At 34.7% G+C, this 72,089-nt stretch overlaps 1 long non-coding RNA gene across 1 annotated transcript; it reads left to right on the top strand.

The window, feature by feature from the left end:
• The first annotated feature begins 27,601 nt into the window (after window positions 1–27,601).
• Window positions 27,602–37,417, top strand: LOC127835218 (uncharacterized). The gene is made up of 2 exons (XR_008028416.1): window positions 27,602–27,713; window positions 36,884–37,417. It is a non-coding gene; the product is annotated as an uncharacterized LOC127835218 (long non-coding RNA).
• Window positions 37,418–72,089: the final 34,672 nt, after the last annotated feature.

Genomic DNA, 72,089 nt, shown 5'->3' with positions numbered 1-72,089 from the left:
GCCACCTCGATTTAAAACTTTACAAAAAAAATTCTTTTCCAATGTAGATCATAGTGAGTTTAAATTACTGCAACAAACATATTGCATTATTTGACAAGGCATATACATCAACAACTTAAAATAATAATTAAAAAAAAATGCATAAATAATCTATCACAGAGCAGAACAATTTGACATTGAAAGATTTACATTTGATCGAGTAGGTGGGGCTAAATATTATGTTATGGTGGAAACTATATGCTTATTGAAAGCATTTCTATATTATAATTACTAATAATAAATGTCCGATTGTAATGTTTAAATTATTTACAACTATTGGCTGTATCAAAAACCTGTTTGATACAATTCAGATGACTTTAAACAATATTGTGTCAAATGTATAAAGCGCTGTGAATATTGGACTCTTTCCAATTATATCAATGATACATTATTTGTACAACGCATTATTGAATTCGATAAAGGAACAGCTATTTAAATTATGAAGTAAAACGTTAAACTGGTCTTTGCTACAGGTTTACACCACATGGGAAATACTATCAATGTATTGCATCATCCATTGTTGAAATCTAGCTGTCTACAAACTTCCTCCAAGCTCAAATTCTTACGTGTATTCAGTTATAACTGGTGGTGTCTAAGGTTTTAGTATTAGGTGTATTTGCTAATACTTCATTCGGTAAAAGATGAGTGAACGTATTAGTTATTTCTGTCCATGGCGTAGCAGTGGTAGCACAGCTCCTTACTATAGGTATGGGCTGTTAAAGAAGCATGTGACATATTGCAACAATACACGAAAAGGTATATATACATGTCCTGTAACTGTGTTTGAACATCGACAACAGAACTGCATGGGGTAAATTGCTATAACGTAAATGCAAATTTAAATGAGCAGTGCTCTGGTAAAACCGGGCTTAATGCATGTTTAGTTTAAAACTATTTAGTTTAGCTCGATAACATAGAAAGCCTAAGGCTTAATTGAAACGCTCTCGAGTCCGTTTCCTGGGACTAGAACCAGTACTTGACGTCTTTTGGGGAGATATATAGAACGCACCCATTATTGCATGTTCATAAAGTGTCGTCCCATATTAGCATGTGCGGTCCTCACAGTCGGTAATATCAAACTTTAATCTCTAACACCTCTTATGTAAGTTGTTTTGATGTATTTTAAAACGTTTTGTTTTGTTCGAACATGGTTTGTTTGAGAGCTTATTCAAACATCAACCCATCTGTCCACTGCGACCTTAGCACTTAATAACGTACTTCTATTGAAACCATATGTTGATAGTACACGTTTTATTTCAAATAACCGATCAACCGCCTTTCGCACGCAATCTATTTAAATATTGGACGTAATTTAAATTGTACAGGTGTTTAAAACATTTTTTCGTAAGGATTCAAGTATCGTAACATTGACAAAATACATTTAAGTACAGAAACATAGTACAGTTATTATAAAATGTCATATACTTAGAAGGAACATTGCATGCAAGATTCCAAATCTCTGATAATAAAAAAAAACATACCAATCGGAACTGTTTTTCGCACAAACATATTTTTCGAAAAAAAAATTATATATTTTAGAATAATCACCATTTCCTCTCTAATCAAATTATGTTGCTTGTGTATGTATTCAATACATGTCGAAAAACATCTAGAAGCGAGGCGTTACAAGCGTTTATATTACGTTATGCCAAGTTTTGTGTCGAATCAATAGGCAGGTAAACGGACGGAAAATGGGAACCACTGAGTGAGCATACATTCACACATAGGTGTATTCAAATTGCCTGCGAGGCAAGAATACTTTCTATATAAACCTGAATTTTCTCCTGCGAATTATGTTAATATGAACCATGTTTTTTACGTTAAATATTCACTTTTGTTGGAAAAGTTGCATCGTGATCGTCGAAAACTAAGAGTTCGTGCCAATTAAAAAATTGGACTTTTCCGTAAAATTATGAAAATACATTGAACAATGAGATACGAATACAAGCCGCGTCATGCGAAAATGGGTCTTATGTCATATGCATCCGAACAGAATCGTCAGTAGCTACCCTGTCCGCTTATGAGATCACTTAACATACCATGACGTTATAGCTTGCAATGAGATCCATGTTCTTCAAACGTTTGAAAAACGCTACTTGTGTACAATAAGTACCAACATAAGTATTGCTACGTTTTAATTAACCCATTTATGCCTAGCGTCTAGAAAAAAGGCCTTGGCAAACAGCGTAGACCCAGATGAGACGCCGCATGATGCATTACATCAGGGTCTGCTCTGTTTGCTTAAAGGCATTTCTGTAAGAAATATTCTAAATATAGAAATGCATATACTAGAAGGATGTGGGAGTCCACTAGGTATTGGGTTAAATATCTGGTGTGTAAAGCGTGTACCGTGTAGTCATTATTGAAGCAACGCAACGTATATATCTCAACTAATCTGCTCTTGTGTTTTGTTTCAAAGCCAATGAACGATTTATAATGCATTCATATAGTTTATGAAACATAATACATATTTCGCATTAACAGCTGCAATTCAATTGTTGGTATTGTTACAATCACAAATATTTTCAGGATTTTAGTTACAATCTTTATGTGCCTTGGTTTTCACTTCTCGTTTGTATGCAATGTATGGACGGTGACTTTTTATGCCTGTGTTAGGTGTATAGTTGAAAGGATTCAAATGAAAGAAATCAGCAAAAATAATTCACTTGAGTTTCATGATTTTTTAATCTTGTAAAATACACATAACACACGTACAATAAAGCTAATTACTTACTTGACATTTATTTTATAATTGTTGTCATCGATCACTGTTTTTTCTGAATTTTTACAACCACTCATGTTCAATATATACTATTGTTCAAAGCATTTTTTTTATATTTAGATAACTTATACGTCATTTTCAAATCTCAACAGAAATATTTGCACGGTTAAACTTCACACATATTTGCAAATAAAAGCTTACTAATATGGTTTATTTCTAGGAATCCAAGACCTGTGGGCAAACAAAATGTCATGGTAGGTGAACCGATGATGCAATCTATGAATTACTTTGTGTATAGATAGACGATCTCAGCTCTACAGTTGGTTTATACTTTGATTGAAAGAAGCGAGGTGTTCGGAAAATAATGCTATAGTGTTTCATTCATAAACATATTATGCAAGCTTGACAGTTAGGACAAGGAGCGATTCAATTGACAATCAGTTCCGACTTTCTGCAATTTGACATTTCATCTACCTACTCCCTATTTAAGATGTCCATAATCATCGTCGTTCCATGTTATTTATGATATAATTTCCTTTTTATTGATGAACACATATTTATCGTATTTATGATCACATTTCGATTGTGGTGAAAGTCACAAAATAATTTTTTTTTATTGATTTACAAATTATATTTCATCAAAACTCGCAAATCAATTTTTTGGATGGTCACATAACAACCTGTTAACGTGTTATTTTGCGTAAACAATAATTACGGTCAAACAATTGGTATTTAAGAGCATCAACAGAATGGTACTCGGGTATCATTACAAAACACATGCACTACGGACCGTGAATCATGTATAATCCTGGTCTTAAGAATAAAGGTCAAACCATGGATGACCATGGTGCTCGAGCATCATGACAAACCACATGAACTACGAACCGTGAATCATGTAAAATTCTGGTCTTAAGAATAAAGGTCAAACCATGGATGACCATGGTTCTCGAGCATCATGACAAACCACATGAACTACGAACCGTGAATTATGTATAATCCTGGTCTTAAGAACAAAGGTCACACCATGGATGACCATGGTTCTCGAGCATCATGACAAACCCCATGAACTACGGACCGTGCATTATGTATAATCCTGGTCTTAATGACCAGGGTACCAAGGCTGCAATAAACCACAACCATATGAACATGTTTGACAAAGGTATTTTTTAAACATTCTTTACAATATGGAGAAGACCATGGTCAACAGTAAACCAAAACATGAAACGTTGTTAACCCTGGATAAAACAGAATCTATGGTGAACAGTTGTTTGGGAAACATGGTTTACGCTTTTTATAGCATGGCCACCTATGTTTAGACTGCGTAATTTTCTAGAAGTGTGGATCATTGCGAAACCGAAATTTGCAAACTTAAGTACCCTGTTCCTTTCAGATATTCATATTTTAGATTATGTTTGCGATAAAATGCTTTGTTGTGATCAGTTATTGATGTTTTTTACAACATATATCATTTTCTTTCATTGCTTTTTTTGCTCAAAATAGCCTTTCCCATTTTTTTTTTAATTTTCCCTTCTTTTTTTTTGCTTTTTCCGATGTTTTTTTTTCCAGATGTAAAAAATGATTGTTTTTCTATCAAAGAACATTGAACGAAAATCAGCAGAAATACGTTTACAATGCCTAGCAGAAACATACGGAATACCGTGAAGGCCATCGTGGTAACACATTTAAATCAAGAGGGTGACAATGCGATAAATCAATATTGAGATGGCGACAATGCGTAGTACGATGGCGACAATTCGATAGTACGATGGCGACAATGCGATAGAACGATGGCGACAATACGACAACACGATAGTACGATGTCGACAATGCGATAGTACGATGGAGATAATGCGAGAACGCGATAGTATGATGGCGACAATGCGATAGTCATATCGTACTGTCGCCATCGTATCATCGTATTGTCGCCATCGTACTATCGCGTTATCGCACTGTCGTCATCGTATTATCGCATTGTCGCTATCGTACTATCGCAATGTCGCCATCGTATTGTCGCACTGTCGCCATCGTACTATCGCCATCGTATTGTCGCACCGTCGTCATCGTATTATCGCACTATCGCATTGTCACCGTCGTACTATCGCACTGTCGCCATCGTATTGTCGCACTGTTTTCATCGTAGTATCGCATTGTCGCCATCATACTATCGCGTTGTCGCCATCGTATTATCGTATTGTCGCCATCGTACTATCTTATTGTTGCCATCGTACTTTCGCATTGTCGCCATCGTACTATCGTACTATCGCACGGGAAAAATCCCGAAGGGAAAACACAAACAAAACTCCCATTAGAAAACAAAAAAATACCAAGGGAAAATGCACAAATATCATGAACAACGTTGCTAATAAATTACATAAAAAATAAGACTTTACGCGCATTCTTAACTCAAAGGGCAAATCTTTAAAAAAAAGTGAAATTTTGGTTTCTCATTTTTTTTCCAGTAGCCTTTTATCGCCAGGTATATAACGGCATATTCTATACTGGCCTTCAACAGATGCAATACTGTCGTGTATTCTAAATGAATGTCTTAGGACAGTGTACTGGTGTTTCCTGAGATGCACACAGTTCAACTACTCTCTCGCTACGGTAGAAATGTTCAATAGCTAATAACCGATTTCGTATTTAGATGCTCATGTTTACACTATTAAAATTCAATAAATTATAACAAACGCTCAATTTTTCTCTTTGTTTGTATTGAAAACATTTTTCATAATAAACGATGTTTATCCACCCAACTACATTTTTTCAAATTATCCATTTTAACCAGTCTGTAAACATGTAATCAGATAACACAATGGTTTCCTACTGGGAACTATATTATATGTTTATTTACATACAAACCATGTGGGCTTGGATAAAATGTAAGAATGTTATATAAAACAATACAAGAATGGACTCGTTAACCATGCCAGTTTTTTCAACATTATTTTATACAACATTATAAATAGATTTTTAGCTCCACTGGCCAGAGGCCAGCGGGGCTTATGTCATGGTCCTTATGTCATGGTCCATGGTCCTGTGTCCGTCGTGCGTGCGTCCGTGCGTCCGTTCGTGCGTGCGTTAACTTTTTCTTTAAACATCTTCTTCTCCTAAACTACTGGTCCAATTCTGATAAAATTTCTCAGATGTTCATGGGGTGAACCTCTTTCAAATTTGTTCAAATTATGCCCCTGGGGTCAAATTTGACCCTGTCCCGGGGGGTCAAAAAATTTAAAATTTGCTTATATAAGGCCTATTTTGTGAAAACTTTAAAAAAATCTTCTCGTCCATAACCATTGGGCCTAGGGCTACCAAATTTGGTATGTAGTGACATCTTATGGTCCTCTACCAAGTTTCTTCAAATTATGCCCCTGGGGTCAAATTTGACCCTGTCCTGGGGGGTCAGAAAATTGAAAATTTGCTAACATAAGGCCTATTTTGTGAAAACTTTAAAAATCTTCTTGTCCATAACCATTGGGCCTAGGGCTACCAAATGTGGTATGTAGTGACATCTTATAGTCCTCTACCAAGTTTCTTCAAATTATGCCCCTGGGATCAAATTTGACCCTGCCCCAGGGGGTCAAAAAATTGAAAACTTTCTTATATAAGGCCTATTTTGTGCAAACTGTAAAAATCTTCTTGTCCATAACCGTATGGCATAGGGCTTCCAAATTTGGTATGTAATGACATCTAATAGTCCTCTACCAAGTTTGTTCAAATAAAGCCCCTCGGATCAAATTTGATCGTTCCCCAGGGGTCACAAAATTGAACATATGCTTATATTGGGCCCATTTTGTGCAAACTTTAAAAATCTATTTGTCCATAACCATTGGGCCTATTTCTACCAAATTCGGTTTTTAGCGACATCTAATAGTTTTCTACCTAGTTTGTTGAAATTATGCCCCTGGGGACAATTTTGACCCTGCCCTGGGGGTCACAAAAATGAACATGTGCTTAAATAAGGCCTATTTTGTGCAAACTTTAAAAATCTTCTTGTTCATAATTATAGAGCCTAGGGCTACTAAATTTGGTGTGTAGTGATATCTAATAGTCCTCTACCAAATTTGTTCAAATTATTCCCCTGGGCTCAAATTTGACCCTGCCCCGAGGGTCACAAAACTGAACATATGACGTTTACCAGGGGAGATTTCTACGGCCATGTGTCTTTGACCAACAACAACAACAACATCTTGTAAACATGAGATAAAACCCTGTCATTTAGTGCCATTTTAGATCAGATGGTGACTGCTTACAAAGGAATTGAAGTAAGAAAAAGTGTTATGAATGTTTTTCTTATAAACTGAAACAAGTCGGGTTTTATTTAAATATGTCGAAAGTGAACAAATATCAGGATAAAAATATTTCGGATGACATGTTAATTTCATGTCTTTTTGTAGTGTTTAAACCAGTTTAATAATATCTTATTGATTTTTAAAACACAACTTCCATGAACATAATTATTTAAAGAAAAGACAATATATGATACTGCATGGTAAACTCAAACTTTGTATCCAAGAGAAGGTGTTGGAATTAATGAAGTGCAATGTTCTTAACTATCTTATATGCTGCTTTTTAATAACTAATGATTCATTGTTTCGTTTGTGAATCGTGACTCATGAATTGTGGATATGATTGTCAATTGCTCAACGATCCATAGATCTATATATTTCTGACCATTTTATAATTTTCTTAAAATAAGTAATGAATTGATCTTAGAAGTCAAATGTATTACTTAATTATATACATTTATAAATATAAATAAATAATCTTTAGATTATCATAATATTCTCAGGCCTGTTGGTCTTAGGGATGTGTGGGTTGTTAATTATATTTTGAGATGATTCTTTACAAAGAAAGATGCTACTATTGTATTTGTTATAAATGTGTGAAAGGCTCTAAGAAGGAACCAGAGATTATTAACCCTTTACCAAACACTAACAGGATTTTACGGGTTTGTAGCTGACAACTTTATAAATAATTGTGATAAAATGAGACATTGCTCAAGATGAGCAATTTCTCCTTTTATCACAATTATTTCTACCCTACCTGATCATTCCCATCATATTCCATTACAATTTAATTGTCGTCTGCAACCCCTTTCAAATTGGGAAAGACCAAAATGTGTCGTTTGGTAAAGGGTTAAGGCATTTTGATTCCTATGGGTCTTGTGAATCTGTTTCAAATCAAATGCGTAGATTTGATCTTCAGCATCTGAAAATATGAGAAATAGAAAGAACGACAATATCTTTTGGCGAGATAAATGTACCTACGTTATAAGCAAAGGATCTGTGCAACAATTCCCGGGCTTTTTAGTCTGTTAAGTTAACACGGAAGTAACTTATTCCATATATAAAAAAGCTCACCCTTTCAACTTTTAAGCGCCCAGTGGGACAAGGGATAGAAAGAGAAAGTCACATGCTTGAATACATTTCAACCCATGCGCATTGCACGTTTTTTTCGCATAAAAAACAGTGGAGCGATACAGGGCCATTATGGCCCTCTTGTTCTTTATACATGCAACAAAACTTTATTTTTATCTTTTAAAGAATCTTAATTAAACAAAAATTGACAGATATGTTTTGTGGTATTGAACATATTAATTTCGTTGATTTTTTGTAATAATCATACCATTACATGAGAAATGTAATTCATAAAACTGTATATTACTGATATATAACTTCATTATTTAAAACAGACAGAAGAAACAACAAGCTCACCCCCCTTAAACTTCGTTTGTGGGGGTATAATTATAACTAAAATGACTTTTTCAGACAATAGTCACGTTTAAACACATTAATAACAATTGGGTTATAAAATATGGACCCTAAATAACTAACTGGAAAATGGTAGGCGCAATTTAAAACTGCAACATTGAAAGGGACAGTAAAAAAATCTTTTTTAAATAACATGAGTACAAATATTTTTTTATCTTCAAATATGGTCATTTATCTCCCATATTATGCATCTCAAAGACAGATATACACAATTTAGCACATGTAAATTCCTGAAAATATTCAAAACAACCTCAAATATCATACATATATATTGCTTTCTTTCACAGCCAATGGATCTTCTATTGTTAACCACATATTCTTACATACAAATCATACAATAAAATCAATGAGAAATCATCAGTGTCCATGCCAAGAAATCTGATAGGCCTTCCTGGCTTTCAGGAACATTATTTAGAAGGTTCCTGAGTGAAAATTTAACAAAATTCTTATCAGTTACAATTAATCAAATGTCTGTGAAGATAGGCCAGAAAATATAGAAAAAAAAGCTGGCAATGAACAAAACTCGGACATATGAGGGACCATATGAGGGACCATGATTATCATGAATATCTTTTGGCCGCCTGATATCAGAGTAAATAGAAAAGCTTATAAACTGGTTTTACATATGATACTTATACATGCAACAAACAAAATTATGCACAAATAAGGTCCACACATAGTTCATGGCACTGTTTTATAAGTAAAAAGATTTTCTTACCATGCTGGTATGCAATCTAAATATAAAATCAATAAAAGCAAAAAAATACAGCCCTATTCAATAACAAATACATTTAAAATACACGAATACTATGGATTGAATATCAACCTCATACCCAATAAACTGTGTGTTTAATGGAGACCAATTTCACGCAACACCGAACATAGATTCATAGACATAAAACATTACACCCAAAAGACACAACACAACTAATGCAATACTATTGTATGTTTATTATTATGGATAGAGAATAAAACAACATCAAAAACAATATTCTGTAAATTATGCATGTTCATTTGAGATACCTCGAGTCTTTCAAACATATATTATTACATTATACTCTAACAAACTGCTGGATGAAAGCACAGTCTAGGTCCTCGAAAAGGGTTTGATAAAACTGTAGCTACACATGTAAAAAGACATGTCTTTACAACAAGCCAGAGGCTTATAACCAACTTTTAGCAATTAATAACACACAAGAACAATCTCTGGCAATGTATATAGGTTATAATATACTAAATCTTTTTGGAGTGCAATGCTTTACTCTCTAAAAACATGAACATCATTTATAAGAAGACACAATGCTCTGTAGGGGCACTTGCCATGACTTTATTTTAGAATGTTTCTTTGTGCATGTGGTAGGGGAAACATTGATGTTTAACAGAAATTCACTCTTTTGCTTGAAGGTTGGAGACTACATGAGACTTTGACAGATGACGGGAAACCCTCATCCACTGGTACGAAGCCGGTAAATAGATGGCTGTAAAACAGTGACCGCTGATTCGTGTCGAGTTCTTTCTTGCAAAACGCATGATCTATCTTTTTTATTGTTTAAATCACCTCGGCTTGGAGTGCTCTTTAAGAAAAGGTATGGGTATGAGGGTGTCTATGCGCAAAAGTTTGACTTTATTTTGTGGTTAAGTTATTGCTTTCACATTGAATTTGTGTAGGAAATCTTTTGGTATATTGTGACCTTAACTAACTCTAGGTAAAAATGAAATATCACCTGCAAGTGCAAAATATGACTGGGAAAGCTGATTTTTGGTCATTTGTTAGCAAAAGAGAAGAAAATAAGTGCCTTAAATGCATGAATTCAGATCATTTGACATAGAATAGTTGTTTTTCAAGTTGACCCTCACCCTTATATAGCCGAATAAGGGCAAAATTGCTTTCCGACTTAAATTCAAAGGCATATTGGTTGATCGTGTAGCGTTAATGTGCTACATGAAGTCAGAATTCAACGCCAGGGACTTCATGATCCAGAAACGCAACAATAGCGTGTGCATGAACATTCAAACAGAGCCCCATTTCACCGACATAGAATGGCGGACATTTTTACAGTTTGGACAGAGCAGGAGACGCTTGACTGAGCCAGACTTCATATTTAGTACAATCATGAATATAACAAGCTTTATAACTTCATATTATTCTGAGAAATACACTAAAAATACATAAAAGCATGTGGTTTTTTTTCATTTTATATCTATTTCTATTGGGTATTTTGACTTTTTCAGGTAGAGGAATGTCTGCGACTAAGCCGAGGGCCACTGGATAAGGGTTGTTGATGGCAAAACAGGTAATAATACTAAATTATTATCATGTACACAAGCAAATAAGCATATTTATGATGCTTAAGTTGTGAAATACTGTCATAATCAGGTTTGTGGTCACTCAAACCCTTGCCGTCGTGCAATTCCCCGTGCAGTTTGAATCGATAGGTTCGCGTCCTGACGCGTAAAGCTCATGCTTTGTTGGCAGCGGAAGTTGGCACTTAACTGGTTTATCCTTTTTCCTGAGCATGTATGCAGTACAGCTGAGTTGATTTGCTACTTGTTACCCTACAATTAGCTTGTGTTTGTTATTGTTTTCTCACAATATGCTAACAGTCCTGGTTCTGGCTTGAAAGGATGTCGCGTCCGACTTAAACATAGGATTGTTGTAGCAAGTGTCCCCTTCATCATTTACCTTAGAGGGATCTTTTTGCGAAAATTTGGCACTTTCAGCAACCAGTTTTGTTTTTTATTTGGTACATGCTTCTCTTATTCAGTGATTTAAGGGAAGTATTGATCTTATTCGCTTGTCTTTTCATACAAAGGTGACATGGATCAATGATATTTGTTGTGTTGAGAATTCTGCGGGAAGCTGTGTCCCCAGAAGAAGTACTAGAAACCCCTTACAGGAAGCCTGCATTGATCTGAGCTGCCTTTCTGCCCCTGTTACTACATGGAACCTCATTTCTAAGCTTATAATGCTTGCCCACATATATGTTTCTTGTTAATTTTAACCTTTCCTTCCAGTCTAAAACCCCAAAATGAGCTTTTTTTCTTTCGCTCGTATATGAACCCCCATTTTGACCAGATTGCCACCATAAAAATATTCAAAAGTACTTATTTTGTGCCCAAATTATGAAATTTTGTATTCTCTTCAACCAATAAATGAGAGCTGGCGGTGAATTTTGACCATCTGCTGCATTTTAAAGGCACCCATGACATTATATGCTAGAATATATCATTGGCTGCTGGTAAATAAAAAGGCTCCGAGCGACAAGGCGCTTTCAAGATTTCACACTTTTATTGGTGCAAAACAACAATTTATTGGAAGCTTATTGATTTCTACACTTCAAAGTATCTTTGACCTCTCATTTGTACTAATTTGTTTACTGTCGTGGATGACAAAAAGTCATAATTGTGGTTTTTTGCTTTGAAATTGACATTTTTGGGTTGATTAAAAAAAACACACCAAAAAGACATTATCAAAATTGCTTTGAGTGAGAAAATCTAACAAATTCATTCTTTCCCCACCCCGCATAAGCCCCATGTGCCTGTCCATTTGGTTTGTTTTGGTATTTTGCTGCATATATTGAACACAACAGCTTTAAATCTTAAAGGGATATTTAAGCTTTAACAGGCCCAAAATCGCCTTCTTCAAAGTATCTTTGACCTCTCATTTGTACTAATTTGTTTACTGTCGTGGATGACAAAAAGTCATAATTGTGGTTTTTTGCTTTGAAATTGACATTTTGGGTTGATTAAAAAAAACACAACCAAAAAGACATTATCAAAATTGCTTTGAGTGAGAAAATCTAACAAATTCATTCTTTCCCCACCCCGCATAAGCCCCATGTGCCTGTCCATTTGGTTTGTTTTGGTATTTTGCTGCATATATTGAACACAACAGCTTTAAATCTTAAAGGGATATTTAAGCTTTAACAGGCCCAAAATCGCCTTCTTCGGACCGAAAACACCCGCGTGTGAAAATATTATATAAAATGGCCTCAAGCCAAACTTGAGATATTGGTGCAATATGAATAGGAAGATAATAATATGCAAGAAAAACACATTTTAATCAGAACATATTTCTCCTTTAGGTTACAATATACTAAATCCTTTTGGAGTGCAATGCTATACTCTCTAAAAACATGAACATCATTTATAAGAAGACACAATGCTCTGTAGGGGCACTTGCCATGACTTTATTTAAGAATGTTTCTTTGTGCATGTGGTAGGGAAAACATTGATGTTTAACAGAAATTCACTCTTTTGCTTGAAGGTTGGAGACTACATGAGACTTTGACAGATGGCGGGAAACCCTCATCCACTGGTACGAAGCCGGTAAATAGATGGCTGTAAAACAGTGACCGCTGATTCGTGTCGAGTTCTTTCTTGCAAAACGCATGACCTATATTTTTTATTGTTTAAATCAACTCGGCTTGGAGTGCTCTTTAAGAAAAGGTATGGGTATGAGGGTGTCTATGCGCAAAAGTTTGACTTTATTTTGTGTTAAAGTTATTGCTTTCACATTGAATTTGTGTAGGAAATCTTTTGGTATATTGTAACCTTTTCCGTACCAACGCTCTTTCTGTTGACGGAATTTTCCGAGGGCACCTGATTGGTCTATTTCAATCTCCACGCAGAGTTGTCGTTCCTTGCTCTCACATACAACTCTGCGAAAGGCTCATCCCTCCATTTTGTCTATAAAATAGATAAAACCGAACAAACGCATTCAATGTATATTTGATTGGATATTTAAGATCGCATGCATCAAATTAAGAAATATGACTTTTAAATGTACGATAAATCGTGCAAAAACTTGCGAGTTTTAATGCAACACTTTGGAACTAATTTATTGCTCAATTACGCAGATGGAATCATTCCACGCACTTCACAAATGTAAACAATTGAACATATTTTTTTTCAGTGACGTTAGGAATTGCTTCGACGTGTGTATGTATGTTGGTTTCTTAACATAAAAAAAACATATCAATTTTATAATAATGAATTAAGACTGATATAAGATATCATGGTATGAGATGGTTTTCTTGAATGCAGTGAATGCAATGTAACCGTCGTGCAAGAGATTGTTTAGTATTCTGTAACCTCAATGATGAACGCTTGGAATGATCATGACATAAATAAGACGCTTTCATAACAATAGTCCGTTCTGAGCCCAACACAGAGGTGAATGTAATGTAACCATCGTGCAAGAGATTGGGTCTATTTATGTGCATCTTACGAATGCGGGTCAGGACGGTCCAAATCCATGACGGCCTAGTCGCTTAACAAGATAATCATAAATCTGATTATTACAATTTAAATGATGCATATATCAATTTGTGTGGTTTTAATAGCAATAGTAATGTATAATAATGATAATTGTCATTCAAACCGTAATTATCTTGGCTATCAATGTTCATGCGTGAAACAGGCCGGTTGTCATTTATCGAGGCCGTTGTCGGTTTAGGCTGTATTGACCAGAGACTCATACCTGACATGCGCGCTAAGCGTAGCTTAGTTAAACAAGTATCAGCTACTTTTGTTTTGGAAATTGTTCTTAAGATATTACAAAGAAGCGATTCCTGTTTATATTTACTGTTAACATGCCTTCAGCATTTAAATTTTTTTTAACTAAACAAGACTAGTACCATGTATGGCGTGTATTATTATTTAACGTCAGATACAAATGTGTGACATTAAAATTAATAGCTATTCAATAATTTTATCATTTTATATCATAAACACCTTGATCCAAGCAATGAAACCAAGTTATTTTACTATTATATTCTGTAGCCAGTACCCTTGCAAAAAGTTAACCCACTTTCATACCAAAACACACTTAAACCAACATAAAACTGTGTTTTTTCTAAGTTTTTCTGAGCGAAAGTTGGTTTTTGCTCATAAAAGCGAGTTTTATGTGAGCTAAACTGAGCTTAACTGAGTTTAAAGTTGGTTTTTTAAAGTAGATGTGTGTTAAAGCGGGTTTTGTTTGCTGTAAGAAGTTGGTTTTGTATGTGTCAAAAGTGAGTCTTTTTATTTATGAGTTGGTTTTGTGAGTTTTAGTGTGTCTTTTTGTTTCATAAGCGAGTATTTTACAACAGAAGTTGGTCTTTTTATAAACAGAAGTGGGTTTAAGCGAGTTTAAGCTGGTCTTTTTATAAATAATTTGAGAGCCGCAACAAGGCTAAAAGACTCACTTTAACACACTTTTCAATAAGTTGGTCTTTTGTTTATTAGCATAACTCAACAATAAAACAATAATTCTTCAACTAGGTCCTCGTTTCATGTTTATAGCCATATATTTTATTAAGGTGAATTGTAAAGGGGCTTTTTACAGCTTGTTTGCCATTGCACCTTTTGTACATTTGTCGGCTCCCCATAATTTAAAGGAAATATTGGATGAAAATTGCTCTTTCAGAACATCACAGGTTCACAGATACTATAAAAATGTTAAAATGTTCAAATTAAGTTTTATACCTGAATATGAAATTGTTTGTCTTTCACTTTGAATCAATACATAAATATTAAATATATTATAAGAACAATCACACATCTATAAAAATGTGAATACTTCCATTTAATTCATGTTCTTTGGAGAATTCAATAGACTTACAGTGTGTTTTTTTATTCATTTTTTTTAAGGTGACACTGTTTCTATAATAAATAAAACTAGTTTCAGTGTGAAAGTCTTGATTAATATATGGAAACTGATGTGGGCTTGCCAGCATCAATTATATCTCCTCAACATAAACACAATAACTATTTTAACTTTCTTATACTGATATTTAACCCCAATACAATTAATGTCTACCACATTGACCTTTAACATACAATTTAAAAGGCAATAAAAATAATATTTATAATATTATTATTTGCTAACACCATTCAGCATGTTAAATTGAAATATTCACAATTAAATATAATATGCTAAGGGTGCTGTGTATTATTCAATAAATACATATATGTTGGGGTGTGAATGCTTTCAATGGAGGAGTACACACATTTCGAGCTCAGTTTTTTATGGATTTAAAGTGTTTCCCAATGAGGTGTGCCCTAAATTGTTGGATATAAGGTTGACACTAGTATCGAACTGTTTATGCCTGCCAAAAATAAGACTCCTAGCAATACTGGTAGTAGAAAACCGAAGAGGAAAACAATTTCGCCAATATTAGAGGATAGCACGAGGAAATCGAGCAGCGCGGAAATTGTCGAAAACGAACACGCCGATAAAAGAAGTAAACAAACCAACACACAAGTGGACACTGGTCAGTACAACCCATCTTAATCTATTGTAACGGACTTTGGCGGACACTGGCCATATATGGAATTTTCGCAACCATACCCTGGGTACGGTCCGAGTCCCCCGCCCCCACACTCCCCGTTTGGATTTGGGCCAATGATGCAACCGCAATGGGCAACTGAAATCTTGTCCGAAATTAAGTATATCAAAGACAAAATGAAGTCAATAGATCGTGTCGAACAAACAATGAATTTCATCGCCGCGAAAGTATCTGATCTGGAAACAAAAGTAAAAGACATTGACTGCCGAGTGCAACACACAGAGACTTGTGCTCAATTTCTGGGCTCAAAACTTGATGATAATTCCGAGGGTCTCTCAAATGTGATATAAAATATTAAACAGCTTAATAAATCGTGCACGCATTTAGAAGAACAGTACCGCACCCTAGAGGCACTGGAGAAGAAGACAGAGGCAAAACTTCTCGACCTGGAGACAAAGTCCATGCGCGACAACCCTGTCTTCTATGGCATTCCGGAAGTCACATCAGCTGGAACTGAGGAATGTTCTAAAATTATAGCAAACGTCATCCAAACAGTGCTGGAGATACAGGAAGAAATAAAGCTTGATTTCGCATATCGCCCAGTCAGTAGGGGAAGCGTCAATGAAAACCGACCACGCCCGATCATCGTCGGTTTCCACCATAGCAAGGATCGCGATCGAACCCGCGCGGCCTCGTTCGAAGCAGCTACAAAGAACCGACTTAAGGACAAACAAATCAGCATAGGCGTACAGCTTCCAAAGGAGATCAGAGATGCCCGCAAACCACTATATGATGTAATGCGGCGCGCACAGGAAAATGGAAAAAGCGCTAAATTCAACGGACCCACTCTTTACATCAATGGAAGTCCGTACAAAGCTACCATGGACCACCAGTAGTGACGTCAAACGGAACATTCGATCCGCATAGCATCGTGGAATATCAACGGACTTAAACGAAAACTTAGTGACAGTGACTTTCTGGAACATGTACAACAATTCGATATAATCTTACTTTGTGAAACATGGATAAACAACAATAATCAATTCAATTTAGATATAAAAAATTTCGACAGTGGACAGAAACGTAAACCTAAGTCAGGACGATGTAGTGGTGGAATATCTGTTTATTTCAAAACATATTTACAAAATCATTTAACCGTTGTTAGTAAAGACAAACATGGTATTGTATGGCTAAAGATAGACAAATCAGTTTTTTCACACAATACTGACGTTTACATATGTCATGCTTATCGATTACCAAGTAATTCAAAATGTGCAGATGACTTTGACTTTTTTAGAGAAATTGAATCTGAAATGTTAAAATTTGATAATTTAGGATTTACATTCATAACAGGAGACCTAAATTGTAGAACATCTAGTGAATATGACTTTATAATTTGTGACAAGTATTTAGACGATTTTCAACCGATGATAACCCAAATTAATGATAATAATTTACAACGAAACAGTAAAGGATACAGTCATTGATGCTGCTGGTAGAATTCTCTTACAACTATGTCAAGCAACAGGTTTTTTAATAGCAAACGAAAGATTGGGGACTGACGATAAAGTGGGCGAATACACTTTTTGCTCTTGTAGGGGAGTAAGCGTCGTTGACTATCTTCTACTAAAACACGAAAATTTTAATTTATTTCACGATTTTTGTGTTCACGACTTTAACGAGTTCTCTGATCATGCATGTTTATCGTTCAACATAAAAACGAATATAGGTGATGTTAAAAATGTTAGGCATGCATCTAATGGAAAATAAATGAAAACAAAACTAGTTTTTGACACTGATAAAATCCCCGTTTTTCAAAATAGACTGATCCGCGAAACTGATCTATTAAATAACCTTACCGCTTCACTGAACATACGGCCTATCGACGACGTCGTTCAGGAATTCACCGAGTTATTTATAGCTACGGTAAAACCCATATTCGGAAAGCCGATAAACTGCGCGAATTCTAGCACAGCGAAACCAAAAAAGCAAAAATGATTCAATAAGGAATGTTATGATGAAAGAAATAATTTTAAAAGGCTGCGCAATATTTACTGCAGGGATAGAACGATAGAAAATAGAGAAAATTTAATACTTGCGAGGTCAAAATACAATAAAACAAAAAGAAAAGTTCGCGCTACATTTAAGAAAAAAGAAGGTTTCAACATTAACAATCTCGCCAAAACTAATCCGCGCTCCTTCTGGAAATCAATTAGAAATTGTTCAACAAAAAAGGTTGATTCGGCTGATTCGCTTACAACCGACGATCTCTATAATCATTTTAGGGAAATGCTCGGTGAGCTTTTACCATCCGATAACAATCGTTAATATCAGAATATAAATATAAACGATATATTTGATAATTTATTGGACGTAGAAATATCCGAGTTAAAAATACGTTCTGCGGTAAACGCTCAAAACAACAATAAGAGTCCTGGTATAGATGAACTTACAGCAGAAATGTTTAAATCAAGTTTTGATATTATAATCCCGTTTCTAAAAACGTTATTCAACCGTATACTCTTTACTCACGAGTATCCAGAGTCATGGGGTAAAGGAATCATTACACCTATTTTTAAGAAAGGTGATGCAAATGACCCCCAAAATTACAGAGGTATCACATTAATTAACATGCTTGGAAAAATATACTCTCAAATACTCTTGAATCGATTAAAAAACTGGTCTACACAACATGATACATTAATACCTAATCAATTTGGATTTCAAAAAGGAAAATCAATTTCTGATTGTATATTCATGTTACATTCAATTATTACAAAAGTTCTGAGCGAAAAAAAAAATTGTATTGTGTATTTGTAGATTACCAACACATTTTTGACCGTATTGATCATAACATGCTATGGCAAAAGCTTTTAACAGAAAATGTAAGCGGTCACTTTGTGAACGCATTAAAAGCTATGTAAAACAGTGTAAAATCATGTGTACGTTATAAAAATTCACTTTCTGCATTTTTTGACTGTTCAATCGGTGTCAAACAGGGAGACCCCAGCTCTCCACTGTTAGCCATGTTTTTTTATAAATGATATTATAAATAATGTTTCCCATAACAACCTCCCAGGAATTGTATGTATTGATACTCTGGAATTATTTCTTTTATTATATGCAGATGATATGGTATTGTTCGCCAAATCACCAGAAACACTAAGAATTATGTTAAAAGATGTAGAAAATTATTGCAACACATGGGGGCTGAAAATTAATGTCTCAAAAACTAAAGCTATGGTATTTGAAAGAAAAAGGGCAACAACATTTGAGTTATATATATACAATACCTTAGTCGAAACTGTAAGTTTGTTCAAATACCTTGGTATAAATTTGTTCAAAAATGGTAACTTTCACAGATCCCAAAAATTGATTGCACAACACGCATCCTTTTCATTAAGTAAATTATTTCAGATATTTGATGCAATTGATTTACCAACCAAGCAAAGAATAAAATTATGTGACTCCCTTGTTACCCCAATCTTAAATTTTTGCTCTGAGATATGGGGCTTCCATCAAGCAAAAGAAATTGAATTAATCCATACTAAATTTTTGAGATCACTTCTTGGAGATAAAAAATCTACAAACTCATCCGCACTGTACGGAGAACTCGGTAGGATCCCTTTCCATGTATGTCGCCAAATTAATGCGCTGAAACACTGGTATAAATTGATTAATTTACATAACGATCATATCGTAAAAAAAGTGTATAACATGCTAAAGAGAGATACGCTAAGAAACAGAATTCACGACAAAAAACAATTGGGTATCAAATATTAGGGAATGCCTCGAAACAAACGGTTTTGGGGAAATTTGGAATACAGAAAATTAAGATTTAACCACTCTGGAAATTGTTAAAAGGCAAATTATAGATAGTTATCATAAAACCTGGCATTTCGACGTAAACTCATCATCTAAACTTAAAACATATTCTCTCGTTAAACAAGAACTCAAATTAGAGCCATATTTGCAAACCTTCATGAAAAGAAATACAGATTTGCTCTTGCAAGGTTTAGAACATCCTCACACAAACTTGCTATTGAAACTGGTAGATACACTAATATGCCCTTGAATGAAAGAACCTGCAGATCCTGTAACATGAACCAAATTGAAACAGAATACTATTTTTTACTTGTTTGCCCAATGTATAAGGAGCTCAGAAGGAAATATTTAAAACCGTATTACTGTAACTGGCCTACCCTAAATAAATTCGAATTCCTTCTTAAGTCAACATGCAGTAACAGCTTATATAATATTGCCAAATTTATATATAATGCCGAGAAATTAAGAATATACACTTAATAATTTGCTCTTTATATACATTTTACTATTATAAATTCATGTCACTTTTCATTAACGACTACTATATGTGTAATGTTTTACTATTGTCTATAGTTAGCAATGGGATGCTAAATACTCTGTTGTATTTTCTGTTGACTGTGTACTTCTCCATGTCGATATTATTTGTTGTACTTTGACATTGTATAATGTTTATGCAATAAATTTTTGACTTGGACTTGGTGTTAAAATCAGTGGATATTTCTCAGATTTATTAATTGGCTAACACACAAGAGATTAGCCCCCCCCCCCCCCATTAAATCATTAACATTAATCCTTATCAGTGCTCCATCTATAGGCCTAACAAAGGGGTGTTGATAGACTTTTGATTGGTTCAGCCACCATCTATTTGAAAACAAGCGACTTTGATTGGCTGGAGACAGGAAGTTATGTTCTGAAAACAAAGGGGGTTTTCAGCAACTGACTTTGAGCTTTAAGGTATAATTGAGTAACATTAAGTAACATTAAGACTTGTCATTCTAGTGTAAAATGTCTTGAAATACTTTCAGCATGAAGTTTTGTGTGATGAAAACAATGTGTATTTACTACAATGTGTAAATCAACAATAAGTTTGTTGCAAAGAAGATTCAAAGTGGATGGTTAAAGAGATATGGTCTCATAATTCATCTATAATTATCAGTCCAATGAAACATCATCCTTTGAGTAAAATAAAGTGGATCAGTAAAAATATTATCAGAATATGAGATTCTTTGTATATTTTGTATATTAAATATTGTGTTAATGTTTAATTTTGTTGATTAATATAAATATAAGCAGGACATGGGAGGTAATACACTATTATATCTTTCTTATACCAGGGGAAACAAATGCAATAAGTTTAAATTTCATGTTTAGTAAATAGAGGATATTTGTTCATGTCAGTGTGAGATCATTTGTTATTTTTTATGATCACATTTTATTATTACTTTGACAAAACAACACTTACCTGAATACCAGAATGGATTTCACCCAAACAATACCCCACGCCCCTACCAGAATCCCCCCACCCCCCACCCCCCTAATTTTTTTTAAACATCTAACAAATTACCACACCCCACATTATACCCCTCTCTCATCCCCTTACCCCACCCCCCTACCCCCCCGACCCCCCCCCCAATGTTTTTTTAAACATCTAATAAATTACCACACCCAACATTATACCCCCTCTCACCCCCCACCCCAAAAAAAAAATTTTTTTTAACATCTCATAAATTACCACACCCCACATTATACCCCCTCTTACCCCCCACCCCCCTACCCCCCCCCACCCCCCACCCCCACCTTAATTTTTTTTTAACATCTAATAAATTACCACACACCACATTATACCCCCTCTCACTCCTCCCTACCCCCCCTACCCCCCCCCCAAAAAAAAAAAATTTTTTTGTTAACCATCTTATTAATTACCACACCCCACATTATACACCTCTCTCACCCCCACCCCCCCTACCCCCCCACCCCCCCCCAAAATAAAATATATAAAAAAAAAAAAAAAAAAATAAACATCTAATAAATTACCACACACCACATTATACCCCCCTCTCAATCCCCCCTACCCCACCCCCAAAAAAAATATTTATTTTTTTTCAACATCTTATAAAAAACCACACCCCACATTATACCCCCCTCTCACCCCCACCCCCCTACCCCCCCACCCCCCAAAAAAAATAATATATTTTTTTAAACATCTAATAAATTATCACACCCCACCATTATACCCCCTCTCACCCCCACCCCCCCTACCCCCCCCCCCGGCCCCACAGGCCCCCCATGAATTTTTTTTTTAACATCTAATAAAATTACTACACCCCACATTATACCCCCCTCTCACTCCCCCCTACCCCCTACTCCCCAACCACCCCCCCATTTTTTAAACATCTAATAAATTACCCCACCCCACATTATACTCCCCTCTCACCCCCACCCCAAAAAAAATATTTTTTAACATCTTATAAATTTCCACACCCCACATTATACCCCCCTGTCACCCCCACCCCCCTACCCCCCCACCCCACATTAAACATCTAATAAATTACCACACTCCACATTGTACCCCCCTCTCACTCCCCCCTACCCCCCACCCCCCACATTAAACATCTAATAAATTACCACACTCCACATTGTACCCCCCCTCTCACTCCCCCCTACCCCCACTAAACCCCCCCCCAATTTTTTTTTGGTAAACATCTTATAAATTATCACAACCCCACATTATACCCCCCTCTCACCCCCACCCCCCTATCCCCCCCCTACACCCCCCCCAAAAAAAAAAAATAAAAAAAATAAAAATAAACATCTAATAAATTACCACACACCACATTATACCCCCCTCTCAATCCCCCCTACCCCCCCCCAAAAAAAAATATTTTTTTTTTGTTCAACATCTTATTAATAACCACACCCCACATTATACCCCCCTCTCACCCCCACCCCCCTACCCCCCACCCCCATAAAAAAAATATTTTTTTTAAACATCTAATAAATTATCACACCCCACATTATACCCCCTCTCACCCCCACCCCCCCTACCCCCCCAGGCCCCACAGGCCCCCCCATGAATTTTTTTTTAAACATCTAATAAAATTACCACACCCCACATTATACCCCCCTCTCACTCCCCCCTACCCCCCTACTCCCCCAACCCCCCCCCCCATTTTTTAAACATCTAATAAATTAACACACCCCACATTATACCCCCCTCTCACCCCCATCCCCAAAAAAAATATTTTTTAACATCTTATATATTTCCACACCCCACATTATACCCCCCTCTCACCCCCCACCCCCCCTACCCCCCACCCCCCCCCCCACATTAAACATCTAATAAATTACCACACTCCACATTGTACCCCCCTCTCACTCCCCCCTACCCCCCACCCCAACATTAAACATCTAATAAATTACCACACTCCACATTGTACCCCCCTCTCACTCCTCCCTACCCCCCCCCCACCCCCCCCCCCAAAAAAAATAAAAAAATTTTGTTAACCATCTTATAATTACCACACCCCACATTATACCCCCTCTCACCCCCACCCCCCTATCCCCCCCACCCCCCTCCAAAAAAAAAAATTAAATAACAAAAATTAAACATCTAATAATTACCACACACCACATTATACCCCCCTCTCAATCCTTCTAACCCCTCTACCCCCCCCCAAAAAAAAATATTTTGTTTTTATGTTCAACATCTTATAAATAACTACACCCCACATTATACCCCTCTCTCACCCCCACACCCCTACCCCCCCCACCCCCCAAAAAAAATAATATTTTTTTTAAACATCTAATAAATTATCACACCCACCATTATACCCCCTCTCACCCCACCCCCCCCCCCCCCCTACCTCCCCCCCGGCCCCACAGGCCCCCCATGAATTTTTTTTAAACATCTAATAAAATTACCACACCCCACATTATACCCCCCTCTCACTCCCCCCTACCCCCCTACTCCCCCAACCCCCCCCCCATTTTTTAAACATCTAATAAATTACCACACCCCACATTATACCCCCTCTCACCCCCACCCCAAAAAAAATATTTTTTTAACATCTTATAAATTTCCACACCCCACATTATACCCCCCTCTCACCCCCCACCCCCCTACCCCCCACCCTCCACCCCCACATTAAACATCTAATAAATTACCACACTACACATTGTACCCCCCTCTCACTCCCCCCTACCCCCGACCCCCACATTAAACATCTAATAAATTACCACACTCCACATTGTACCCCCCTCTCACTCCCCCCTACCCCCCCCCTACCCCCCCCCCAAAAAATTTTTTTTTGTTTGTTAAACATCTTATAAATTATCACACCCCACATTATACCCCCCTCTCACCCCCACCCCCTATCCCCCCTACCCCCCCCCCCCAAAAAAAATAAAAAAATAAATAAATAAACATCTAATAAATTACCACACACCACATTATACCCCCCTCTCAATCCCGCCTACCCCCCCAAAAAAAAATTTTTGTTTGTTAAACATCTTATAAATTACCACACCCCACATTATACTCCCCCTACCCCCCACCCCCCCAAAAAAAATATTTTTTTTTTAACATCTAATAAATTACCACACCCCACATTATACCCCCCTCTCACACCCAACCCCCCTTACCCCCCACCCCCCCAAATTTTTTTTTTTAAACATCTTATAAATTACCCCACCCCACAATATACCCCCTCTCAAACCCCAACCCACCCTATCCCCTCACCCCCCCCCCCCAAAAAAAAAACAAGAGCACCGCCTTGCGGGTGCGTACGCTCATCTATTTTCTTTTTAAAGGTGAAGGGACTCTCAATTTCAATCACAAAGGAGGGAGGGGTGGAGTGAAGAGGGGTGTATAGTGTGGGGGTGTGGACATTTATTACATTATCTTCCAAAAATGCGAAAACAAAATGCAAAAAAAACAATTTTTTCGGGGGTGGGGGGGGGGGGGTGGGGCTGGGTAGGAGGAGGGGATTCTTGGGTGCGATGGTTGGACGGTATTTCAAAAATAAAATAATAAAAATAAATATTTGTGTTTTTTAACCGTTTCAAAAAAAAAAAATGTTGGGGTGGGTGGGGTGGGGGGGGATAAAGTGTGAGGGTGTGGTGGTCATTTGTGAGATGATCTTTAAAAAAAAAAAATTAGGGGGGGGGGGAGGATTCGGGGGGGGGAGGGCACGGGGGATGGTTTGGGTGGAGTCTATTGTGGTATGTCAGGTAAGAGTAGCTTTGTCAAAGTATCAATCAAATCTAATCATAAATTAAGAAGTTATGGCAATTTTAGCAAAATTTAATAATTTTACCTTGAGAGTCAAGGTCATTCAAAGGTCAAGGTAAAATTCAACTTGCCAGGTACAGTAACCTCATGATAGCATGAAAGTATTTGAAGTTTGAAAGCAATAGCCTTGATACTTTAGAAGTAAAGTGGATCGAAACACAAAATTTAACCATATATTCAAAGTTACTAAGTCAAAAAAGGGCAATAATTCCGTAAAAATGGCAACCAGAGTTATGCAACTTGTCCTTTTACTGTACCCTTATGATAGTTTGCGAGTTTTCCAAGTATGAAAGCAATATATATGATACTTTAGGCGTAAAGTGGACCAAAACACAAAACTTAACCAAATTTTCAATTTTCTACGTATAAAGGGCCCATAATTCCGTCCAAATGCCAGTCAGAGTTACATAACTTTGCCTGCACAGTCCCCTTATGATAGTCAGTAAGTGTTGCAAGTATGAAAGCAATAGCTTTGATACTGTAGGAATTAAGTGGATCTAAACACAAAACTTAACCAAATTTTCAATTTTCTAAGTATAAAAAGGGCACATAATTCTGTCAAAATGCGAGTCAGAGTTACATAACTTTGCCTGCGCAGTCCCCTGATGATAGTCAGTAAGTGTTGCAAGTATGAAAGCAATAGCTTTGATACTTAAGGAATAAAATGGACCTAAACACAAAACTTAACCAAAATATTCAATTTTCTAAGTATAAAAATGGCACATAATTCTGTCAAAATGCACGCCATAGTTATCTGACTTTGCCTGCCCAGTCCCCTCATGATAGTTAGTAAGTGTACCAAGTTTGAATTCAATAGCATTGATACTTTCTGAGAAAAGTGGACCTAAACGCAAAACTTAACCGGACGCCAACGCCGACGCCGACGCCAAGGTGATGACAATAGCTCATTTTTTTTTCAAAAAATAGATGAGCTATAAAATTAATAAATTTTTAAACATCTAATAAATTACCACACCCCACATTATACCCCCCTCTCACTTCCCCCTACCCCCTACCCCCAACCCCCCCAATTTTTTTTTTAAACATCTAATAAATTACCACACCCCACATTATACCCCCCTCTCACTCCCACCTTGATCATGACTGGCAGATGACCCCTATTGATTTTCAGGTCACTAGGTCAAAGGTCAAGGTCACAGTGTCTCGAAATAGTACAATGGTTTCCGGATGCTCACTTACATAAGGTCAAAGGTCAAGGTCACAGTGACAAAAAACTTATTCACACAATGGCTGCCACTACAACTGACAGCCCATATGGGGGCATGCATGTTTTACAAACAGCCCTTGTGTATTATTGTATTGGTGAATTAAGTGCTGAAATAGATGAAAGTGCTCTATTAGTAACTTCATTTTGGTTTCCTGTTCTATTTCTTTGAGGTTTATGAGTTTGTTTGTTAGTTCATTGAAATGTTGTTTTGTGATTAACATTTTCTGTAAGTTTGAATCTTTTAAATGTAAGTTTCTTTTTATGTGATTTAATAATGCCGTTGCTTTGGTATACTGTATTTTGCTTAAATGCACCTCTCCCTCAGTCAATAGGTCCATCCATAGCCCTTTTTGTTGTTACCCGCACAATGATACTTTGACCTACAGCAATGAACATTGGTCTGATGTTTACTTCTGGAGAAAAGAAAACACCAATAGGTCAAGGTTAAGGTCACTGGATCTTGTAATAGTAAATATGTTTCTTGAGAATGCTTGGACCATATGATTATGTGACCTGGTTAAGCACTTACCTTTGAGAAAGTGGAGATGCCTACAAATGTTGATGTCACCAAGCCAAGATCATAAGGCCTTGTAACAGGAAATTTAATTCGGTTTTTAACACTTGGAAGGAAATAATGATTCTTATTGATTGTTAAGGTCAAACAGTCAGAGGTCATTGTCACAAAGGCTAGTAACAGGTAATTCCTTTTCGCTCCATCTCTTGAGTGTTTTGACCTTTGTTCATGCATATTTTTGTAGTGATTAAATGAGTGGATAGTAATCAGCCTAATGAGATTTAGGTCATCAATTTTAAGGTCACAGGAGCTTGAATCATGCATTTGGTTTCCACACAAGATCTAGAGAATTATTAGGATTATATTAATTAGTTTGCTGATTGATCTCTCAGAAGGATGACCCCTAATGATTTTAAAATCAAGTAGTCTAAGGTCAAGGTCACAGGGACAACTTTTCTGAAGATCGGGAGTGGGGAAGCAGTATTGTAACACATGTATACCCTAGTGGGTGGGGTAATGTTTATTTACTGTTTGATATTTAACCTATGTTTCGAATGTTGTCTGCAGTTAAGCTATAGTATTGTATGAGACTCTAATGATAACAGACTTGACAATTTACCTGGATTACCAGCTACGCGATTGTTTGAGTTTAAATCCAGATTTTCGTAAAGTTATTGTACACATGTTCACTTAGTGTTATTTAACCCTAGGTGGCGTTGTAGCTGAGAATGACGTCACTATTACGTACACAATCTGCTGTCAACTGTTTTGATACTGTATCAATTTTTATTGTTTTAAAATACTATTTGCATTTAAAAAAGCAAATATGCAGGTAATTTATGTAGTATTATATATTATATTGTTAATACATATTAAAATGTTATATATTTCATTGAGCAATCCAAAGTTATTGGCGATTCTGTCAGTTTTCTGCTTTTCACGTTATGACATTCTAATACTTAGCAGAATTCTGCGGTAACATAATTTCTGCGAGTATAAAAGGCCGTGAGTTCTGAGTTTGAATCACTCTAACCAGAACGGTTGGGTCGGTAGGTGGTAACGCAAGAATATGATAATAAAAGAAAGACAAAAGCTTTGAAAGTTGATGGTTTGTAATTAACAACCTCATAAGAAAAAGAAATAACATACAAATATAACAAAAAAAAACTTGCAGAATTTTAACAGAAAACTTGCAGAATTTTAACAGAAAACTTGCATAATTTTAACAGAAAACTTGCAGAATTTTAACAGAAAACTTGCAGAATTTTAACATACTTTTCAACTTATAACTCTTACTTTTCTCATGTAATGTTATCATTGGCATAAATGTATTATGTTCATAAATGTGTGATATGATGAAAATAATAAATGATATGTTTGACAAAATTTATAAAAAGTGTTTATGTTTCACTTCTTAACTAAACGAAATTTATCTTGACACGATTCGCTACCGCTTCCGAAGATATTTTACTTTCACAAAAGTCAGAGTCGTGACATATTTTGGTGGCAGCGAAAACTCCATGCTACCAATTTTGTATCATTTCTGCATAATTTAAATGTTCAGATTTAATGGATTTGCATTAGAATAAATGGATAAATTATATTTGGAAAATTATTTATTTTTTTAAAAACCGTTCTCAATTTTTTTTAAACTATGGACAGAGATATGGTGTTAACACGACATAGAGCTCGTGAAGAAAATGATAACATTCACATTAGGAATGAGAGGCAGAATGTTGAACATTTAAATAGTGAAGAATTACAAATTATTAACACAGATGAACAATGTTGTTCTTCTTATAATGGACAGTCAGAGTGTATGACTAGTTCAAAGTTACATATGAGTGCTGGCGACACTCATGATAATAAAGCAATGAGTCAAAGTATTTCAAACATTGAGGCAAAAGTTGCAAGCCTTGAGAATTCTTTATTACATGTAACCCAGGAGTTAACAAATGCTTTAGAAAAGCTAGATTTGCAAAATAACAGGGATAAATCTCTTGACTCGCATAGGCAAGACAGACTTCAAAGTCACCGGTTGGCATTCAGTGAGAGTGATACTGATAGTGTTAGTGTTCCTGACCCAGATAATCTTATGTCCAATTCATCAATGCATGTTAACAGAGGAAACAAACATTATCCGAAATTACCTCCCTTCACAGGTAAAGAATCATGGAATGTTTGGTTTAACATATTAGAGGATGTTGCAAAAAGGCAAAGATGGACACTTGATGAAAAATTAGATGAAATATTACCTAGATTACAGGGAATAGCTGGTGAATTTGTTTATGGTCAATTGAACCGTGACACTAGGTCAGATTACAAATCTTTATGCAAAGAACTCTCAAACAGATTCAGGATAGTTGAAACCTCTAAAACATTTTGGGTACAATTCAGTCACAGAAGTCAAAAATGTGGAGAGACAGCAGAAGAGTATGCTGCTGAATTAAAAATGTTGTATGACAAAGCCCATGTCAATCGTGATAAAGAAACAAGAAAAGAGGATCTTTTAAGAAGATTCCTTGATAGTTTAATTGATGATAAGGCTCGTTTTCATGTAGAATTCATAAAAGAACCAAAAAATATTGATGAAGCTGTTTTTCAAACAGTATGTTTCCAAGAAACAAAACAGAGGAAAATATAATGAAAATATTCGACACTTATTAACTGATTCCGATAACAGTGATATAGAATGTGATGTTGCAAGAATCGCACCAGGTAAAAATAAAACAAGGCTCATTAAGAAAGAGGTTAACAGTGTTCATGAGAACCTATCAAATAAAATAGAAACCAATGACATGGACAATTTGAGAGAAATTGTCAGAGCAGATTAAATGCATTGACTGCCCAACAAAACCAAGTAGAATTTCACAAAAGTTGCAACACCGCACCAAAAGCCCAATTTATGAAGGATAGGTCACATACAAACAGATACATTAAAAGCAGAATGACCAATGACAGGAAATGTTTCTATTGTCATGACCCATCGCATATAAAAAGAAATTGCCCACAATTACAAAACATGCAAAGTCAAATAACTGAACAGTGTAAAATGCCATCAGCATTCCCATCCAAAAGTAATATGCACAAAGGGAGAGAAAATCATGCATACACCAATGGCACACAACTGATGAGTCAAAATCAAAGCAATAAAGGAAGTGAAAATCAATGGCACCATCAAAACAACACCAATAGCTACAGTTATGCTACCACTGGCTCATGTTTAAACTAGATAGGACTGACTTAAATGGCCAAGAGACAGTCCAAAATTTTGAAGGCCAAAGTAATGTTGCTATTCCAGCAAATAATCCTATTGGGCGAGGTTTCCCATTATCAGAAAGTATATATATTGCTGGATGTGTTCTAGGAGTGCACGTTAATTACGTTGTTGATACTGGTGCAGAAAAAACTGTAGTTTCCAAAAATATTTATAATAGAATTGATGATTCATGTAAACCATCTTTACAAAAAAAGGCAAATTACTACATGCAGGTGGGGAACCATTGACAGATTTTGGAAAATGTGATTTAGAATTGCTAATTGATGGATATAAAACAAAATTTGAAGTTATTATTGCAGATATAAAAGATGATGTTTTACTGGGTACGGACATTTTAAAAGGAAGTAATGGCAAACCTGCTGATATTATACTTAGCCAGAACAAAATTTTACTCAATGGCGCAGAAATTACATGTCATCAATACAGTGATAATACTGTACGGAAAGTTAAGTCTGCAGATCATTATGTTATTAATGGCTATACAGAACAAATAATTGATGCATATGTAGACAGATATGAAATGGATGACAATAGAAAGTGTGCTGACATTTTAATTGAGGCATCAGCTAGTTTTAAAGACAATTTCCCTGTTATGATGGCCACAAGTTTAGCAAATATCAATAGTGTCCCAACAGTTAAAGTTAGACTGATAAATCCATTTCCTAATGATGTTTTAATCAATCAAGACACAGTGATTGGTACAGCAGAATTTGAAGCATATGACCCAGTACAATTACTTGAGTCAGAAAATATGCAGGACCTCAATACAAATTCAAAAAGGAGATTACAATTTGTTCAAACACCTGAAAACAAAGTCATAAGAAATGTTTCTCAGGACAACATTAAAATAGCAAATGATGACAGCATAAGTGAGCAAATACCAGAACATTTAAAAACACTGTACACTGACTCAGTTAAAGACAAAAATCAGTCTGATATTAAAAAGATTGCAAATGTTCTTATAGAATACCAGGATGTTTTCTCAAAGGATGAAAATGACATTGGCCTTACCAATTTAACTGAGCACACTATCGACACTGGCAATGCACGGCCAATCAAACAACCTTTTCGGCGTGTTCCAATTGCTTATCAAGAAGAAAAAAAAGGCCATTGATAAACTTCTTGACCAAGGGGTAATAAGACCATCAAATAGCCCTTGGGCTTCACCGCTTTGTTTAGTTACCAAAAAGGATGGCACAATAAGGCCATGCATAGATTATCGTTTGTTAAACAAGGTCACTATAGTAGATGCATTTCCAATACCAAAAGTGGATGAATGTATTGACACAGTAGCAGGATATAAATATTTTTCAACACTAGATCTTACATCAGGTTATTTTCAAGTTCCTTTACATGAACATGACATTCACAAATCAGCATTCACATCAAAGTATGGGTTGTATGAGTTTACCTCTATGCCGTTTGGTATGACCAATAGGGGAGCTACTTTTCAAAGAGTTATGGAACTTGCTTTAAAGGGTCTACAATGGCAAACATGTATCATCTATATTGAAGACTGCATTGTATTTGGAAGCACAGTGGATGACCACATAAGCAGGTTATCTGAGGTTTTAAACATATTTAGACAGGCAAATCTAAAGCTCAAGCCTAAAAAATGTGAGATGTTAAAAGATGAGGTTACATTTCTTGGATACATGGTGTCTGCTAAAGGTGTCAAACCAGATCCATGTAATGTAGCTAAAGTTTTACAATGGAAGGTCCCCGAGAATGTAACAGAGGTTAAACAATTTCTTGGTCTTTGCTCGTATTATCGTAAACGTGTAAAACATTTCAGTACTATTGCAACACCATTGTTTGATATCACTAAGACTGAAATTCAAGTTCTTTGAAATGGACAAATGAATGTCAAATAGCGTTTGACAAATTAAAACATTGTCTTACAAATCCAGATTGCATGACTTTACCAATTAATGATGGAGAATTCATTTTAGATTGTGATGCTTGTATTTTTGGTATAGGTGCTGTATTAAGTCAAATTCAAGGTGGAAAAGAAAAAGTAATCGCATACGCTAGTCGTACATTGAGTAAAGCAGAACGAAACTTTTGTGTGACAGATAAAGAATTACTTGCTATTCGATATTTTGTCGAATACTTTCGTCATTATTAACTTGGTAGAGAATTTAGAGTGAGATCAGATCATAGGGCGTTACGTTGGCTTTTTAGCCTGAAATCGCCTACAGGCAGAATAGCACGTTGGATAGAAATTCTATCAGGATACACATTCCAAGTTGAATACCGGCAAGGTCAAAAACATGGCAATGCTGATGCTTTGTCAAGGTGTCCCAATCCAAAAGATTGTAATTGTCAAGATATTGATACTGAGGAAATGCTTAAATGTGGACCATGTTTCAAGTGTAGAAAAAGAACGTTAGAAATGGATTCAAACATCCATGATATTTCAAATCAAAATGTATGTTCAAACAAAATATACAATGAGCCTTTAAAGGATTGTTCAGTTACTGAATCAAAGGTCAAGGACATACATGTAGTAAATGAGTCTATGTCAAATGTCAAGGTTACAAATACTGGAACAAATATAGAATCAACAAGAAGTGTTGATTGTTTATTGTTATAACTGTTGTACAGCTGTTGTCTGAATGGAATATATTTTTTGTTTGGCCTAATGAAAAGGTCAATGTTTGAGACAACAAGTCTTGTTTTAACAGTACTTATTACAGTGACTGTTTACAGATTGAAATTCAATTCTGTGTATCGTTCAGTGTGTAGATCAATGACTACAAGGTCAAAAACTGGTTCCTAAGATGATTACATTACATGGTCAAACAGTTTTACTATACAAGACATGATAGATTTGCAAATGAAAGATAAAGATATCGGGCCTATATTAAAATGGCTGTCATTGGGTAGCAAACCTAATGGGGATATGTCCAATTTAGAAAGTGTGGTTACACGTCACTATTTGCATTGCTGGGATGCATTGATTATAAAGGATGGTTTGATTTTTAGGCGTTTTCATAAAAAGGATAATTCAGGAATATTTTAACAATTATTAATTCCCAAGATATTACAAGAAGATGTTTTGTATCAGATGCATAACAGTATCTTATATGGTCATCTTGGTCGCAAAAAGACACAAGAAAAGTTGTTACAGAGATACTATTGGTATGGTGTTAGGGAAGATGTTCATTTATGGATTGAACAATGTGACAATTGTGGTGCTAATAAGACACCTTCAATAAATCCAAAAGCTCCTTTAGGAACACTCACAGTAGGCAATGTTTTAGACAGATTATCCACTGATTTTTTAGGTCCACTCCAAGGGGTAATAGGTACATTTTAACAGTGACAGATCATTTTTCGAGGTGGGTGGAGATAATACCTGTACCAGATCAAACAGCTGAGACAACAGCTCGAGTGATACTAAATGAAGTTATTGCAAGATTTGGATGCCCTATTTCTATTCATAGTGATCAAGGAAGCAATTATGAAAGTAAAATTTTCTCAGAATTATGTGAAATGATTGAAATTAAGAAAACGAGAACAAGTAGAAACCCAAAAGGCAATGGTCAAACAGAGAGATATAATAAAACATTAATACGCATGATCAGGGCTAATCTGTCTGATAATCAAACTGACTGGGATTTAAATTTAGGTTGTTTAGCAGCAGCATATAGAGCTACTCCCAATGAAACTACGAAATTGACGCCAAATTTATTAATGATGGGTAGAGAGGTCAGACTACCTGCTGAGATTGCTTTTGGTAGTTTTGCAAACAGTAAAAATGAATTGATCTCCTCTTATGGTGATTATGTCTTGAAACTCAAAAATAAAATGCTAACTTGCCATCAAATTTGTAGAGAACATTTACAAAATGCTGCCAAAAGACATACAGATTTGAACGGGTCAGGAAAAACATTTAATCAGTACAATGCTGATGACATTGTTTGGTATTTAAATGTGAGAAGAAAAGAAGCAGTATGCACTAAGTTGTTAACACCATACTCCGGTCCATATCTCATCCAAAGTAAAATTAGTGACCAAAATTATATTTTACAATTTTCTAAATCTGTGACTGATGTGAAAGTTGTACATCATGACAAATTGAAACCTTACATGGGTACTTGTCCCCCAAAATGGATTTCCAAATTAAAGAAATTCAATGTAGATAAATTCTGCCAGTTTTTCTGCCAGAAACAGAAACTTTTATTTGCATGCTGTTTAAGCTCATTAATAACAATGATTGTTATGGTAAAAAGATTAAGAATAATTGTATTACAATATTATAACATGTATTAAAACAAAATTTTGTGTATTTTCAGAATGTCTTACATTAACAATAGAGGCAGGATATTTGAATGCCAACATTGCCTTCCAAAATATCAAGGCGAAAAATCTAAAGTTTTTGATCATTTTTACAAAAAACACGTCGCTTTGGACAAAGTTCCATTTTATTGTGCACTTTGCAAATGTGTGTGTGCTTCCGAAGTGGATTTATATCGTCATGTTAAAAAATGTAACTTTCCTCACATGAAGCGACTATAAATGCCATGTTGGCTAGTAATGAAAACGTAAATGAAAATGCTTAATTAATCAAAAATGTCAATCCATATGTTCCAACTTCCTTGGACATTGTTCGCTTTACTAAAGAAGATTCGTGTTTGATTTTTAACAGTCTTTAGATATTATGAAATCTGCAATGGAATCGTCAGGCTTAAAAACGAATTCCGTTCACAGTACCCCTACTGTTTACATTCTGCCCGAGATGTTAGGTGAACACGATTTGTCACCTTTTCACTTTCCAGAGTCACCCTTACATTCTTCCAATAAAAGAATTTTGTGTCCTGCAAAATCTCCATGGAGTGTATCTTCCATGTCTTCGTCTTCTTCATCGTCGACGTCAACTTGTGACACTTGCATAAATGATCTCAAATCTGAGATTCTTGAACTGAAATCAGCGGTTCATACGATGGGCTTAGCGCTGGGCCAATTAGTTGATGAACTCCGTGAGTTCAAAGCGGAGAAAAAGGCTGTTGTTCCAGCTGCTGTTGTTTCTCCCATTCAAAATAGAAAGGAGAATGAACCAGCCATTGTTCGAAGGCCAACAATCACTGAAAGGTGTCATTACCAGCCATCTCCTGTGAGTTCACGTGGTCGAGGGTATCATCCTTACCGGCAACAAATGCGGAAGCCACCACTGTTCCCGCCAAAGCAAGTGAATACCCACATTAGATTTTGATACAGCATGTATTTTGCACAGCATGTATTTTGCACTGGTTTCCTGAAAAACATAATAAGCTAACCATAAGTAACTTCTTTGTCATTGTAAAAAAATCATAAATTTATACAATTTTCATTGTAACATGCATATGGAAATAATGTCTTAAATCCGAATATGCAAATGCATCCAAAATTACAAACTTAGTGGTCGGGTACATTTAGAAACAAATTCAAGAAATAACTAGAATCTTGCCATAGAAACAATTAACGCACTTAAACATTAAATACTAATGAATTGTTAACATACCGACTTTTGGTATCTCTCCTTCCATTATATGTAAATAATCTAGAAAAACAAATCGAAATTTGAATAGAAATTCTAACGGCATGGCTGGTAAAGGGAAGTAACTCTTTAAACCATGCAAACTGTGTAAAACTCGGATCAGCAAAGGTCGTAATGCACTAAATAATTCCGACGGTTACAACCTTAATTGTCATTTTTGTTTTTGGCAACCAATAATTCATACTATGAAATGTGAAGTAAACACAGTCATTTTATTTATTAAAAATTTCTGCATTATAAAAAGATTAATGATAATCAAAGAGTTTATTTAACATTTGATGTGTTGTTACTGTTGTTGTTTTTATTGTTAATGTTGATGTTCAAAGGTATATTTAAAAAGAGCACTGGCTCTTTGCATTGTTGTAAAATTGATCTTTAAAAAGATCGATATTTCCTCCAAATGTTTTAATTACTTTTGACATGCTCTGTTGTTTGAGATGATTGTGATAAAGGAGGAAACATACTAGTCTTATCCATGCTCAATTTTGATATGTGTACTTAATTTGTTGTTATAAGTAAAATGTCATGAGCATCACAATGTTTAATATATTTGTTTAAAACCCTTGCTCATAACTTACTTGTTAGCATGTTTGTTCTTATTATTGTCACTTGTGTTTTACAGCACTAGGTGATAAGTATTATTATTATCGGAATGTTATATATGCTGAATATATTATCCATTTGTTAATTTGTATTGTATTAATTGTTCAATGTCGATAGTTAGACATTAAATTAATACATTTTATTTATTGAAAATTGTGATTGTTTAAATGATTCTATGAACTTAATAGTTTTGTGAGGACACAAACAATCTTAAGAGGGAGGTAATGTAACACATGTATACCTTAGTGGGTGGGGTAATGTTTATTTACTGTTTGATATTTAACCTATGTTTCGAATGCTGTCTGCAGTTAAGCTATAGTATTGTATGAGACTCTAATGATAACAGACTTGAAAATTTACCTGGATTACCAGCTACGCGATTGTTTGAGTTTAAATCCAGATTTTTGTAAAGTTATTGTACACATGTTCACTTAGTGTTATTTAACCCTAGGTGGCGTTGTAGCTAGCTGAGAATGACGTCACTATTACGTAAACAATCTGCTGTCAACTGTTTTTATACTGTATCAATTTTTATTGTTTTAAAATACCATTTGCATTTAAAATAGCAAATATGCAGGTAATTTATGTAGTATTATATATTATATTGTTAATACATATTGAAATGTTATATATTTCATTGAACAATCCAAAGTTATTGGTGATTCTGTCAGTCTTTTGCTGTTCACGTTATGACATTCTAATACTTAGCAGAATTCTGTGGTAACATAATTTCTGAGAGTATAAAAGGCCGTGAGTTCTGAGTTTGAATCACTCTAACCAGAACGGTTGGGTCGGTAGGTGGTAACGCAAGAATATGAGAATAAAAGAAAGACAAAAGCTTTGAAAGTTGATGGTTTGTAATTAACAACCTCATAAGGAAAAGAAATAACATACAAATATAACAGAAAAACTTGCAGAATTTTAACAGAAAACTTGCAGAATTTTAACAGAAAACTTGCAGAATTTTAACATAATTATTAACTTATAACTCTAACTACTCTCATGTAATGTTATCATTGACATAAATGTATTATGTTCATAAATGTGTGATATGATGAAAATAATAAATGATATGTTTGACAAAAATTATAAAAAGTGTTTATTTTTCACTTCTTAACTAAAAGAAATTTATCTTGACACGATTCGCTACCGCTTCCGAAGATATTTTACTTTCACAAAAGTCAGAGTCGTGACAGTATACATGTTTTATAGACATCTCTAGTTTTAGATATTGTAAGGCATAAGTGGCACAGAAACACCTCTCAATAACCAAGATATATGCTTATTTTCTACATTTGGAATGAATGTCTGTGTGAATAAAATATTAGTCAACATATAACTTGTTGTTTTTTCCCCTCTGAATGTTCATGCCTGTCTGTATGAGGTCATATGATATTAATAATATTAAAGCTTTATGTTTGTGGAACAAAGAAAAGTTTAGATAGTTTGTCAAACAAGAACTATATAAATGATTATGGACATGTAACTTTTAGTTGTTAAAGTAAACTGTGGGAAAACTATTGTAGATTTGAAAAAGAAGGGCCCCGTGTTCAATCAGATCTTGGGATCAATAGAAAGACACCCACTTATTTCTTCTGACCAGAAAAAGAAAACAGTGTCTCCAAAGTAATCACTTTAAATGAAATGAAATTAGTCTCATCTAAGATGATATACTTAAAAATATTGGTCAAAACAGATGTCTGGTTATTCCACTGTGTGTTTAACATCACAATACAGCATTTATATGTACTACCAAGAAAGAATATGCCTAGACACATAATTAATAATTGTCTTGATATTCCTGTTACAGCTTTATGAAGAATAATCTGGACTCTGAGAACTTTGCAGTGTTAAAAAAAATAAAAAATATAATACATGCAAATATGCAAGAGCGTCTTTGACAAAGGAGGACTTAACAACATGGTTATTACAAATAATATATCTGAGTAAGAGTCATACTTTGATGTCAGATCTTTCTTATGTAAGAGTAGTTTGTATAAACATAGCTGGATGTGATTGCAGGTTGTGTAGGGAACCCCCCTCTCCTAGCTGCATTATACTAATTTATTGAAGGTTGGCTTACTTGCGTCATTTCATTTGACTTAAGCAGTTGTATTATCCACAATAAATATTTATGGACACAGATGGGTACTGATATAGAAGCACTTCAAAAATACCACTGGGCAATAACTTTTGATAACTCATCACTAGGAGATACAAATGTCATTAATACTTAGATGTGCAAACATTGCAGATAATTTTTGGCATGAGCTACCTAATTTTGGTCATGTGCAGACAGGCTTGTGAATAATTGCAACACAAACACTGTTAGCGTCCTGTGTATATTTAAAAAACATGTATATGTGTATGACAAAAAATGCGGTAAGATCGAACTTGTTTAGTTGCAGCAGGGCATATAAACATAAATTTTCAGTTTAAACAGTTGCACACACATGACTGTAAACATTTTCTGATGAATGGCAACGAAGTTATTTTAAGATAGTACAACGACATTTCAATGGTTGAAACAGGAAATGTACACACATAGATAAGTGCAGTATGCAAGCTGTTGATTATATTTTTTGCTGCGTGGGTTTTTCACAAAAATTGACCTAGCATTTCAAATCACGGTTGAAAACATATTAACTTAACTAGCCCACATTCACGTATAGACAAATATGAATACTCAGCGGGTAATTTGTGTTTCAGAATGTCTCTTTATCCCTTTACTTCCAACAGCAGACCCCTTTTGTTTTGCTGATCTAGATGTCCACACTAGTGATGTATTAAGTGTGTATAATTTTTATATAGCCTTGTAGCACAAATTGTGAGTATGCCGTTTCTAAAAAAAAACAAGCATTTATAAAAAAAAATACTGTATTTTACTAAAACTAAACAACACTTTAGTGGAGGACAAGTTTGCCACAGCTGAGAAATCAATAATGGCGTGATACTAATCAAAGATAATGAATATCAACATGCGACTTACAGAAAGTTGGAGTGAAACAAACTAACAGAGGTGTGAACATTTTGACTGGGACGGAGGAAACACTTAAATCCATCAGAAAATATGACCCTCGCAAATTTGAGCCATACAAAAGAAATCTATTAGAGAAATAGCAACAAAAAATTGGTCCTTCAAGCAGAAATAAAGCAAACCAGATATTTTAACCAAGCGAGTTCAAGCCAACAAAAGTCCACTGTTGCTCTTAAGATTTTAATATCTGTGAAATGATTATCCTCATCAATATGTCCCTGATTCTAGTGCCTACTATTAAGTTTCTTGTTGCGGGACCATTATGTTACCATCTCTGATCTTTTATGGGTCATGATTTTCCTGGATTATCCAAGCCTATTATGTTGGCTGTCCTTTCAGTCTAAGGATCACTCTTTAAGGTCTTTTGAAGTTCCACAATACTGCCCATGTCTCAAATTGTCAATGTTGAAGGGATCTGCTGAAGGTTAACCATGATCCTAAAAATGTTTTAATTGGTGTTGACTATATAGCCGCTATACTTGTTCCATGTATTTAAGGAATATTTCAAGAAAGAGGATTCAACATTTCATTTATCATGCCCATACATTCTCAATGAATGTTTACTCATTTCCAGATTTATTTTAATTATGAATCAGAGTGATGTTATTTGACTAGGAAGTATTTGATAGCAAAACCACTTCCTATTTGAATAATGCAACTATTTGGCAATGATTCTGTGGTTTTATATGAGCTTATTTTGTAAACCACCACTTAAACTTCCTGCTAGCAACCAATCCATTAAAAGTTAGTTTTCAAGTTTTTAATAATTATGTTTATTGTTCAATGACAAACTGAGTTAAAAATGTGAATACATTAAATTATTATGAACTTTTCAACAAATCTAAACCACATATCTTAACATTATTTAACTTACTATAATAACATTGTTATAAACACTTTGTGTATACATACTAAACGACCATAAAAATGATTATTTTATTGTGTTTCCAATTGTTTATTCCTGATTCATTGTAATTTGATGGTCAGACAATAGAATGGTTAATCAAACAGAAGTTATCACAACCATTGAAAAAAAAACTAAAACAAGAGAATAACATCAAATTATGCTTCAAAAATCAATAGTAAACCATGACACAAAACACATCAACCATAAACAACCAATAACTAAAAAAACGTAGTCTAACCATGAACTAATGCAAAAAAACTTAACTATAGTCAACCATGAACTAATGAACCATGAACTGATGCCAAAAATTTGAACCCATATACAATCATAATTAATGTGAAAAACTTAAACCACTAAGGTATCAATAACCAACCATAAGCTGATTATGCATGCATGCAAACAACTGGAAACATTGACAAACATAAACTGATGCAAAAAACTTGAACCATAGACAACCATGAACTCATACCAAAACTTAATCCATAGACATCCATGAACTCCTGCAAGAAACTTGAACCATAAACAACCATGAAATCATACCAAAACTTGAACCATAGACAACCATGAACTCATGCAAGAAACTTGAACCATAGACAACCATGGAGTCAGCCAAAACTTGAACCATAGACAACCATGAACTCATGCAAGAAACTTAAACCATAGACAACCAAGAACTCATACCAAAACTTGAACCATAAACAATCATGAACTCATGCAAGAAACTTGAACCATAGACAACCATGAACTCATGCTCAAACTTGAACCATAGACAACCATGAACACATGCCAAAACTTGAACCATAGACAACCATTAACCCATGCAAAAAACATAAACAAACTGCTGCAAAAACCTGACCAATGTAAATAGAAAAGGATAGAAAATCATCAACTGATGTAACAAAATGCACAGACAACATAAACATTAAAACAAAAGATAACAATTTACTTGAGAAAAAAACACTAGAACAAAATAACAAAGACATAACAAAACACAAAAAAGAAAACGATAACTATCAGCTTATGCAAAATGCTATACAAAAAAAAATACAGCAATTAAGACTAGTTTTTATTTGAACATATCATCTTGATCAATTGAACACGGTCAAATCATAAAACCTATGTCTTATACAGTTTGATTGAATCAAAGAGTGAAGTTAACATTTATTCAAAAAAATAAGTTAACACTAGATTTAACTCGAACAAAACGCAACAAAACGCTGTATCAGAATAACACAACGTTCAGCCTTTAACAGACAACACGTAGCTATCGCTTGCAAGTGGCTGCCGGGCAACGAAGTATTGATTGCATCATTGCATGGTGGAAAAACCAGGAGCTATAAATATCAGGTTGTCATGGTCTGATCTGAAACAGAAACCGCTGACTTCTAAGTATGATGTGCGTGTTTATGCTACCGCACAGACCTGAATAGTATCAAATGACATAGCATTTAAATTAATAAAGCATATTCACGATATCATTATAGGTGTTTATTATTCAACCGTAGGTATAGACAAACAAGTACTATTTATATAGTCTCACGATTAACCATTTATATTTATTACAAATCTGTAGAAATCTATCTACTGAAGATTAAGAAATACATGATCATATATGAGATGTTCAATTTATCTGACCCTCTTTGAATGTGTCAAGGTGTTAAGTGCCAGAGCGTCATTTTCATTTGACAGTCCATATAAACCGACAAATACAATATGGCTCATGGCTCAATAATAAATATATTAAAAACATATATTCTAGTGTTTCAGCTTTCTTTTGCGGCATTTTCGATTATTCAACAGTGTGCACATCTTTACTTCATACTTGCCAGTTCGCTGCGTAAGAAAATAAAATAAAATGACGATTTATGACCTTGATATACCTACGGGTATTATAAACGAGGACATAGCTGCAACCCGGAAGATAAAATCCTTCACGTTCCCTGTAACTTGCAGACGAATTTTGTGCAAGATATAGTAGGGGTCGGTACACAATTAACACAAAATCTGTATTTTGGGAATAATCAGTTGCATGAAATAAAAAATGGTTTTAAGCAAAGTTTTGCCACTAATTGTATTTCTAAAATATACGACATTTGAAGAAATACTTTTATCTATGCAAGAAAATTTTAGTAGAAACATTTTGGTAAGCACAATTTTGAGATGTCCCCTAAAACTCCATGAAGTAATTTTCGATACAATATTTGTGACATTACTTGAAAACATTTGTATCAACAGCATTAAAGTTGAATTCAATATATTTAATATTTGTTTCTTGTTCTATGCGGTTAGGGTTGGGTTTAGGCTAACCCAAACCCTAACCCGACCCCTAACACTAACCCAAACCCTAACCCTAACCCTCTAACCCCCCCTTGCGTAATACCATACCATGCCTCGCCCGTTGTAGTTTTCCGCCTCCATTGTTACGCAAAAATGCTTCGTAGCAAATAAATAAAGAAGTATCTTAATATTTTTGAATAACGCGCTCTTTCTATTTAGTTAAGTTTTAGGCTTCAACTCACCAAAACGCTAGACTCGAGACAGCTAAAACACAACAAAACCACAAAGAAAGTTTTTAGTTCCAGGCACGCGAAAGTACACAAGCTATTAAAGGTACTTTAAATATTCTAAATTCGCAATCTCTTGCACGACGGTCACATTACATTCACCTCTGTGTTGGGCTCAGAACGGACTATTGTTATGAAAGCGTCTCATTCATTTCATGATCATTCCAAGCGTTCATCAGTGAGGTTACACTATACTAAACAATCTCTTGCACGACGGTTACATTGCATTAACTGCATTAAAGAAAACCATCTCATACCATGATATCTTATATCAGTCTTAATTAATTATTATAAAATTGATATGTTTTTTTATGTTAACAAACCGACATACATAAATACGTCGAAGCAATGCCTAACGTCACTCAATAAAAAATATGTACAATTGTTTACATTTGTGAAGTGCGTGGAATGATTACATCTGTGTAAATGGGCAATAAAATAGTTCCAAAGAGTTGCATTAAAACTCACAAGTTTTTGCACGATTTATCGTACATTTAAAAGTCATATTTCTTAATTAAATGCATGCGATCTTAAATATCCACTCAAATATACATTGTATGCGTTTGTTCGGTTTTAGCTATTTGGTAGACAAAATGGGGTGCTGAGCCTTATGCAGAGTTGTATGTGAGAGCAAGGAACGACAACTCTGCGTGGAGATTGCTAAATTCGTTCAAGATGGTACCCAGTGCGCAGCCGGAGATACGAAAGCTGCAATTAAAAACGGTCTAGGTCGTTTTGGGATATGTCAATTCGGTCTCGGTCGTCAAAATCATGCACCGATTACTAAATATATTGAGGGACGAAAAAAACGACTTCTTCAAGGAGGACCGGTACGGTTTGTGGCTATTTCGAAAACCATTTTTTGACGTACAACCATGTGATCTTGTCAATCTTCGTAAATGACAAAATAAATATTTATAAACGTTCAAGCCCGGCCTCTTTAGTACATGTATTGTTTGTAAAAGGAAGTAAAATACATGAACACGACATTGAAACATGCAAAATTTATTTCAATACTGTCGGAACAGAAATAATATGCATTCTTATTTTGTGTTTATGTAAAATGTTTGGAGGATCAAGCAGCACATTTGTATTACAGGAATGTACACAAACATCTATAAGACAATATTATAACATCGGTATTTCTACCACATTTACCAATACACGAATAAGAATGCTTCTTTTTACTAAAAAGGTAAAACGTACATAAATATGCACACAGGCTACTTAATTACTCATAAATAATCAGATAAGATTATGTCTGCTGTTATGCAGACTGTTTCATTTACCGATTGTTCTCTCTTTTAGAATAAAAAGGGGCCCATTTGTACTCTTTGATAGAGCAACATGCCACATAGTGATTGCAACGAATGCAAAACGGGCGGATATTTCTGGAATATTTACAAAGGTTGTTTACATGTTAGCATGTACATGATTAAACGACTGATAGGAGCATCTTCACGGAAAACATACTACCTAATTTTCTTCCTCCATTCACCCTCTTAAACATCTCAAATGACTGCTTGCACGCAAAATTCAATACGTAGGTGTTTTATCTAAGTTTCTCGTTACTGAAGAAGGATATAAATTGCCGCGACATCTTATCATCAAGCATACATACTTCAATAGACAGCTATCTAAAGTATTATTTACCAAAATCCCCGTCGCGATAAAAACTGCTCTTGACGATCAGGAAGTTTCTGTTGTCACAAATTATGCTTACCATCGGTCTTTAGTGGTCTGAATATCGAAATTTAAAAAGGAACGTCTCAAAACATCGATACATTCAAACTGTAGTATTGTTTTCGATTTATTTTGATTTTATTGTATTGCCTCTTACACAAATGTGTTCATTCAACGTCATATTTGTAATTGCGATTAACAACACCATGGTGTAAATGTGATTTGCATGGGCTACAAATTGTTAATCCCAAATTCATTGACACTTTCCCCGTCACAGCATTATCTTCCGTTATTGAGCCTTCTCACTCATATACGAACACTTTAAACTATTTTCATTCTGTAGTTTGTTGTTAAAGCGTTAATCCTTTACATGTTGTCAGATTCTGTCTCATGCTTATGCATCGATCATAATATTTAAATTAAGTTCATCGAGTTAGGAGACGATGTTTATGTAGCACATTTGTTTTTTATCCCCCCCCCCCATTCGAAGAAGAGGGGGTATATTGTTTTGCTCATGTCAGTCCGTCCGTATGTCCGTCCGTCCACCAGATTGTTTCCGGATGATAACTCAAGAACGCTTAGGCCTAGGATCATGACACTTCATAGGTACATTGATCATGACTCGCAGATGACCCCTATTGATTTTCAGGTAACTAGGTCAAATGTCACGGTGACCCGAAATAGTAAAATGGTTTCCGGATGATAACTCTAGAACGCGTATGCCTAGGATCATTAAACTTCATAGATACATTGATCATGACTCGCAGATGACCCCTATTGATTTTAAGGTCACTAGGTCAAGGTCACGGTGACCCGGAACAGTAAAATGGTTTCCGGATGATAACTCATGAACGCTTATGCCTAGGATCAAGAAACTTCAAAGGTACATGGATCAAGATTCGCAGATGACCCCTATTGATTTTCAGGTAACTATGTCAAAGGAAAATGTCACGGTAACCCGAAATAGTAAAATGGTTTCCGGATGATAACTCCAGAACGCTTATGCCTAGGATCATGAAACTTCATAGGTACATTGATCATGACTCGCAGATGACCCCTAATAATTTTCATGTCACTAGGTCAAAGGTCAAGGTGACTCAACTTAGAAAAATGGTTTCCGGATAATAACTCAAGAACGCTTACGTCTAGGATCATGAAACTTCATAGGTACATTGATCATGGCTCGCAGATGCCCCCTATTGACTTTCAGGTCACTAGGTCAAGGGTCATGGTGACTTGACACAGTAAAATGGTGTCCGGATGATAACACAAGAAAGCTTACGCCTAGGTTCATGAAACTTCATAAGTACATTGATCATGACTCGCAGATGACCCCTATTGATTTTCAGGTCACTAGGACAAAGGGCAAGGTCACAGTGCCAAAAAACGTATTCACACAATGGCTGCCACTACAAATGACAGCCCATATTGGGGGCATGCATGTTTTACAAACAGCCCTTGTTTATGACAAGCGTTAAGTCACATGTGATCACAGGATTTAAATTGCAAAAAATAAACAAACAAAAACAACAAGCAAACAAACTTGTTTTGATTTAAATTAATAATTTTTATAGTAACAAGATATACCATAACAGCAATATTTAACACTTACATTATATATAATCTTTCAGGACCTGATCTCAAATGAGATCATGCACGAGGCGCACCTCGCAAAGGCCATGACGGTATATGTTTCAGACCTGATCAGCTGGTGCCTGCTCTTTGAAGTGTTGTTCAACTTCCCCTAAGGGGGTTTTCAAGAGGGTCTCCTGATTGCCGAACACTGCGCCATAGTTGGTATGATTATTTTTTTATGGAAAATGGGATTTAAATATATAGGTGTCCTACTGCCTCCATACTTATTTTGAAACAAACATAATGCAATTAATAAAAACTTGACTCCAGCACATAATCTGTCTTGCGTTATTTTAATACTACTGCTCAAATTTAAGAGTTACAGAAATTGTGTTTGTGCATAAAAATGTTTTGGAGAATTTAACACATAGGCAGACAAAAATAACCTCAGTATAAAGTTAAATATCAAGCTTTCATTTTGAACGATATAAAAAATTCAAGCAACAGTAAGTTGCCTCCTTGTTTTAAAATCTCTTTGAAATCCTTCTAATCTAGATGATGTTAAAATGAGATATCTGAACTGATGATATTGATGTAAACGTTTATTCCACCAAAATCAAGTCATTCAGATCAGATTTGGGTGGGACTACACTTCTACATTTTCTTTGAGTAATGTAATGTACAGTAAAATCCTGCATTGATTGTTCATATACATTGCAGATGTCATCTCCAAAAAGTTTGCCATGACCATTTCAACAGTGCGGCAGAAAAAATGAGATGGGCCTTGAGGAGGCTTTGTGTCATGTACTGCGCGGAGAATATATGAAATGTGTAGTGCTGAGCGTTTTTGTTGCGTTTGTATATAGGTGTAAATATGTGTAAAGGACTATTTCAGGAAAAAATAGGATGAAGGATTCCTAAATTGCGTCATTTTATAAATCCGGTACCACCAACACTGTTAAACACAATTATTATTAATTGTATCCTTTTTTTCACCCCTCACTAACTGAAACTGTATATATAATGGTTCCCGTTTTTACCTGTGGTAGCCCTAAGATAAAAATGTTATTTATTTTAATTGATTATGTTAAATGTGCTGGCATATTGTGATAATGCATCTTGGGTAGATGTTTTTTTCCGGTGTTGTTAATAAAAATTATTATAAAAATGTTCACATTATTATTTTTATGTCCCCCACCCACTATAGTGGGGGACATATTGTTTTTGCCCTGTCTGTTGGTCTGTATGTCAATGATCTGTTGGTCTGTTTGCTCGAACTTTAACATTTGCAATAACTTTTTCAATATTCAAGATAGCAACTTGATATTTGGCATGCATGTGTATCTCATAGAGCCGCACATTTTGAGTGGTGAAAGGTTAAGGTCAAGGTCATCCTTCAATGTCAGAGGTCAAATATATGTGGCCAAAATCGCTCATTTTATGAATACTTTGGCAATATTGAAGATACCAACTTGATATTTGGCATGCATGTGTATCTCATGGAGCCGCACATTTTATGTGGTGAAAGGTCAAGGTCATCCTTCAAGGTCAGAGGTCAAGTATATGTGGCTTAAATCGCTCTTTTTTTTAATACTTTGGCAATATTGAAGATACCAACTTGATGTTTGGCATGCATGTGTATCTCATGGAGCCGCACATTTTGAGTGGTGAAAGTTCAAGGTCATCATTCAGGGTCAAAGGTCAAACAAAAATCAAAGCGGCGCAGAAAAGGAAATAGTGTTTCTGACAAACACATTTTTCAATATTGAAGATAGCAACTTGATATTTGGCATGCATGTGTATCTCATGAAGCTGCACATTTTGAGTGGTGGAAATTCAAGGTCAAGGTCATCCTTCAAGGTCAAAAAAATAAAATGTTTCAAAGCGGTGTTCTCATGAAGCTGCAAATTTTGAGTGGTGGAAGTTCAAGGTCAAGGTCATCCTTCAAGGTCAAGGTCATCCTTAAAGGTCAAAGTTTTTTTTTCAAAGCGGTGCTCTCATGAAGCTGCACATTTTGAGTGGTGGAAGTTAAAGGTCAATGTCATCCTTCAAGGTCAAGGGCATCCTTCAAGATCAAAGGTAAAAATATATATATATAATTCAAAGCGGCATTATCATGAAGCTGCACATTTTGAGTGGTGGAAGCTCAAGGTCAAGGTCACCCGTCAAGGTCAAAGGTAAAAAAAATAAAAATAAATTTCAAAACAGCGTTCTCATGAAGCTTCACATTTTGAGTTGTGGAAGTTCAATGTCAAGGTCATCCTTCAAGGTCAAGGTCATCCTTCAAGGTCAAAGGTAAAAAACACACTTTTTTAAAGCGGCGTTCTCATGAAGCTGCACATTTTGAGTGGTGGAAGGTCAAGGTCAAAGCTATAAAAAAAAATTCAAAGCGTCGCAGAAGAGGACATAGTGTTTCCGACAAACACATTTCTTCTTGCAAATTGTGTATGTCTTTTGTAATAATCACATGGGGCTTGTAATGATCTGTTGTGATTTTATCGCAGTTACCTTTTTTACCAGGACAGTGTAAATATTTATTTTTTAAAAAGGTTACAGGTCAGACAAGCACAATTTTATGATCCCTTAAGCGAACAAAAGACTCACAAAAACCACCTTAAACACACTTTTGTAGACAGAAGTTTGTTTAAGTTGGTTTTTGTGGGTTCGTCAAGTTGGTTTTATGTGAGTCTTAGTATGTTGGTTTTTTGTGAGTTTTGGTATGTTGGTTTTTAGCTCACCTGAGCGATAGCTCGAGGTGAGCTATTGTGATCACTCAGCGTCCGGCGTCCGTCCGTCCGTCCGTCCGTCCGTCCGTCCGTAAACAATTTGTAAACATCTTCTTCTACTAAACCATTGAGCCAATTTCAACTAAATTTCATGTGGAGCATCCCTAGGTCATGGGACAAAAGAATTTAAAAAAAAAATTTGATCGCATAACCAAGATGGCCGCCATGACCATATATGGTAAAAACCTTAAAAAATTCTCTTGTCAGAAACCGCTCATCAGATTTTCAAAAAATTTCACAGGGATGACCTTTGAGGGCTCCCCTGAGAAAGTTGTTCAAAGAAATTTGATTCGTCAAAAAACATGGCCGCAGGAGCTTGTTGAACTTTGCATGTTTATTCGTTTTTGCCTATTTTGTGAAAACTTTCAAAAATCTTCCACATTTTTTGTCCGATCCTTTCCAAATTAGCACAGTGTCTTTATATCAATGAGGACACGAACCCTACAAAAAATGAGCATTATTGGTCCATGAAGTACAGAATTACCTCCCCTTGAATTGAGAAAATGGTGTTTATGCAATAAAGTCCAAATTTTTCATCCAATTCTTTCCAAACTTGTAAGGATTTAGCATGGTTCAAACAAGGGAAACAACTACGGTTTATGCATGTTCTTTTTATTACAGATTTGCCTCCCTTTAATTCATTCAAAATCTCATTTTACAGCAGAGATTCCAAATCTGATCTGTAAATGAGCCCCATATTTACTGCTGGTGCTATGTTACCTTTTCCCATTTGATCATTCTTAAGTATTGGTCTTGTAATGCTGCTACTGCTACTGCTACTGCTACTACTACTACTACTACTACTACTACTACTACTACTACTACTACTACTACTACTTCTACTACTACTACTACTACTTCTACTACTACTACCACTACTACTACTACTACTACTACTACTACTACTACTACTACTACTACTACTACTACTACTACCACTACTACTACTACTACTACTACTACTAGTACTACTACCACCACCACCACCACCACCACCACCACCACCACGTCTTCTATGCTACTACTACTACTACTACTACTACTACTTCTACTACTACTTCTACTGCTAATACTACTACTACTTCTACTACTACTACTACTACTACTACTACTACTACTACTACAACTACTATTACTACTACTACTACTACTACTACTACTACTACTACTACTACTACTACTACTACTACTACTACTACTACTACTACACCACCACCACCACCACCACCACCATTCACAGTGACATAAAACGTATTCACACAATGGCTGCTACTACAACTTATAGCCCATATAGGGGGGCATGCATGTTTTACAAACAGCCCTTGTTTCTATGGGATTTTAACCACAACTGTTCATGTTTATCTCCGACACATATTTTTAGGTCACCTGTCATGAAGTGACACGGTGAGCTTATGTGATCGTGTGATGTCCGGCGTCCGTTGTGCGTGCCTGCGTGTGTCTGTGCGTCCGTCCGTCAACAATTTGTTTGTGTAGACAGTAGAGGTCACAGTTTGCATCCAATCTTGATGAAATTTGGTCAAAATGTTTATCTTGATGAAATCCGGTTTGGGATTGTATTTGGGTCATCTGGGGTCAAAAACAAGGTCACTAGGTCAAATAATAGAACAACCTTCTGTAGACAATAGAGGTCACAGTTTTCATCCAATCTTTATGAAATTTGGTCAGAATGTTTATCTTGATAAAATCTGGGTTGGGATTTTATTTGGGTCATCTGGGGTCAAAAACTAGGTCACTAGGTCAAATAATAGAAAAACCTTGTGTAGACATTAGAGATCACAGTTTTCTTCCAACCTTTATGAAATTTGGTCAGAATTCTTGATGAAATCTGGGTAGGATTGTATTTGGGTCATCTGGGGTAAAAATCTAGTTCAAATAAATAGAAAAACCTTGTGTTGACAATAGAGGTCACAGTTTTCATCCAATATTTATGAACTGTGGTCAGAATGTTTATCTTGATGAAATCTGGATTGGGATTGTATTTGGGTCATCTAGAGTCAGGAACTAGGTCACTAGGTCAAATCATAGAAAAACATTGTGTAGACAATAGAGGTCATAGTTTTCACCTGATCTTAATGAGTCAGGTGAGCGATTCAGGGCCATCATGGCCCTCTTGTTTGTGGGTTTGTTTTGGTATGTTGGTTTTTTGTGAGTTTTGGTATGTTTGTTTTTGTGAGTCTTTGTAACTCACAAAAAACCAACATACCGAAACTCACAAAAAACCAACATACCAAAACCCACAAAAAACCAACATACCAAAATCCACAAAAATCCAACATACCAAAACTCACATAAAACCAACTTACCAAAACCCACATAATTATGTGTACCAAGTGAGTTTTTTCTGCGTATTACTCAGTTTAAACAAGTTGGTAAAAATACCCACTTTAAACACAGAAAAAAATCAACTTACCAAAACTCACAAAAACCAACATACCAAAAACCCCTAAAACCAACATACCAAAACCAACAAAAAACCAACTTACCGAAACCCACTATGGTACCAAGTGAGTTTTTCTGTGTTTTACACAGTTTTAACCAAGTCGGTAAGCTAAAAAGACCCACTTAAACCAATTGCCAATACCGCTTGGTTTAACACGGATAAAACCCTTGTTTAACTCGAGTTTTACACACTTATTTGGGAAGGGTCTAAGGTCCTATAAAAAAGAGGAGGTCCTGTATTTTTTCCCATTTAACAGGACCTACTGTCCAGTAAATATTTGCCTAGTTTGGATTTGACTGAGTATATATAGATAAATAGAAAAATCACACGCTGCACATAGTACAGGCTTTTGTATTGCTGATATTTAATTTCTTCTTTGCATATTCAATTGATAAAAAACCTCAATGGATGTCTATTCTTAGTTTGCTGTCTTATTGTACCCTTAATATATAAATGTTTCTTCGATAATTGAATTTTCAGAAACCTCATTCTTTAAAAGAAATTTTCAAAGTGATTTGGTTAACGCCACACACTTTGAAATGAAATACATATTAATCAATACATAAAGATGCAATTTGAAAGTGTGCAAAATTGTCATTAAATCTATAGCCTAGTTAGAAAGTAATTTATTATTATTTTTATTTAAAAACCGAAAGTAGGATTTCTATATACGTATATTCATAGTTCGACCAACGCAATTATTTTTTAGTTTTAAAGCGCAAAATAGACGGATTTATACCTTGTAACCACCAGATATATTCTTATTGGCAGAGATAAAATTAAATCTATAGCCTAGTTAGAAAGTAATATATTATTGTTCAAACGGTACCGCTTTAAAACCAAAAGTAGGATTTGTAGACGTATACGTCTATTTCGACAAACGCGATTATTTTTAAGTGTTAAAGCGCAAAAACGACGGATTTCTATCTTTTAATCACCAGATATATTCTAAACGGCAAAGATAAAAATATGTTTCTTATTTATACTTAAATTTACTATGCCATTTAGTTAATTATAAGGTGTGTCGCTTTTAGTCATTTACAAAGTTGAGCAAATATAATCATTTTTCTCAAAATGAATCATCCTCTGAAGCCCCCACTGAGATTTAAACTCAGACCTCTTCCTCTGTGAAGGAAAGTATTCTATCTTGAAATACAAGGGCATCTAAGAGGAAAGTTAGCTATTTTAAATCTATCAACAAATAGATTTGAACAATATTTATATGGTATTAAAATATGCAAACATCCCGTAAGTTTATTTTTCACATGACCTTCGAAACAGAACAGACATCTCTGAATCTGCAATACATTACATTCTTAAGTGTTAACAAGGTAAATGTTGACGACGAACAACAAACGACAGACAAAAGGCGATCACAAAATCCAGAGTTTCAAAGAATTTACGATACACGAGATACGTATTTCATACTTTATAAGAGCGAAGGAGTCATACAAAAACTAAATTTATTATTAACAACACGCTTACCTCAATTTTAACTTGAATCCAATGCTTTATACAATAAAGTTACAATGATATGAACTTCCATTTTCTGTTCTTCCTTCCCTTTCTCAAACTTTATTTAAAACCACACTATTTTTTAATAATAAAAGTAAAAAATGCTTACCATTCTGACCTAAAACACAATATAGGAAACCATACATCCAACTTGTCGTCATAAAAGCCCAGAGTTTACATGATATTATGTTACATGAGATATGTATTTCATACTATACAGAAGCGAAGGAGTCATTAAAAAAACTAAATTTAGCATTAACGACACGCTTACATGTACATCAATTGTAACTTTAATCCTTTGCTTTAAACAATAAAGTTACAAAGACATGAACCTCCAATTCTGGTCATCCTTCTCTTTCTCAAAATTTATTAAAAACCACACTATTTTTTTTTAAACTTGTGTATCAAATGCTTACCATTCTTACCTAAAACATGATTAAGGAAACCGAAATCTTGACGCAGCGAGTTATTTTATTCTTATGGAAGATTAAATTATGCATGACAAAAATACAATCGGAAATATTTTTTACAATCTTTTGATGCTTTAAAAAATATTTTACTGTTACATGTAAATAAAATAACACGTCCGACTTGTCGTCATTAAAATCCAGAGTTTGAATGAAATTACGTTACACGAGATACGCATTTCATACCATATAAGAACAAAGGAGACATAAAAAAACTTAATTTAGTATAAGCGACACGCTTACCTAAATTAAAACTTTAATCCAATTCTAAAAACAATGAAGTTGCAAGATACAGTAACATGCACGCACTTCCATTTTCTGTTGTTTTTTTGCGTTCCATTTCTCAAATTTATTTACAACCACACTAATTCTTAATAACATTTGTATCAAATGCTTACCATAACAAAGCCGTAATCCTGTCGCTGTGAGTTATTTTATTCCTATGAAAATTTAAATTATGCATGACAAACACAAAATCCAAAATAATTTTGGATTCTTTCGATGCTTTAAAACATATTTAACTGCACGACCGACTTGTAGTCATTAAAATCCAGAGTTTAAATGAAAATACGCCACACGAGAAATAGATGTATTTCATACCAATTCATGTGTGCTGAACAAAGGGGCAATTATACACTAGGCTTACAATGCTCAAACCAAAAGGTTCCAAATTGTTGCAAACAAATAAATTAAACATTCCGAGGGGTTAAAGCGAAACGGCTCTAACTGACATTTTTTCACAAAATGACTTTTTTGTATATTTTGTATCGTAACATCCATGCCCATCATGTATTAAAATATCTTAGTTCCAGGCAATCAAATAAAAAGTAAAATTGAAATTTGTCCTTAAGCTCTAAGTGAAATTAAGTATATTTTTTAGTGCGAAAAGGTTCTATGTGCAGTGAAGTGCTACTTAGAGCTCTTTCGCATTAAGGTTGTTGATGCTAAGAAAAATTCTAAATGAAACTTTTAGCAATAATTGAGGAATATATTTACAAAAAAATTAATAAAATGCATTTTGAGAACCCCCAGAACAGATATTTTGTAATTGATAAAAACTAAGAAAACATATTGATGCATTGTGTAATATTTTTCACTTAGATTCACTTAGACCTTTTTCGCACTGAATTTGGGTATTTACACATTTTCTTAAATGATTTTTTTCATGTATACCATTAATAAATAACTTTTTAACAATTTAATAAGCATTAAATCACATTTTGAATTCTGTTTTCTTAATACATGTATATTTTTTAAACTATAAAGCTTATTGAAAAAATGGAAAGTTACGTAATTGCAGAAAAGCTAGTTTAATTTTTTAAATGAATTTCAGAGAGATGTGAGCCTTTTTTGAGCTCTACCTAATTTATTAAGGTAAAATATCTTGCAATAATGTTTTAGAAAACTAAAACAATAAAAGAATTAAGGTGATCATAATTTAAAAGTAAAGTTGTGTATTTAAATTGTTAAATTGCTGATACCTTAAATCTTTGTATTCTCCTCTCGTAATTACCTAACACACCTAGTTTGTTGTATACACCATCATAGAAAGTTAATATGACATTTAGGATAAATAGATATTAAAAAAACATGACAGCAATTTGGTTGATATTGTGGTATTAACCAACACTAATTGATTTCTGAGGTGAGATGTGAATTAGTTGGTCAACTAATTACTTTTCTGAGTTTGTATGAAACTCTGAAAATAAACCGTGAATCAGTAGGCAACCTTTCTGGTGTGATGTGATTTGGTTTGTTAGTGTGCTTATGGATGTATATCAGTTAGCTTTCTTTCAGGAGTGATGTGATTTGGTTGGAATCTGTGTCAGTGGTTCTTAATTAGTTAGTTTCAACTATGCTGTGGTGTGATTTGCTTAGTCTCTGTGCCAGTGGATGTTAATCAGTTAATGTCCATTCTGGAGTGATGTGATTTGCTTGGTATCTGTGTCGGCGATTGATAATCAGTTAGTTTCCATTAAGTAGTGATGTGATTTGCATAGTTTATGTGCAAGTGGATGTTAATTAGTAAGTAACCATTTAGGGGTGATGTGATTTACTTGGTATCTGTGTCAGTGAATGTTAATTACTAAGCAACCACCCAGGAATGCTGTGATTTGCTTGGTATCTGTGCCAGTTGATGTTAATCAATTAGTAACCATTCAGGGGTGCTTTGATTTGCTTGCTATCTGTGCCAGTGGATGTAAAACAATAAATAGCAATTCAGGAGTGATATGATTTGCTTGGTATCTGTGCCAATGGATGTTAAACAATTAAGTAACCATTCAGGGGTGAAGTGATTTGCTTTGTATTTGTGCAAGTGGATGTTAAACAATAAGTAACCATTCGGGAGTGATGTGATTTGCATGGTATCTGTGCCAGTAAATGTAAATCAGTTAGTAACCATTCATGAGCAATATGATTTGCTTGGTACCTGTAGCAGTGGTTGTTTTACAGTAAGTTACCATTTAGGGATGATGTAATTTGCTTGGTACCTGTGCCAGTGGTTGTTTAACAGTAAGTAACCATTCATGAGCAATGTGATTTGCTTGGTATATGTGGCAGTGGATGTTAAACAGTAAGTTACCATTTAGGGATGATGTGATTTGCTTTGTACCTGTGCCAGCGGTTGTTTAACAGTAAGTAACCATTCATGAGCAATGTGATTTGCTTGGTATATGTGGCAGTGGATGTTAAACAGTAAGTTACCATTCAGGGTTGATGTGATTGCTTTGTACCTGTACCAGTGGATGTTTTACAGTAAGTAACCATTCAGGAGTGATGTGATTTGGTTGGTATCTGTGCCAATGGTTGTCCATCAGAGGGTTTCAATTTGTAACAATTCTGCGGAGAAGAAATCAAACAGCTGAATGATGTAAACGTATACCAATTATGATAATTTGAAAATCTTGTAATAATTGCCTAATAACAGTTCAGTTATCCCAGTGGAAAAGCCCCTTCTCAATTAACTGTGTTTTAAGCTTCATTTGACATACACCACCATGCTTATACTAGTGCTCAGTGAAAAAAGTTTGATGGTGGATGTTGTTTAGTGCTTGACTTTTGAGTGTGTACTTTGTATAAAAAGGTCAAGACATACCACATTCACTTTAAGTAAAGGTAAGAATGTACTAAACTAATAGTTATGATGTTAAATCATTAAATGTATTCAATTGTTAATTACTTTGGTATAAATTTTGTTGTATAATGACATGGCTTAGGCCTACAAATTACGCCAAATATCTGCCAAAGCATTAATTAATTTCACAAGTAATGATACATGTAGAATGTTGCATAAATAATTTAAAACTACACCTTAAATTAAGAATGAAAAACAAATAAGTTTCCCAAATGCACCTTTTCTAACTTGTTACTGATTGTTGGAAACACTCACAACAACAAATCATTATTATTTATTCTTTTTTGTGAATTCAATAAAAAAAAAATTCTGTTTTTGAGACATTTAAAAGAATACATTTGTACATCTCCAATGTTTAAACAAAAAACAACTGCAAAAAGTATTTTTTAAGAATAAAATTACATCAATTGACATAGAATTGTTAAGCATTATTAAATAGTATAAGAACAATATATTTATGCTATCTGTTAAGAGCAAAAATGGTTATAAGTAACATTTTTTCAAAATATATTTAAAAAATACCTTTATAAAAATATTAATATTAATCAATGTCAAATATATGCCATTAAGGGAGAATTTTCAATACTTTTTTAAGTCACTAAATGTTGCTTAGAACTTTTTCGCCCTGAACAAATAAGTTGAAAAAAGTGTTTTTTTCAGTGCGAAATGGTTCTAAGTGCCATTTTTAGCAATATTATTGTTTTCAATATAGAAAAAGTATTTTATATAAAAATAAATTCTGTAAACTGATTATTTATGTTAGGTTAAAAATCACTTAGAACCGTTTCGCTCTTAACGCCAAGTACAAAAAATGTGAAATTTAAGTGCGAAAAGGGTCTAAGTGACATTTTTAAATAACTTTTTTGTTTGTGAAAATTCAAAAATGTTTGTTTAAAATGTGATTTGAACAGAACATTCTCTATCAAACTTGAAAATATAAAGCCTTTTTTGTTGTTATTGTTAATATGATACAGTTTTAACCTTCTCCTGTAAAATTTTGAAAAATGCACTTAGAGCTGTTTCGCTTTCATGTTCACAGGTGTATTCACACCTGGAACACGCATCGGAACGTCAGTCCTCTCGCTTAACGTATTTACCAACCATTTATATGCATTTTACGAGTCACGAATCTTGCTTAATGGATTTACTAATTGCCTATATGCATTTTGCGAGTCACGACCCCCATGTTTTCTGTTAGTTACATCTCGCTGAAATATTTCTATTGACTTTTCATAAAGTAACATATTCATTATAACCCATTACATTACACATCTACATAATCAGTTTCAAATTTCATTACACCCTACCCGAAGGTTCTATTTCCTAAATTAGTTTGTTTATACAACAATAACACGACAATAACAACACAATAATGTACAATGAGATAAATTCTATGATTATATATATTATATGTATACCCTACCCGAAGGTTCTATGAGATAAATTCTATTATTATATATATTATATGTACATTACGTTACACAACGTGAATAATTCCTAAGAGAAAGCGAGGCCACGTCTGCCTATTTTGAGGATTATTTATACTGATCCCGTTGTGTATTCGCTTAATTCGTGACCCGCGCCTGTCAACAAGTAATGGACGTCAATGTGTGTATCTTGACGTATATAGACAGATGATGTATGATCCCTACAGATTTTACACCGCCTGTAATCGCGGGCCCCTATGTAATTTGACAAGCCAATTTGTGTTCACAGGTGTATTCACACCTGGAACACGCATCGGAACGTCAGTCCTCTCGCTTAACGTATTTACCAACCATTTACCTCGATTCACATTAATCAATTATAATTACAAGCTATTTGTTTTTGTACTGATACATATTCAAATGTGGTGTGGTCGACCGGGATCACCTATGAGAGAATCAGGTGAACCAACCACTGCCCTAATCAGATATCAGTCTTAAATTAATGTTACTCAGCTTTACATATTCTGCTAATTAAATCTTGACAGAACCTTGTCAAGTTGACGATGCTTAGATTTGAGAAGTTAATGATTTATAATCATCGAGGGGGGTATTCCAGACGTAAAACATTGCCTCATTATATGGAAAACAGCTGCACAACTGTATGCGAAAAGGCAAAACAGTATATTCTATCGAGAACTAACTTGCATAGCAACGTCCGAAATGTGCAAACTCCGACTTCTATTTCGATATTCATGAATTCAAGATATAACGTTAACTGAACTGTTGTACTTTAAGAAATTAACTATAAAACTAGTGTTTTGATATAAAAAAAATAAGCAAAGCAAACCAAAAACTTACCCTTTTAACGGCAAAACAATTAATTTATCCAATATTCAACACATTTCCATTAAAATTATGCCCTTGAACTTTAACGGTTGATGGTCGTTTCGTGCCATTACCAGTTCGTGCCACTGATATTTGTGTTGTTTATTTTTAAGGTAAGTTTTGTAAGAAATAAATGTGTTTGCAAACTTTCTCGCATGGTAATGGTATATAAAATTCAACTCATCGGACAAATTCAAGAATACAATGACACTTAGTGGATTGAAGTCTTCCTGACAGATCGCACGCAGAGGGTAGTCGTTGATGGAGCAACATCCGAGCAAGCACTTTTCGTTAGCGGAGTCCCTCAGGGAAGCGTCCTCGGACCCATCTTATTTCTTGTCTTCATCAACGACTTGCCACTACATGTCACATCCAGAGTAAGGCTTTTCGCAGATGACTGTGTGGTTTATCGGGAAATCAACTCGGAAGAAGACTGCCTGATCCTACAAAACGACCTGATAAAGCTAGCCGAATGGGAGAAACAATGGGGTATGGACTTTCACCCAGAGAAGTGTAGCATTCTCCGTGTCCACAGAAAGAGGAACCCAATCATGTTCCGTTACTCCCTGAAAGACCACATCCTCGAGACTGACTCAACTACCAAGTACCTGGGAGTAACCTTGTCCCAAAACCTTTAATGGAACCACCATATGGACATCACGGCGAAAAAGGAAAACAGTACACTCGGCTTCCTCCAGCGCAACCTATGCGTCAGCATTGAGAAGGTCAAGAACACGGCATACACTTCTCTTGTCCGGCCAGGCCTTGAGTATTCCTCCACAGTGTGGAACCCATTTACAAAGGACCTGGTTTACAAGCTTGAGATGGTACAGAGGAGGGCTGCTAGATATGTGACCAACCGATACCACAACACCAGAAGCGTATCCTCCATGATCGAGCATTATGGGTGGGAGACGCTCGAGTCACGACGGACCAAAGCGCAACTCACCATGTTGTACAAAATCATCAATGACCTGGTAGATATCCCACCAATACCTTGTACAAGCCCCAAGTCGCCCTAAGGACCATAACAAGAAGTACCACCAGCCGTCTACATCCACATCTTACCACAAGAACTCATTCTTTCCACGAACCATATCCGTTTGGAACCACCTCCCTGCTTCAGTCGCAGAGGCCCCTGACTTGGTATCCTTCAAGCAGGGGCTTTCCTCGCTCACCTTCTAATCACTGTTAGGTGCCCAGCTTCAAGTAACCCATAGTGATTCCCATTGCTGTGCCGGCCGCGGCCACCGTAACCGGAGAGGTCTGGGTTGAAGAGCAGAAAACGAAGCTGGCAAAACTTTTTACTATCTCTATACGTTTAACTATCAAATCTCTTCTATCTATCCTATCATTTCATATCTTTCTCTTGACCTAGCACCACCCGTCGCGTAATAATCAAGTGTGATTGCGCCGACGTATGATGTAGATGTAGATGTAGATGTAGACTTACCAAGTTTTCTGAACAACCGTACACAGCGCAAAATGCATGCCGTCTGCAATTTCGAACGCTGAAGATTTCCATATCCACGGGTGTTTTTATGTCAAATGCTAGTGTTTTTCAATAGATCGTATACTTATCTAAAATACAGCGAAGTAGCGTTCACTTTAATCATTTTTGATGATGTCATTTTGTAAATACTTTCTCGCGTTCTTTTCGAACGTTCATTGGCAGCCATTTTGATTGTTGGTTGTATACTTCCGAAATTATGTGTTTTAATGACTCTCATAAATGTTTTAAGTGCAGAAATTGTAATTTTAAGTAATTATTTATCCATTTATTTATTTTTTATTTTTTTAAAGTTATTTGCGTTTAAATTTAATTGTTTGTTGCTTACTTGCGAACTATTTTTTGTGTTTGCGCTAGTGGATATGTAATCAGGTTACTGTCTCTAGATCAATGAAATTTAACGGTTATTTGTTTTTGTTTGTTTTGCTAATATTTTCTTAACGGGTTCAGCTTCGTACGATAAACGCAATATGAACTTATTTATTAATTTGGGAATAAAATCGCAATATGTTTTATTTAAAATAAAATTTGAAGTGTCTAGCGCTTGAATTGACCCCTAGGGGCGAATTGCCTTTGGTTTGCTATTAACGCTAATAACGCCTCCGGCGAGAACTCATTTTATAGCGATTGCGCAATAAAAAACACCACTTTTTCGGGATTTAATCAAAAACTGGATTTTTCCCAGACATAACGAATACGCCAACAGGTAGATCGCATTCTGGTCCATATACATGTCAAATTTCAGCACAAGTGTTGGGCCAGTTTTCAAGAGCCACAAATCGCGGCTATAGGTTACGCATGCGCAATTAATTTCCTTCTATATTACATATAAAATAGTTGAAGTTCGATATCAATTTTTACCATGATCAAGCGCATACCTAATATATCATCATACATCATTGGAAAGATAAATGCATAATCTTTTTTAAAAAAAGCATGTCATTAAATTCTATACGTGGTAACTCAAAATATTTACCTTAGAATAGGCAAACCGGTTTTGACAGCTGTGCAGACAACCATTTTGGGCTCAAATAGTATGACCTACTTTCAAAGCCGGGAACCATCAACTCAAAAAGTAGAGCACAAACATGGCGTATTTTCTTATTGCTTACAAATATACCTTCAAGTTGATACCAAAACTAACCATTTGCAATGTATTTTACAAATCCTAGGCAGCATGCACTCAACAATGTGTGCTAAGTATCAAACTGACTGCATGTAACCCTAAAAACAGGAGTTCCGGTTTGGGGTTATGTGACCTATAACCAGGAGCTTAACGAATTTTAGTCGCCATTATCATTCGTTCAATTGAACGTCATCAAATGATGACGTCAATATAGCACTCATTCCATATTTGTTTTTAGTTGGTTACAGGCATGTTTGTCTTAACCAATTGGGCATTAAAGTGTATGATTATTTCTTGATGTGTCAATGCATTTACCAAAAGGTGGCCTTTAGTGCCTCGAATAACGCCTTACGACATCACCGAGCGTACTGTAAACGCTTGTAGCCCGTTGTCAAGAATTCCATTAATTATTTTTAGTTCATCAAATAAGATTGTGACCTAAACCTTTGATCTCTTGCCATTAGCGCAACATCCCGTCAACAGGGTGACCATGATAGGAATATTAAATTTATCAGTTTAATAATAAAGTGACCTTCTTACATTTGAAGAGATAAAAATATATTGATAATATTTGCACAATATGTTGATACATTTTAGTACAGTCTCAGATTATGCAAAATGAACTGTTATGCATGTATCTTTCTTTCACAATAAATATCATTACTAGTGAAAATTACTGATAAATACATAACAGTTTTCATCATAAATCTGTATTGCGTTTATTGTTCGTATATATTATTCACCCCGTTGTAGCCAAACTCAATTGCTTGTTTTTATGATTTTGTTTTCAACATTGCCGTGACTTACAGTCTTAACACTTAGTTACGAACATTTAATTCATCTTAGTCCGCTGAATACATTTTATATTTACTGATACATGTTTTTTTTACAATTAATTTAAAATGTTTATTTATTTAACACATAATTATTAAAATTATAAGGCTAATATCCATCCATATACATGTTCTTATATTATATTTTGTTCATTATAACTTTTACGATAGGTTACATATATCAACAGTTTAGTACTTTGGCGTTCAATTACGAAACACTGCTATCAGGTGAAGGCATGTATATATCATACACTGTGCAATTCGTCGTCGGCAACCTGTGGTTTATGACACAATATTTTAAGTAATTGTCTGGATAGCATCTGATCATAAGAGATAATCTGTTTTTGCTTAACAAAGGGAAAATAAACAACGTACTAAACATGCTCAACCAAAAAGTGTCTTTGATAAGTTCAAAGGCTTAAGCCTTATAAAATATTCGTAGTTAAAGTCCACACGTTTAGACCGGACTCGTTTTTTGGTTTGTTTTATTACAAACGTTGGCAAGTTAAACAGTAAGCAAAAAAAAACGGTTTGCGTAGCATATTATTCCTCGATTGATGTTATTTTTAATTAAGTTCATGTGTTGGTGAAGCCAACCGATACTGAGCTCGCTTACAATTAAAAACGATGTTAAATGAAACTTTAGGATTTGTGGAGCTATCGGGTAGTAAGGAAACATAAGATCAACAGCTGGTTTATTAGTTGCTTTTTCTTTTGTATATTAGACGTTGACGGATCGATAGGAAAAGGAAACGACATGGCCTCACCAAGTAAGTCAGGTCAGTTGCATGTGTTTAAAAATGTTTGAATATTGTACGTAGTCATCTTTGATTATCATTAGTACGTTTGCATGAAGATTGTGTGACTGTTATTCGCAGGTTTTATAAATCTCGTCAGTCAAATCAATTGTTTGCGTTCTTAGTTATAAGCTTTCAAATTTTTGTTTGATTTTCAATCGAATTCTGAATCATTCAGATGCCTCTGGATACTAAAAGTTATGTATATTCTTTTTTTTGTTGATCAAGTATCAATGACCGTTTATGCTCTTAAGATACAATACTCGCAGGTTGTTGTAAAGTAATTCAGCGGCTTTTTAACAAGTTTGGTTAAGTTTCACAATAAATTGCTCAACAAATAATATTTTTAAGAAATAAGTTAACATGAAGATCTATTTAAAAACAAAAGCATTAATTATACATTTACAAGAATGTTTCTCCTTTAAATATTGTATTTTTTTCCTAAGATAGTTTGCATAATAAAACAATTGTAGACTGATTTAACTATGAATATTTTGGATCAAACATATTGTTTAAAACTGTTCACACAGGAAAATTTACGTAATAAATCAAAGCGCCGATCTTATTGAACGAGTTTTTCTAGACAACAGATTTAATCAACCGATGCGCTGCAGGTTTGTTCTTAGATATAGGATATACGGCACTCAAGAAATATTATAATGGGATGAGTTTGTGTTACTGTGAAGGTAGTCTTTTATACATGAGGTTAGCGTGTGGCCATGATATTAATTAGTGAAAACATCATTTTGAATGATAAATAATCATAACGAAAAATCAACTTTCCTGAAAAAAAAATTTGCTATCAAATATATATATATATTTTTTTTTATATAATTATATATATATATATATATATATATATATATATATACTTCTTAAAAGTTGACCCAGTATTTGTAAAAAATATTGCACTTTTATACTTTTCCAGAAAACAAATTCATTTATGCGTTGAATAAGACCGAGATCGTGGAAATCGCTGCAAAATTGATGAAATAATGGATGTTCAAAGCGATGCACCATGTTTTCGGGTGATTTCGAGTTGAATACCTTGTTATATATATTTGATGGTGAATTTTTTTTCAGAAAAGTTGATTTTTTCGTTATTTATCATTCAAACTGATGTTTTCACTAATTAATATCACAGCCACACGCTAACCACCTGTGGTCTTTTATATCAGACAAGTGGCCAATGCAAAAAACAGGACACTTATTAAATACATAGAAAATAAAACATTATTGAGGAAGCCGCCTTGGAACGGGCATGTCAAAGCCAAAAATACATTTGACACAGTAAAATATTTTCACTGAAAAGAAATGGCTATAGGTTCATTAGATGACATGTAGCATTGAATTTAACTCCTGCAAAATTGAATTTAACTCCTGCAAAAAGTGTGTTCAAATCATGGCATAGAAATCATAACTAGCCGCACGCAGTGATCACTTGCTATTATAGTTTATACAATTATACAATTTCTACTCTAAAGAGATATGTTTAAAGCTAAACCAATTCGTTTTTGACGGAAAAATAGTGTCCCGTCCATAATGTGTGAAACATCTTTGGAGCAAATAGCCATGTCAACAGCATCACGCATTTATACAATCTTAAACAGCAAAATATATTTTTAATTTCTTGTTTTAAACCACAAGGTCGCGACGTGCAAGGTTTAGTCTTGTTAAAATCGTACAGTGTTCGTTTACAATGTTTGTTCTAATCATCTAGCTGTTAACAACACTGACCACATCTAGGGGATAAGTCAAATAAGTTATGTAGACGTTTTAGCACAATAAGAAGGCGTCTTTATCGCCAAAATGCCCAGCAGTTTAATATTTGGTTTGTAATGTACTGGACCATTGTTTCCAAAACTTCCTAATCCCCGGCGGTCACATTTTTTATATTTAAACTAATATAATGAAGTTTAAAATTGTGCTCATGTGAAACCACAATACTCTGGGCTTTGATAATTAGCTAATAACATGAGATTGAAGTTCTCCACTTAGCTTGTTTTTTTGCACCTGCGTTAAAAAATAAAGAATGCAACGTTACAGAGTTCCACCTCAGTTGAGCACGAACTGCTGCGTCAACTTATTAAACAGAGATGCTTTGTTAAATAAGTTCAAATAGCACCATATCACTAACTTTTTAACTGTTTTCAATAAAAATCCACAATGCCTAGAGCTTAAGTATGTTGCCAGAACCATTTACACAAAGATTGTTCATACTGTGTCACTTTGGAAAAAAGTTAAATGCATTGATACTGAAGACCGGTCTAATTCTTATAAATTGTGCATGACACATACGTATCCAAAGGGCTCAAAATAAGGCCCATAGGTTTAAGTTGGTCATTCGCGGGATGTTCATATATTTTTCTCATACTAGTATATAATAGCAAAAAATGCCCTTTGTGTTCAAAAATGTAAAGAAATTCTTAGTGACTTCGTTACTTATTAGAGATAGTTTCAAAGACATTTAATAGGATGAGTTCAAACTCAATATATGCAAATTAAGTCCACCAGTGTCATTGGTTGTCAGCACGTCGAACATTTCTAAGTATAATTATGGTTCCTTAAACTAAGGTCAGCGTTCCAGTAACAAGTTATACCTGCAGAGTTAGAAAAAAAAACGGTTTTATATATATTACAACTTAGAAATATAAAATATAAAGGGCCTCCTAGCGTTCCAATCAGCCAAATAATTGTAAACGGAATAAGATCGGGTCATTGTAATTTTAGAAGGCCCTTAGTGGTCTTCGCTATTTCACAGAAGTTCAGAAATACGCAAATATTATTACACAGACTATGAAGATACTGAATTGCAACATTTGAACAGTGCACTACAAAATTATGTTTTCCATATTTTTTTATTTGAAGAAGAAGCTGTTAAAATTTACGAACTTTCAGTACAGTAAACAATGGTAAATGTTATTATTAACTGAATGTAAAACGCATCGTACAATACAATTGTATTATTGTAACAGAATCCAGTGTGTCTGGGTCCAAAAAGGCGGAGTCTGGTGAACCCAATACGATCAAAATAGGACTATTGAGCGTCAAAACGGTAATATGACATTTAATAAACAAAATGACGATACATGAGAAAACATGTGTATGGTCTTTTATTAAACCAACACTATCAGTAGACAGGGATGTTGGCTGCATGTGTATAGGATTAACTTTGCCGTGTTTGTGTGTCAGTGTCCCCATCATTTGATCGCTTTTCCATTATCTCTGTATTCTGTCAGTATCTCCGTCTATTGATCGCTCTTCTTTTATCTTGTTATTCTGTCAGTATATCCGTCTAATGAATGCCCTTTCTATTGTTTTGTTAGCCTGTCAGTATCTCCGTCGATTGGTCGCTGTTTCCCGAAACTTGTTCAGAATGTAAATTCCCCATGTATTAAATGCGTGGAAACAACTTGAGGTGGTGTTTTGCACGCAAGTTCTTGTGGCTACCTTAAACTTTATTGTCATATTTGGAAGTCGAAGGATTTGCTTTAAAGGGACCTTTTCTCAGATTTTGGTATGTATTTAAGATTGCCATTTAATGATTTAAATTAATAAATTTAAACAATGGGACTTAATAGCTCCAGTAGAAAACAAGAAAACAATTAAAGAAAAGACAAAGTAATATAAAAATGGGCCCCAATCAATAACCCTTGGAGTAAAAGTTACGTAAACCAATTGGCTGTCTTTTCTCATACAGGTAGTTGTGGACTTCATATTTCATAGAATCAATTCCCGCAGTGTCACACAATGTAACAATAAAAACAGAACTCTCCAAATTATTAAATCGTTTTGCGTTTGTAAGGCTTTATAATATTCAGGTTTTTATATTGTCAATGCATGTAGATGCATGTAATGGATATTTTGGAGCATATTAAAGGTTCAGTATTACTTTTTTCTCGCACAAATCATGACTAAAACGAAAATAAATTTGCGAACCTGAAACAATTTTTTTTTCAATTTTCTCATTTTACCAACACGTGAAAAGGTCCCTTAATTTAAATCTTGGTTTAAACTGTTTAAATACTCCGGAACAATAGTTAACTAAATACAATTTGTTGTCAAAGACAGGAAAGACATTGCTACTGTCAATGTTACACTTTGAGGTTAAATGTCCAAGTGCTGCTGTTAATAGCCATTATGGGGCTCTTGTTTTCTATCATTGTACTAATATTTCAAAGGCTTGAACTAACTCTGCACAAATATTAACCCATAAGATGTCTCGCAAAATAACGACATTGATACATTAAACTTCTGAGTTTACTCTGAGGTCAAACGTAGAAATGCAACCGTTTTAAGCAGAAAATAAACATTCTTGCTCTATAACTTGATCATGCATTGGCCAATCTCAATATAAAATGACAATTAACCTTTATGACACGGTTTATTGCACACAAGAAACACTTTGTATTGATGAAGAATGTTATTGATAGCTATAGAAAGACCCCGCAACAAACTCATGATATCATAATTACTTCCTAGTAGTAGGTTATACGATTTTCAAAAAAATGTTTCTTTATATCTGACTCAATAGTGCAATAGGTTTTTGCAATCACATACATTCCTTTAAGTTAAACAACTTTGAAAATCATCATGCCAATGGCAACTGGTTTTCAAAAAGTATTTGATAGACATACATGATGTACCCAATCTATTTCAATTATTATCGACGCGTTGAAAATAAGTTTTTTTTATTGTTTTTTTCTTTTTTGATAACTTTAATATTTATCTAGTAACAGACAGCTAGTTTAGTTCGAACAATAACGTTACTTACATGTTTATTGCGTGACACTTGTAAAAACTTCTCGGCGTTTTAGTTGTGAAATAGGAACTCGCAGGCTCTCATTGGCATGGTGTTTTGATGTTCATGTTTATAAAGCATGGTATAAGATTCTCAGTTTATTTTCAGACACCAGGCCGCGTTGAAGTCAGTGGGGATCCGGAGACCATGAAGAACATCATTGTCGAACAGGTTGGATTGAATATACAGATTAAATCTAAGTAGCCTGCAATTGTTTCCTCATAATGACTTTAACATGGGCTGTGGTGGTAAATTTGAATTTGCGTTAATTCCATTAGTGTCTTCATTATTAACTAATCGTTGATAAACGAAACGGTAGCGTTTGCCCGTCTGGTAAATGGTTTGTTGATTTTATATTAGTTGCACCTATGACATTTAATTTGGTCAATCGATCAGATTGATTAAGGATTGATGCCAAATTCAGAGCAATCATTTTGATTACCTTGTTAATAAAGCATAGTTTAAGTTTCCCTCTTTATTTTCAGACACCTCGCGGCGTTGTAATCGGTGTGAATCCGGGCACCAACACCAAATAACTTGTCAAAAATGATGAAGAGAATTATACTACAGTAGCCTGGAATATATCATTTAAATCAATTGAACATACTTCTGCGTATAACTTTTTATTGATCAAAAAGCTTTTTTCCAATCATTTATGGATTGTTTGTTGTGGTACAAGAGCTAAAAACAAGTGTTTCGTTGTGGACTATGTTTTTTTAGCTCATTTGTAAACAACGTACATATGGTGATCCTTTGGGATCGACTCTTGTTCATCTCATTAGTGCGACGTGCGTAAACTTTTCAATCACACGGTATTTCATTCTAAACCGCTGGTAACATAAAAACTTACAGGAATGTTCCGTGAGTATTCATCTGTTATTAAACTCGTTCCGGTAAGCTGCTAAAATATGTCAAAAGAGACAAAAGTATAAACCCAAGGATTTGAAATAGAATAAAATAAAACTATTTTCCCTGAAACAACATTGTTTTTTTTTGTTTTACATCGTATTGTGGCCCTTTGCTAAGGTTGTATTCCAATCATGCTCCTGGAGTTATAACAAGCAACGCCCAAGAGGACATATTATTTATACAGACTATAAAAAGTCTTCTTCTTTTAAGCCGAAACGATAAGATATTAAGAAGTTGATGTGTAATATTATATTTAAGTTTGTACCTCTACTGATTGTTTCCAAACACTCTTGGGGTCGAAATTGGCAAAGCCCCTGGGGTAACATGATTTATATAGACTTATTTGAAAAACAAATCTATGTTGACCCTCCCCCCTCCCTGATTTATGTGTAATCAGATAGTGGTGCTTTTCGCGCCACTGTGGTCTATTACAAAAACGCCCCATGGTCATACGATTTATAGAAACTATTACAGTGAGAAAACTCATGTTTTAAAGAGCAAAGTCATGAGGCGTAATATTTGGCTTGAAACATCCTCTATTGTTCTTTCACGCAATTACATTGCAAATAACGTCCCTCGGGGTAAAAATTGTCTTTGTCTGGGTATGAAGTGTGTTATGTAAACTCTGCAACCACTTTGATATTTGGTTTGGGAAATTGTGGTCCTCTAAAAAGGTTCTTGAAATCATGTCCTTGGGTTCGTAACTGGCCATCCTCTATTAGTCAGGCGAGCGATGTAAGACCCTGTTGGTTATCTTTTTTCTAAATATTTTTACTTTATACAATTATATTTAAATATATTGTTATTTGATATTTCAAATTCATATTTTGTATATGAACAGACAGAACTATTTGACATGTTTTTCTTATGAATTGATTCATAAAACTGAACTTTTCTTACATAATGCCTTATTTTGGAAAAAGGACGTAGCTCTTGCACATAAAAACAATATATAAAAAGTTGACAAGACACATCTACATATCCTATACAATATGTATTTGAAAAACAAAGTCGTGAAATTGTTCGTTCTTAACTATACTTTTTAAGACTTTTAAAGTATATTTATAAAAATAGGTAGTACTATTCTTCGTTCTTAACCGTACTTAATAAGACTTGTTAAGTATACTTTCCTGATAAAATGTTTTCTTTTCAAATGTGCCTAATAGTGTGCTAGTTGAATGAATGTGTATCAATTTTGACAAGGAAGAAAACCTACTGATTGGTTGCGATACATGTAGGTAATAATAAGATAATAAAAACAATTGTTTTACTAACTAGTTATTGAACTCATTTTTTCTTTTTGTTTCCTTTTTTTACATGTCAGTTAAATAAAACATCTTAGCAAAATTTTGTTAGTGATATGTGCCCGTCCTTTTCTATGTTTAAACGAGATTTTGATTTATATAACATTCTTTGTATGTTTTTGACTAAGAGTTCTGTTCATGAATTTTCATGTTTTTTACATGGTAACACAAACTATAAAAGTAACACTTCATTATAACATCAAATTGCTTCAACCAGTGATTTGTACGAAAATCTAGTTTTACCAACATACATTTGAAAGTGGAACTCATAAAGTTATTTTGCAGATAATGGGAGAAGAAGACATCCCAGGCTCACATTTTGAAAAAAGGTGAGTTTTTATTATGACCGAAATGCTGCAAGGTAATCTTTAAACCCTGGACAAAGTTACATTATGCTTGCTATAAGGTTACATCAATTAATTTCCTTCTATATTACATATAAAATAGTTGAAGTTCGATATCAATTTGTACCATGATCAAGCGCATACCCATTATATCACCATGCATCATTGGAAAGATAAATGCATAATCTTTTGAACAAAAATGCATGTCATTAAATTCTATACGTGCTTACTCAAAATATTTACCTTAGAATAGGCAAACCGGTTTTGATATCTGTGCAGACAACAATTTTGGCTCAAATAGTATGACCTACTTTCAAAGCCGGGAACCATCAACACAAAAAGTAGAGCACAAAAATGGCTTATTTTCTTATTGCTTACAAATATACCGTCAAGTTGATACCAAAACTAACCATTTGCAATGTATTTTAAAAATCCTAGGCAGCATGCACTCAACAATGTGTGCTAAGTATCAAACTGACTGCAAGTAACCCTAAAAACAGGAGTTCCGGTTTGGGGTTATGTGACCTATAATGCTGGGTGGGGAAAATATTGATCCTAGGTTCGATATGGTTATCATAAAATACGGCTTTTTGCAGAGGTACCTTTCGTCGCATACGATATATATGTGAACAAAATGCATGTTGTGACATATACCCCGTTTGTCAGAACATACAGTATGGAATATGGATGTTGTTTTGATAGGGAAATGCAGCAGCTAAGATGTTTGTCTTAGATAAAAACGCATAGGTTTTGCTGGCAATTTTCAAAATTGTTATATATTGTCCTCATTCAGAATGTTTTGGTTACATTTATGCCAAATAATTATAAATTTATGATAATCGAGAACATAATAAGAATTAGAATTCTCTTGCTTTGATGACAAATTTATATAAAAAATCTCATAGACTTAATGGCCAGTTAATTCCAGGTCACTGAAGCTATACATTAATTTTAAATAAAATGCTGAATCTCTTCAGTAATGATTGAATTAGTTTGCTGAAAGTGTTAGTGTATGCAGCTTAGATACGGCTCTAGCGTAGGTTTGCTTTTGGCGCAAGTCGGGTCAATCTTAAAGCTATGAAACTAGAAAAACTGTTTACACTTACAAACTTGAGATCGGTTAGGTTCTTTATGTAACTTTGTACGTAGGTAAAATACTTTCCCATTTGACATATCTAATTTGGGGAAAAATTAAGTTTCTAAAATAGAACACAAAAGTTTAGATCGAAGTATTTGGCTGTTATGTTTTTTGTATGTAGCTTACGTGCAGACCTTGTCTATTGGACAAGGCACTTGTGAATAAAAAAAATAAACATTGTTTCCGCTCTGAGACTTTAACTAAGGATGGAGATATTGCTTTCATTTTTTTGTAATTAGCGCGCCAAACGGGATAGGACAGTTAATTAAACAAAATTAATCGAGAAAACGTTGAAACATCTCGTTTGTGGCATTATCACATTTTTGTTGTTTATTTCATTTTATGTTCTGGTTTATATGTGCATATTAATAAGTAAATACTAACGAATTACAACTTCAACTATATTTTTGAGTTGTTTAAATATTGCAACGAAAAGAAAATATACGTTATACTATAGGCGGTAGAAAAATTGAGCGTGTCGTTTGGTGGTCGTTTTTCAAAGTTTAAACAATGTCATTGAACATTTGATATCGCCATGTAGTTTATTCTATAAGTGTTTTAATTATTGCTAACACTTTTTCCTTATTTATGTTGGTTCTTTTCACAGAAGGAATATGCTAAGGTGCATATATTTGAATTGACGCATTGCCCAGTAATATGTATATTTGAAAACGTTATGATGTTATTTTTTTGTTTGCAAGTTATCAATTTCCGAACAGTCGCGCAAATAATACCAGCAATTGACTCAACAAACCCAAACAAATATTATAAAAACTGATGTCACCGCATTGCAAAGAAT

The sequence above is a fragment of the Dreissena polymorpha genome, chromosome 6, assembly GCF_020536995.1.
Source record: "Dreissena polymorpha isolate Duluth1 chromosome 6, UMN_Dpol_1.0, whole genome shotgun sequence".
Taxonomy (NCBI): domain Eukaryota; kingdom Metazoa; phylum Mollusca; class Bivalvia; order Myida; family Dreissenidae; genus Dreissena; species Dreissena polymorpha.
Note: the sequence above shows the minus strand (reverse complement) of the source record. Positions and strands in the feature narration are given on the sequence as shown.